The sequence below is a fragment of the Zingiber officinale genome, chromosome 10A (assembly GCF_018446385.1).
Source record: "Zingiber officinale cultivar Zhangliang chromosome 10A, Zo_v1.1, whole genome shotgun sequence".
NCBI lineage: Eukaryota > Viridiplantae > Streptophyta > Magnoliopsida > Zingiberales > Zingiberaceae > Zingiber > Zingiber officinale.
Genome location: NC_056004.1, coordinates 48470703 through 48542791, shown reverse-complemented (window position 1 = coordinate 48542791; position 72089 = coordinate 48470703). Strand labels below are relative to the sequence as shown.

Genomic DNA, 72089 nt, shown 5'->3' with positions numbered 1-72089 from the left:
CGTGCTGCGCTATACTCGGTGAAATTCCGGGCCACTCATGCGTCGACCAGATGAAGACATCATGGTTTCTCTGGAGGCATTGGATCACTTCCTCCTTCTAGCTCGCCTCCAGATCGGACGCAATAAATGTCGTGGCCTCCGATCGGGTCGGGTGAATCTGCACTTCTTCTTTTTCTTCATAAATCAAAGAGGGTGGCTTTTCAGTGATAGTGTTCACCTCTATCCGGGGTGTTTTCCGAGCGGCATTGGCTTCTGCCCGGACCATCTCGACGTAGCATCGCCGAGCTGCTAGTTGATCTCCTCATACTTCTCCCACTTTGTCCTCGACGGGGAACTTGATCTTCTGGTGGAAAGTGGAGACGGCCGCTCGGAATTCACTGAGAGCTGGTCGCCCCAATATGACGTTGTATGCCGACAGAGAGTCCACCGCCACGAAGTTTGCTGTCCGCGTTCTCCTGAGTGCACTACAAAAAAAAACCTTTAGAAGCAGTTTTAAGACACCTATAGCAGCAGTTTTCAACCGCTGCTAAATCTATTGCACCGGTTCAAAATCGGTGCAGATGTTGGCGAGGCTAAAGCCAACAAATGCGGTAAAGCTGACCGGTGGTTCATGACTAAGAGCCGATTCTGATGGATACCTATAGAAGCGATTAATGACCGATCCTGATGTATACCTATAGAAGCGGTTAATGACCGATCCTGATGGATACCTATAGAAGCGGTTAATGACCGATCCTGATGTATACCTATAGAAGCGGTTAATGACCGATCCTGATGGATACCTATAGAAGCGGGTAACGACCGATCCTGATGGATACCTATAGAAGTGGTTAATGACCGTCTCTATAGAATTTTCCATTCTAGAAAACTACTCTTTCGAATTGGTTATAACCGGTTCTAAAGGTGTAGTTATAGGAACGGTTAAAACCGCTACTATTATTGAATTAACAATTTTACAAAAAAAAAATCCTATTTTCTATTGTACCTTTAAAATTCCAAATCAAATGCTTAAATTTAAATCAATTGACAATATTCATATTTCATTTCACAAACCTAATTTATTTCTATAACACATAAATATAACTTTGATTACCAAATCAACACATAGAATTTGTATTTCATTTCAAAATATTCATAACATTTAACTCCACACTATAACACAAACATAATATTTTCTTCAATCTCCAAAATATATACAACTTTCAATAACAAGTTTTCTCTACTAAAAAAAACATCAAAAGGCATGTGCTCCAAACAACAAAAGGCATGCGCTCCAAACGATAAAAGACATGTGCTTCAAGCGACAAAAGACATTTGCTCCAACCTTCAATAGCAACCTTCAATAGAACCACCAAATTATATTCTATCAACATATTTGAATATATAATAAAAAAAATGTTTAACAAAAGCTTATACCAAACAAGAAGACAAGTAAATATTTAACAAGATGGCAGTTTTGTTGTAGACTTTTCTTTAGTCCGTATGTTCAATCATCACCAATCAATAACCCAACTAAATTAGTTTAAAAACTAATAAAGTTTAACCAAACATAAAACCTATACTAGGTCACCAAACCTCATGCCACAGTAGAGAGCTAAATTCAATAAGTTTAACTGGGACATTGTGAATAAGCTTGCTGATTAAGAAAAATTCAAATTTGCAATTGTAACATGGAGACAAAAAACTAATGATGAATTAGGAGGGAATAAACAATTGCCTAGATTTGTTATCAAATTCTAACTTTGGATGAAATTGATGTTTACTGAAACTTAGGGTAAAAATCTAAACTAAATTAAGCAATTCACCCTTGTTAGATTATCATGCCAATATATATGCCAAAAGATATATATTAGTAATAGAAGACAAGTTTTGTTGTCCTCTGCGAGTGGGGTCTTGGCACACTTGGAAGTATGAACTGTGCACGCACTAGTAGGGTTGATACAACAGCTTCTTGTGCCCTGATATTGGCAACATTAATTGGGAGCTGGGAGGAAGCTAAGAGGTTGATTAATTAATGATTCCATCCATCCATCCATCCATAAATACTCTACCCTATGAAAAAAATATTTAACCAAAAGCTTGTACCAAATTAAAACATCAAAAGCTATGAAACTGTCAACTAGACAAGAAATGCTGAAGAAAACATCTAGATATCTATTTATTTTGTCAGCTATCTTCATGGCATCAATATAAAATCTTTTCAACAATGTGTGGCTTGTCTTTATTGTTCCCACTATAATGCAGGAAGGAACATTCAGTAGACCTAGAAGAACGAGTTCTTTGAGCTCTATGTTTATAGGTTTTGGGCCAGGTATCACAATAACTTTCACTGAGAGCTTAAGCTCTAATTAACACAGTTTTATATACTCCTATAGGAAGAATTGTCTACAAAGTAAAAGCTTGGCAACAGTACAGTATATACTATATAGCATGTACAAAGTAAAAGCTTGTGTAATTAAAAAACTAACCTCTCTAGTTATTATCTGATTCTGGTGATGAGGAGGGTCTACACCTATCTTCTTCCGCAGGTGATGGAACTTGTTGTTGCATAATATTTGCAAACATAGCTGCCATCTACAAAAATAAATAAATTTTCTATTAATGTACTTAACAATACAAATAATTTTAAACAATTATTTTTTAGTGAGAAATGTTATTACTTGTGCCGGTAATAATTCAGGTCCACGAGAGCCCCCAACACTTCCCGACATCATACTTAACATTACTCATGCAAAATTTTGGAACTGATCATTATCTTGCATTTGTTTTTTCATCAGCTCTATTTCTGTTTGTCGTTGTGCTTCTCGCAACTCCATATCTTTAATTTTCTCTCTCATTTCGTTAAATTTGTCCGTCAAATCTGAATTTGAGTGATAATCTTGCCTATACATTGAGCTACATTTACATTGCTCTGGGAAAACTTGGCTAGGTAGCGCACCAACTCTTAAACATCGTACTCGACCAGAATGCTAGGGTCCAAAAACCTCACTATATAAAGAATATAATTAAAGTCGAATCATATGTAACAACTTTTACAAAAATAAAATGAAATTATAAGTAAATTGTTACCGAAATGCCTCCTCATGGACTTCCAATGGTTGTGTTCCTTCAGGTTTATCTTGGAGGAGACGATCTACAGCCTCTTTAAGTAAATTCTAACAAGAAAATAATTTGTTACTATAAATAAAAAATATATAAAAGTTAACTTAAAAAGTAAAATTTTATTACCTCAATTCGTATTGCCTCATCGTCAATAGCGCCACCTCCTTTCTTTCTACTTCTCCGACTCAATTGTTGTATTTCAATACGACTTGGTTTTCTACCATTCTCTTGAGACTAACAAGATAAGAAATCCACATTTAACACAAAATATTAATAGAATAAATTATTCTATATGCGCAACAACTTATATTACTAATTTACACATTTCGTCAAAAGCTAACTAATACAAATTACATTGCTTGTAATCAATGTTTAGAATCTCATAAAACCTTGAAACTTCAACGATAAGAGCATTAAAGTGTAAAACAATAAATGAACATTGAGAAACTAATTATAAAGAAGAAAAGAAAAAATTTGATTCTTACAAATTTATATTCCAATGACGGAATATTAGTGCGTCCCTGTGCATGAGTCCCTTTCTTTTTGTTTGCATTTTCTCTATTGATTTTTGAAGTTTTCTGGCACAAAAATTTATAATGAAATTATAACATTTATAAACTTATGTCAAAAATAATTCATACTAGTAGTACCTCAGTAGACTTCCTATAGTTACATAAAACTTCCCAAGTTTGAGGTGTCAATCCATGAGGAATGGGTTGTATTGCAACAAGCTCTTCTAGTGAAGTATTTGAATCATAAGATGTAGCTTTCACTTCAGTCCTCCACCGTCTCCATGCGGCCCCCATCATTTGCATTATAACTCTTCTATGGTGATTGGGAATATAGAAACGTGCCTATAAACATAAAATGAAATATGTTCATGCTTTAAATTTAAAATTGAAGCTAAACTCTTGTAAACTTACGGTAACAAGTTTCCATGCATCATTCAGACGATTTGCCGGCATTTTTCTCCAATCTAAAAAATGTAGGGGCAACACAAGTCCATTCCGTGCAATAGTCCCAATAAAATTTGCAAGCGTCGGTTGTAAATCACCGTAAGGTTGTCCCCTTTCATTGAATTCAACAACGAGCACATGATCAGGATGTAATGCATGAATATCTCTCATGATAGTCTTGCCACTCTTTCTTTGCTGACTTTGGGATGAAGACATGACCTCATTTTCAACTGAAAAAAGTAATTTGCACTTAGTGTTGCAAAAATAATTTACTGTTCATATCCAAAAATATTTTTCACCTTGTTCATTAACCTCCTCATTTTGTATCTCCAATGGTGAATGGGATGTTGTATATTGTGATTCATTTTCATCATCAACTCCTCTGTTACTTGATTCTTCTCTCCTAGATCGTCTTTGGCTATTTTGGATTAGCTTTCACATTCTTTTGTTTGCCATTTTCGAAAGTTACCTACATAACACAATATAGAAATATAAGTTAACATCCATCATCAATATAGTCAAATAGATTACAAATGGATCAATAGGGAGGTATAATGCATGGTTGGTGGACAATAAGATTGACTATATAGAGCCTTTCATTGAATTACAAAAGAATAATGTTAGCATTCTTCTCAATCGACCTTATTATTTCTGATGTTCTCAAAAAAAAATTTCTGATTGTCTCTTGCAGGTGCTGGAAGGCCTCCTGCAGGTGCTCAAAAGAAGAAGCATACAAAATTGATAATTGGAATTGTAATAGGCAAGTAAAAAAGTTGGCTCAAAATTAGTGTCTTGCAGATGCCACCAAAACCAGAATTCTCTTGAATCTTCATTTAAAAGTTATGAATGTTATTAGAACACAATGTTTAGCTGCCAAGTTTCTATGTAAGTTGTGGTCAAAACATTTTCTTTGCACTTTGTATACCAGAGTAAACATTTGTCTTGCACTTGCTAACTGATCATTAGTAATCCTAACTTGTGTAGTGAGATTATAATAAAATCTTAAAATGAATGGCAATATATAACTAACCCACGATTGGAAATTGATAACTGCAGGTTTGGTTAAATATCATCATAGAATTCTTGAAGTTCAAGTGGGATGAGCCAATAAGACTTTGTTATTATAATAAACTTGTAATTAACATAACTCACAATCTAGTATAACATGATTGAAATTAATACATCAAAATTGACAAACTCTTTATCAAGAAAAAAATTAGAGAGAAAGGACACAACAGCGGACACAGCAACAGCGATGAACACAGGACACAGCAGATAGGAATCAGGAAGACACAAGTAACAATAGGTTTACTTATATGCATCAGGAAATCACAAGCTCTTGTAAGACACATTAAGCAAGACCTAAAAGCCCTAATAGCATATAGGAATCAGAAATAGGTCGGCGACGATAGCTAGGTCAAATAGCAGATAGGAATCAGAAATAGGTCGGCGAGGAGGTTATGCTAGCTACGTACCTGGGAGGAGACGGAGGTTCCCCTTGCTGTGTAATTGGAAGGAGGAGGCGGAGGTCGGAGGCTCGTCTTCAGTGATGGGATGAATCCGATCGACGAAACAGAACACAGCAGCGGGCACAGCAGCGACGATGAACACTTTGGCAGAATCGCGCGGTAGGAAATAGCGGGAGTAAGAAGAGGGGAGGGAGATACACAGCAGCGAGCGTGAGAAGAGGGAGGGAGATACACGGACACTGGCAGAATCGAGCTGTAGGAATTTAGGAAATAGCGGGAGTGAGAAGAGGGAGGGAGATATAGCGGGAACGTGAAATTTTGGATAATTTTGGGTGGTATTTGAGTGAGGGAAATTAATATAAAGTTTTATTTTTATTTTATTAAAATTAATATTTTATTTAATTAATATTTTAAATGAAATCAAATAAAAATAATGACAATTTAAATGATTAATCTATTTTAGGTTAAAATTTTATGTGATACGGTAACACAATCTCCTTGACACTATTTTTTTATTTTTAAATAAAAATGTAATAATAACACTAATAATGTCTAATAACAAATAAATTGATAAAAATATGAATTATCATGAAAAATAAAAAATTGTAATTATCAATTTTGGGTATTGTTTGAGTGAGGGAAATTAGTATAAAGTCTTATTTTTATTATATTAAAATTAATATTTTATTTAATTAATATTTTAAATAAAATTTAAAAAAATAATAACAATTAAAATGGTTAATCAATTTTAGGTTAAAATTTGATGCGGTACGGCAACACAATCTTCTTGACACTATTTTTTTTCTTTTTAAATAAAAATGTAATAATAACACTAATAATGTGTAATAACAAATAAATTGATAAAAATATGAATTATCATGAAAAATAAAAATTATATTTATCATTTTTAATAAAATTAAACAAAAAGAATAATAATAACAATAAAAAAAAATAGGAAATGTAAATAATTAAGGACACTATCGCATGTAACTAACAAAATAATCTAAACTTGTTTCCTATGATTTTAATATGAATTGTAACTAGGTTAGATTTGATACAATGCAATACATTTTCAATAACTAATTACAATCCAAATTAAGAAGACATGTAAGATTTAACCTTATTCCCTGCTTATATTGTAAAAAAAAAATTTAATGTAAACTAAGCGATATTTTATAAGAGAACCAAAATTAATTAAAGTAATCAGTAATTCCCAAGTAATGATTCATGTCTGACACATCAATGAAAGGGACATGCAACTCGGATTTGGAAAACCTCGAAAAAAGTAATATTTTCCTTGATTCCGGAGTTAATCAATTTTTTTTTTACCAAAATACCCCTAAATGAGTAGTTGCTCTGATGATCACTAGATATAGGGATGACAACGCACAGTGTAGTCTGGGTGAGATACCTATGCCATCCTACAGCTAAGTCAAGGGTAATTTCATGCATAAAAAGCCAGATAAGTATATTTTGTTCGAGTTGAATGGTTTCTACATTGATCCTCTATCAAACTTGTAATTGGCACAGATCAAGTAATATCTGTTGAAATGCATAATGCAACACACACTCAGTGCTTCATCCATCCACATTGTCACGTGACTACATACTCTACCTTTAATATTATATTTTCACCACTTAGGTTTCTTTGGTCAATGATATAGTAATTCAAGAAATAGTATCTAAAAATCAGACATGAGGATCCTAAGTAGGCATACACCCATGATAATGATGTTTTCTAAGCTCCAAGATTTCAGATTTTGCAACCTCTGACTCCCAGATTTTTCTTTTAGCAAAAACATCTTCAACAGCTTCAACATTTGCGTTTTAATGAAGATCGACAATGAAAAAGTGTTCATTGCAGAAAATTAATGATTATGCCACGATGCAGCATGGCAGAAAATGCTCATTGCAGCATCTTCAAGTGCTGATTTGTGGATCTCATCATGGCAGAAAATTAATGATTATGCCACGATGCATTAGCAGGATTAGCAGGATTATGTAGTTTCAGTGGGATTAGCAGAAAATTAAGGTTGCTTATTTGTGCCAAATGTAGTTTCAGTGGGATGCATTAGCAGGATTATGTGCCAATCTGCTTACTATTAGGTTTAGTTTGCTCTTGATTTTAGAAATCAGATTAAAACTATCTGATCTTAACAGTATCAAAATGCTGTAAACTAATTGGTGTTGAGTAGAGATGTTGAGATTTTCATGGTTTAAAGCATGCAATTTCAGTGGATGTAATTTCTGCATTTTTCTGTTGCTGAAGCTACTTATTCCAGGAGACGGTGTGAAAGAAATCAGAATTTAGAATTGAGCTTCATATAATGTTTGGAATTCATTAATTGCATAGTTTAGTTCTTACACACATTCCTCCAAATTGGCAGAAAGGTAACTCAACAGCAGCAACATTTTGTAAACATGCTTCTCAATTCTTGAATTGCAATTTCTGATCATTGAAGAACTAAGTGAAGCTCTTGGTCACTAATTGGCAAAGGAAGGAAGGATCATTGCAGAATAAGCTACCAAGCAATTGCATCTACCAATCACTACAACAGCAAAATGCTAAACAAACTGTAACTTTAATAGCTGATGATGAAGAGAAGCACTACAACAGCAAGATCTCATGGCAATTGCATCTACCAAGCAAGCTAGGCAAGCATAAGCAACTGTTAAACAAACTGCAAGTGAGCCAACTGCACAGATTATAGTTCAGTCCAAAATCTGTAACTTTAATAGCTGGATTTTACAGAGTTCTGAATTTTTCAAAAAGGAAAAGAAATCTGAAACTGTCTGATCTTAACAGTACCAAAATGTTGTTAACTAATTGGTGTTGTATAGAGATGTTGAGATTTTCATGGTTTAAAGCATGAAATTTCAGTGGATGTAATTTCTGAAACCTGTGGCAGCTTAACTTAGCAAGTTAGATGCAGAAATTTACTTGCCAAGAACAGAATTAAATTTCTGACGTCAAAAGTTGATAAGCCTAAGAATCAGTAAGCTGATATGCCTAAGGAACAGGAGCATGAAACAGATTGGATTACAGAAGATTATCTTCATTAAAGGGCAAAAGTATGGAGCTAGAATCTGGCATCCAGAAATTAGAACCGAAACTAAATTTCTCAAACTGTTTTACTGGATTTTGTTGCTGAATTTGTTTCTTAAGTTTAGATATGCAGGAATTTTTCAGGCTTGAGTCTGAATCTGAATTTTGAACTGGATTCTCAAATCTGGAAATTCTGAATGGGGTCTTGAATTATGAATTTGTGAGATTTTGTTGGAACAAGTGTTGTTGATTCATATGGTGCCAGATTGGGAAAAAGAATCATAGAATCTGTTGCTGAATTATGTTATCAAGGATGCTGTTGAAATAAACTGAGATCATAAATTGAGATTTCCTTGAATTATCAATTTTGACTTAAACTGAAATTTCCTTGAATTATCAATTTTGAAACTGAAGATCATAAATCAAGCTTGAGTTTCAGAAATAAAACTGTACTCTGAATCCTACATTCTGATTTTTGATCTTAAACTGAAGTTCTCTCTTAAACTTGACACTACATGATCCAAACTTAAATTCCTTCAAGTGTCATTTTTTGAAACTCAAATCTGATTCTGCAATGAAATGGAGGAAGAGAATATTTCTGATTGAGAAAAATCTAAGTAGTAGTCAAATCCTCATTGTCATTTTCTGATACTGTAAAAGCTGAACTAAGGAATTCAAATTCTGCATTTTTCTGTTGCTGAAGCTACTGTTTCCAGGAGACGGTGTGAAAGAAATCTGAATTCAGAATTTAGAATTGAGCTTCATATAATGTTTGGAATTCATTAATTGCATAGTTTAGTTCTTGCACACATTCCTCCAAATTGGCACAAAGGTAACTCAACAGCAGCAACATTTTGTAAACATGCTTCTCAATTCCTGAATTGCAATTGCTCAAAAACCACATTCAGAAATTAGAATTCAGGTTCCAATTCCTGCATTCATCTTCCTAAAATGTCACTATTGAAATAAAACCCAGCAAAATACCTTCACTTCAGTTTTAAAATTTTGATTTCCAGGTGATTATAGCTTAGTTCATGGAGAGTGGAGCTCAGCAAATAATCCCAGTTAGCACTGAAATAACAAGACATTGAATTCTAGTTGTTGCTGATCAAAAACACTTGGATTTTGTATCAAATAGTTTTTTTCTTTTCTAACACAGATTCAGAACTCTTTGACTGAATTCTAAGTTTACTGTTAGTTAATATATTTGTCAACTCTCTTAATTGATAGCACATGTATTTATTTAGATTTGTTTATGATCAATTACTTGTAACTAGCAAATGGCACACAACCTAAGAGAGCTAACACATGAAGTGAAGATTCTTGTTCTTTTTTTTAAGTAACAATTCTGTTGATAGAGCTTTAGAATTCTAAAGATAGTTTCAACATAATGAATGACAATACAAAAATCAACTAAAGCTTTCATCATCTGTTTCATTGTTCACAACTAGAACAACATCAACTATTGAGCCCTCTACATCAGTTCTAATTAATTCAACATCTACTCTATTTACATCACCCAATATCGATTCCATATTAGAAAAATTATTATGAATAAAATGCGTCATATCCATATCATCTTCATTGCCCATGTTGTATGTATCTCTTGGTGTGTGACGAATGGCACAGTACCAATCCTCCTCCTTTGGATCACGAACATAATAAACCATTTGAGCTTGCATAGCCAAAATAAAAGGTTCATGTTCCTCACGTTCTCCTGTATGTATCAAGCGTGAAAAATTTAGCATTGAAAATCTAAATGGATCAATTTTGAAACCTGTAGCAGTGTTAACCCAATCACATCGAAAAAGAACAATTCGTCCACGACCACCATAATCAAGTGAGATGATATCAGTTAGTCGACCATAATAGATTGACTCATGATCATCATTATCATGCATCGCCTGCACCATAACTCCGCTATTCTGCACCTTTTTATTTTGTTCAGATTCCACCGTGCGAAATGCAAACCCATTTATGTTGAACCCATGATAACTAAATGCTACTGGATTTGGACCACGCGAAAGCACCCTAAGATCTAAGTCATCGATTCTTTCATTTACTCGATCAACCTGTAAGGTACACATATAATTTTTACAGTAAAAAAAATTAGCAAGTCTATTTATTAAAAATTTATAATATAAAATAAATCACATATATTACTTACTCATCTTGCAAACCATTCTAGAAATTGCATTCTAACCATGTCATCCAACTGAGAATTACTTGGGCGTTGGTCATATCTATGTCTTCTCTTCAGTTCATTTTTTAATTCACTGTTCAATATCAACATTAATATATAATTAGAAAAAATAATTGATCATAAAACAATAAAACATTATGCAAAAAATTTAAAAAAATAGTAATACTTACTCACGATATGGTTGCAACACTGTACAATTAGAGAGAATATATCTATGAGCTTGACTTAGAGTTTTGTCATCCAAGGTAACTACTTGAAGCCCTTTTGTTGGTCGCCCTACATGTGGAAACATCGGTAGTGTGGGAAACTCATCATTTGGTGTCTCTTTATGTCGTGTTCCGAGATTGTTTAATGAGCTGTTACCATCTACATAACGAGAACAAAACACAACACATTCATCTGCTAAATATGCCTCTGCAATGTTGGCCTCTGGTCGTGCTTTATTTCTAACAAAATTTTTAAGTTTCCCTAGATATCTTTCTATTGGGTACATCCACCGATAATGTACAGGCCCAACAATTCTTGCTTCATACACTAAATGCACCACCAAATGAACCATTATTGTGAAAAAAGATGGTGGAAATATTCTCTCTAATTGACATAAAACCAAAATAACTCCTTCTTCAGCCTTCTGTAATTCTTCTTCTTGTAGCGTCTTTGCACACACTATTCTAAAATATTCACACAGAATAATAAGTGGAGCAGTTACCTTTTTTGACAACACACGACGAAGAGCAATTGGAAGGAATTGTTCCATCATAATATGACAATCATGGCTTTTCAAGCCCATAATCCTACAACGTCCAACATCCACACACTTTGAGATATCAGATGACATACCATCAGGAACACGAATATCTTTCAATACAGAACAAAATATTTTTTTTTCATCTTTAGACATAGAGTAACATGCAGGTGGCAAATACTCTCTACCATCTGATTGTGCCCGGGGCCATAATTGTTTCATAATACCCAAATTCTTTAAATCTCTACGTGCTGCATAATTATCTTTGCTCTTGTTGGAATCATCTAAAAGTGTTCCAACAATGTTGTTGCAAACATTTTTTTCAATATGCATAGGGTCCAAATTATGTCGAATCAAATTAAATTCCCAGTATGGAAGGCTAAAAAATATGCTTTGTTTTCTCCACATTTGTTCAATTGATCCTGTTTTTATTCTCACATTTGGTTTTGATGCATTACTCTTACCAAAAATCACATTCTTATTTAAGGTCATTCGTAGAACGTCAGATCCCGACAATGGCGCCAAATCCAACTCACGTTACTCTGGTTTGCCATAATTTGACATTGTTCGCAGTTCTGAATTTGGTGGTAGAAAACGACGATGCCCTCTGAATGATCACTTTTTGCCATGTTTTAGGTACACTGCATCTGTATTATCAGCACAAGTTGGACATGCATTCTTGGCATATGTATTCCATCTAGACAAACAACCTAAACCAGGAAAATCATTGACTGTCCAAAGTAATGCAGCCCGCAGTTGAAACATTTTTTGTCATAAGCATCAAATGTGGAAATCCCATTTTCCCATAAATCTTTCAATTCAGTCAATAAGGGGCGCAAATATATATCGATATCATTTCCAGGTGCTTTTGGACCTGGAAAAAGGGTGGATAAAATAATAGAATAAGGCTTCATGCATTCCCAAGGTGGCAAATTGTAAGGCATCAAGACAATAGGCCAAGTACTATGTGAAGTGCTTTGATTTTTAAATGGATTAAACCCATCAGCAGCGAGTCCCAATCGAACGTTTCTAGGATCAGATGCAAATTCATAATGATGATCATCAAATTCCTTCCATGCACGAGAATCAGCTGGATGCCATAGATTTCCATCCGAAACACGTTTTTTGAAATGCCACTGCATATTTTCAGACGTCTTGGATGACATGAATAACCGCTGCAATCTTGGTTTTAACGAAAAATACCAAAAGACTTTGGCTGGAATTTTAACCTCGAGACGTTTTTTCCACCTTTATATGATCTTCTTGATGATTTCTATAAATTTTTCCATCTTGAAAGGTTACACACTTTGCAAACCTGTTCATTCTCACTTTCCCCCAATAAATCATGCAATCATTTGGACAAGCGTGTATTTTTTCATAATGAAGTCCTAAACTAGAAATTAATTTCTTTGCTTCATAAAATGACTTAGGCACTTGAGCTTCAGAAGGAAGTACTTGACGAAGGAAGTCCAACAATGCTATAAATGACTTATCACTCCATTTTCCATTAACTTTCAATTGAAATAACTCAACAAGGAACGACAGTTTAGAAAACTCTGTGCACCCGGTATATAGCTGTTGTTTCCCTTCCTCTATTAGTTGATAGAAATCTTTCACATTAGAATTCATCGGTGTATGACTCGTTGATGCTCCAATGTAATTTTCATTACTTGTAGATCCTTCATGCATTCCAAATGCATCATGCAACATTTCTTGTATCATGGGTTCATGGCTAGTTACTTCAGAAACTTGTTGCACCGAATCGTGAAGTTCTTTGTTATCATGATCTTGTACAATTAGTTTTTCTCCATGAAAATTCCAGATGTGATAATCTTGTAAGATATCATTTATCATCAGATGTTCGTGTACTGTCTCACGATCATGACTCAATGAGTTTATGCATTTGCAACAAGGACATGGTCTCGTGACATTTGGAGCCGCATCACCAAATGCATAACGTAAAAAATATAGGATTCCCACCCGATACTCAAGACTGCCATGTGGCGCAGCCATCCATTGCTTCTGCATAATTTGATGTTGTTCAATAATTTATAAAAGTTAATACATTGAAGCAAGATTTATCAAAATTAAAGAAACTTCGTAGATAAAATTTCAAAGAACTCAATAAACATATATATAAATACAATTCCTAAATATAAAAATGAAGCTTAGCATCATAGACACGCTGTAAGCAAACTACAATAATAAAATTGAAAGATAATACGGATAACTTGCAGAAAAAGACAAATTAAATTAAGGGATTCATTGGAAAAAATTACAAATCTACCAGCCAACACAAATAAAAACATAATCGATTACAATTTTTATCACCATTAACATATATGAACATTGTCACCGTACGAAAACTAAACTAAGAAATTACCTCGAGAAACAAAAATCAAAGACGATTTATGATGTTGATGTCGAAGGATGATGCTAGGGTGCAATTAATCTGATGTGTCGCTAGAATAGAGAGGATCGTTGGAACATAGATGGTCGATAGGAAAGAGAAGGTCGCTGGAACAAAGAGGGTCGTCGAAATAGAAAGGTTTGCTGGAATTGTGAAAATAATATGAGATGCGAGCATGTTTTTTTATTAATCTCGTAGGGACCCTTTAGAAGCGGTCATAAGTAACCTTTAGAAGCGGTTTCGAACTGCTCCTAAAAGAAACTTATAGGAACGGTTCTAATAACCGATTCTATATGTATCAAATAGCAACGGTTTATCAACCTCTTCAAAAAAACTCAACTGAAGCGGTTTTAAGAGCGGTTAAACTTGACCGATTCTATTGGGTCTGCTTTTACAAGCGCTTTATCAACCGCTGCTAATATTGCGGTCCTAATGTCCAATTTTTTTGTAGTGGTGGCTCCTCTCCCAGCGAGATAGCCAGTCGGATTTGTCCGACCGGCTGAACTTCGTTGCCCGTAAACCCGTAGAGGGGGGTCGTCATGGGCAGCAGCTCGGCCCGATTAATTTGTAGTTGGTCGAAGGCCTTTTTGAATATGATATTGACCGAGCTTCCTGTGTCAATAAAAACGTGGTGAATAGTGTAGTTGGCTATTACCGCTTTGATGAGGAGAGCATCATCATGCGGCACTTCGACTCCCTCCAAGTCCTTGGGCCCGAAGCTGATTTCAGGTCCGCTCGCCCGTTCCTGGCTACAGCCGACCGTATGAATCTGGAGCTATCTTACGCTTGCTTTCCTTGCTCGGTTGGAATCGCCTCCAGTCGGCCCGCCCGCTATAATGTTGATTTCGCCTCGGGAAGTGTTATTTCTATTTTCTTCTTCCCGAGCGGACGGTCGGGGCCGCTCCCTGGACATCCGAAGATTCTCACGCTTGGGAGTATGATGCTGCTCAGAAGTCTGTCTTTGTCGGCGGTCGGGTAAAGTCCGGTCGACTTCATGAGTTCTCTGTCGCCTATCGGATGATGGCGACCGGCGACCGCCACTCCGGGGAACGGGATGAGCGATCAAGGGAAGACTCCGACAATCTCTTGTGTTGTGCATGTCCGTCCGGTGGAATGAGCAAAACATCGGGGTCCACACCCTTTTCTTCAGTCTGGGCCATTCTGCAGCTACCTCTTGTACATGGGACCTAGCATGGGAGGAGCGGATTACTTCGGCCCTCGGTCCTCTGGGTGGCTGATGAGCAGCGTGCGGCTTCCGCTCGGCAGGAGGAGCCCTCTCGGTTGGAGTTTCCTTTTTTCGGGCCGCTTGGGCTTCCTCCACGTTGATGTATTCGTTGGCTCGGTGTAGCATGTGGTCGTAGTCTCGGGGCGGCTTCTGAATGAGTGATCGGAAGAAATCCCCATCCACAAGGCCTTGTGTGAAGGCATTCATCATGGTCTCCGAGGTGGCCGTAGGAATATCCATGGCCACCCTGTTGAACCGCTGGATATAAGCTCGGAGCGATTCTCTGGGCTCTTGCTTAATGGTGAATAAACTCACACTAGTCTTCTGGTAGCGTCGATTGCTTGCAAAATGGTGGAGGAAGGTCGTTCGGAAGTCTTTGAAACTTGTGATGGATCCGTCCGGAAGCCTCCGAAACCACCGTTGAGCCGATCCCGAGAGGGTGGTAAGAAAAACTCGACACTTCACTCCATCTGTGTATTGATGCAGGGTAGCCGTGTTATCGAATTTACCCAAATGGTCGTCCGGGTCAGTGGTTCCATTGTATTCACCGATCACCGGGGGCACATAGTGCTTCGGCAGAGGGTCCCGCAAGATGGCCTCCGAAAACTGACGGTTGATCCGCTCGGGAGAAGCGTCCGCTCGGGGGGCTTTGCCTTTTCTACTGTCTCATCTCGATACTTCATCTGAAGAAGATCCTCGATCACGGTTAACTGCTGCGGCTTCTGGAGGTGTGCAGAATAGAGCCCGGTCGAATGGAACCGTGGCCGGTGGTGCTTCCGCTCGGCCACCTGATGCTGATGTTGCTTGCTGCTCAATCCGCTCGGCTTGCGACTTTTGTCTTTGTTCCACAAGCTTAGCGGATCTGCTCTCGATCAAAGCGTCGAGCTCCTCTGTGGAGAGCATCACCGAGTGCGGTCGTCCAGCCTCGTCCATTGCTTCTGATCGGATGCAGGAGCGTTCCCACAGACGGCGCCAAATTGATCTTGTCCGAAAGCTGAATCAACGGACGCTGGGCACGTGGCGCTCTCCGGTTGCTGACGTAGATCTTCGGCCACTTGAGTAAACTTCCGGCGAACCTGCAAAAAAAGTTGGCCCGGGAAAGGGTTCCCGGCGGCGACCCTCCGACGCTCAAGTCAGAAAGATGAACAGTAAGAAAGTGGCTCCAGGGATCCTTGATTGCATACCTCCGGTGAAGTCTAATGGCCTTTATATAGAGCCACGGGAACTTGGTGCACACAAACCAAGATGTACACGTGTCCTACACCATACCGCAGCATGGGATTGTCAAAAAAGCATGTCTGCCACCATACTGCTACAGTCTGAGCGTCTCCTTGATGGGACAGCAGAACCTTTTGTCGTACGATACTGAGTGTGGTCCGATTTTCAAACATGCCGGTTGTCAGCAACAGGGGTTACTGAGATGACGTACCCGCTGTCCCATACTTTTTGACTTCCTCTTCCCGGATCGGCCATCAAGCCGCTCGGCCAGAATATTCGCCTTTGGTCCGGCGTAGGTGGTTGTCGGTCCGGGAAGGTTCAGAGTCGTCGCCTGCTCGGCTCTCATAGCCCGACGTCCTGGCCGAGCGGACAACCGCTCGGCCTTCACTCCTGATTTGCAACGCGACCGAGCGGACAAATTGATCCGATCGGCCATATGATCTTTTTCCCTTGGAAATTTGAGCTCACGGCCAGATGGTTGTTCTCTCGGGTGAAAATCATTGCCTAGTGATCGGCCTGTCCCGCCCGCTCGTCGAACCCATGGGGTTGACCCCCCTTTGACTGTTGACCTCCACGCGTCGTTGACTTTTCCCTCATGAAGGTCCCCCGGCCTTACCACCTGATCAATCTATTTGAAAACCAAATACACAGAGGCAAACCCTAGCTCTGATACCAATTGTTGGTTAGTCCTAGGAAGACCGTACCGGTTCCACTGTACAAAAATTTTGAACAAGGTCTGAGCTTTTTCTAGCTACCATGTGTTCTTTTAAATTAAACTTGTATTGCCTGTGGAACTTAACACGTTTGATACAAAGTTTAACTTATATGTTCCTTTAGGTTTAGATTTGGATCTCCTGCGGAACTTAACACGTTTGATCCAAATCCACCCATGTTATTAATTTCATTAAATATTAATTTTCAAAATTGGGTTCCAGGACTGCAAGGCGAGGCACATGGCCTTCTTGGATATGGGAGCAACCACCACCGCCTAGACAAAGCCTTTTAAGGAAAGCTAATATTTAATTTCCTTAAATAACTCTAGGTTAACCAAAAGGAACAATCGAAGCACAAGTTCGAAAAAGAAAAACAAAAGAACACGATTCGAAACATAAATTCAAAAATCTAGAATCTAATGCCTCTTGTGTTTGGAATTCATACAAAAGAAATACAATTAGTATGATACGGAAATTAATTACTAATTATACCTTCCTTTGTAAACTTTAATGACCTCTTGATCTTCTACCGTATTCCTATTCTAACCTCGGACGTTGTGTGGGCAACGATCTTCCGAGATGAGAACCACCATGTACCTTCTTCTTCCTTCTAGGTTTCGGCCACCATAAGCTCCTCCAAATATGAAGAGGTTCGGCCACCACCAAGCTCCAAGGGATGCTAGAAATATCACCTCCTTTTCTCTTCTTCTTCTCCAAGCAAGATCCGGCCACCACAAGGACTCCAAGGAAGAGATGAGGTTCGGCCAAAAGATGGAGAAGAGAGAAAGAGGAGGGGCCAGCCACACCAAGGAAGAAAAGAGAGGAAGAAAAATAGAATAGAGGTTGTTATCTTGAAGGCTCCTCTACCTCCTCTTTTATAATCCTTGGTCTTGGCAAATAAGGAAATTTTAATAAAAACTTCCTTAATTCTTTTGTCATAAAAAGGAAAATATATTTAATTAAAAATAATTTTATTTTCATTATTTTAATGGCCAGCCACATTAAAATCTTCAAGCAAATAAAAATTTTAAACACAAATTAAAACTTCCTTATTTGCTTCCAGAAATTTATAAAAAAAATTTCCAATAATTTTGTCCCTTCATGGTGGGTTATAAAAAGGAATTTTATAAATTAAAATCTCTCTTTAAACTTGTGGATGATTTATAAACAAGGAAAATTTAAAATCTTCCTTTTAAAAATATATCTCCACGACAAGAAAGATTTTAATTAAAACTTATTCTCCTCTTAATTCCATGTTGACACATCAGCAAACTTCTCATGTTGATTTAAATTTGCAAACAAAACCAAGCAAAAACGTGAACAGAACTTTATCACGTTTGTTGACTTAATTGCCAAGCAAAACCGTGAACAAAGCTTTCTCACGTTTTAAGCAACTCATGTTGACTTAATTGCCAAGCATAAAACGTGAATTGCTTCTCATGTTGATAAGCAACACCAACATAAGTTGATGTTCTGTTCACGTTGATTTCAACAATGTGAAGCTTACTTAGATAGCAACATCAACTACATGAATTAGAAGATGGGCTTAGATGGATATAAGACTTTATATAGAGGTTACGATAGGGACCGAGAGGAGAAATTGATTTTGGTCTCCCGATAAAATTAAGCATCCCGTGTTCGTCCCGAACACACAACTTAATTTTATCAATAATAATTCATTCCACTAAAGAACTATTATTGAACTACCGCACCAATCCCAAATTACATTTTTGGGCTCCTTCTTATTATGAGTGTGTTAGTCTCCTTGTGTTTAAGATGTCGAATCTCCACTAATTAAGTGAGTTACTGACAACTCATTTAATTAATATCTTAGTCCAAGAGTAGTACCACTCAACATTATCATCATGTCGGACTAAGTCCACCTGCAGGGTTTAACATGACAATCCTTATGAGATCCTCTTGGGAACATTATTAACCTAGATCACTAGGACACAGTTTTCTTCTATAATCAACAACACACACTATAAGTGATATCATTTCCCAACTTATCAGGTTTATTGATTTATCGAACTAAATCTCACCCATTGATAAATTAAAGAAATAAATATCAAATATATGTGCTTGTTATTATATTAGGATTAAGAGCACACACTTCCATAATAACTGAGGTCTTTGTTCCTTTATAAAGTCAGTATAAAAGAAACGACCCCTAAATGGTCCTGCTCAATACACTCTAAGTGTACTAGTGTAATTATATAGTTAAGATAAACTAATACCTAATTACACTACGATCTTCCAATGGTTTGATCCTTTCCATCTTGGTCATAAGCTACTGTTTTTAATTTATAAAGAACCGATAACACAATCTTCTATGTGTGACACCACACACTATGTTATCTACAATATAAATTAATTGAACATATACATTTGGTATATATAAATGTAGACACTTGACCAATGTGATTCTTATAAATGTTTATACAAAAGCTAGACTTTTAGTATACACTCCAACAGACATGGCATTGGATAAGGATTGGATGATTAACTTGAAAAAGGATGAGAGTTGACCGACTGATGTGGTAGAAGGGCTGGTCAAGAATAAGAACCGAGTTAACAACATGGTGGAAGACTCTCGTCGATGAGATGATGAGGTGAAATGGGAGTGGCCCATGATGGATCAGTAGAGCAATCCTAGGGATTGATTGACCAAAAAATTAGATTTGGATCCAGTTTCTACGATGATTAATACACAGATCAAGTGAATCAGTAGGCTAATCAAGTGATATCTATGCACCTTTAAGCTGTACACAGTTTAGAGTGTTGGGGGAGTGGTTGCCACGAATAGAGCGTTGCATTCTTTCGTCAATGCTATGATCTCGAACTCTCCTTTCTTTCATCTATTGGACATGAAGTCCTTCAAAATTTGGAAAACTTAGCCATTTGTTGAAGCGTGTCAATCAGAGGGACTTCAATTCAAATCTCTTTGACCTTTTTAAAAAATCTACTAAATTCTTCATCCTTCTTGGTCATATCTAGTCTTTGTGGAAAAGAAATTGTTTGACTTTGTTGGGGAAGTGGAAGAGTCCCTTCAACCTTCTTGGTATTCTCCTCATCTCTTAGATCTGAACTGAGTTAGTTGTGGGAGGAGAGGGCTCTTCTTGAATGTCAATCCCTTTTGAAGCAGTCACTCGGGAATCTCCCAAGGTCCGTCCACTTCAGAGTTCCATTCTATTGTAATGCTCCACTAGATTTACATCAGGTTTGCCTGGGAATGCTCCTGGTGTTCTTGAAAAAGATGAAGCTATCTCGGTAATCTGGCTATCTTGCATCATTTGGTGCTTTTCAATGTTATCCATTCTTTGCGTAAGTCACTTGATTTCATTCTTCATTTCTTTTTGTTCAGCAAGAACTTCCTCAAGCAACTTTTTTATCCTGAATAGTTGATTGTCTTGTGGTGGTCATTATTGATAGATTTGTTGTCTCTATTGGCAACCTGGTCTTGCCCCCGTGGATGGTCCTTGATCTTGATTGTTTTGATAAAAAAATTTAGATGATTCTTCCACCCAAGGTTGTATGTGTTAGAATACAAATTGTTTTATCTCTGATTATAACTCACTATTGAGTCACACTGCTCAAGTTGATCAATTTGTGTAGAGATGGCTCCCAAAGGGTAATTATCTTGAGCATGATCCGTACTTTCACATGTTTCACATACACATACAATTACGTTGACCATATTAGTTCCCATGTTCTCAAGCTTTTTAGTCAGAGCATCCAATTTTATTGACAGTAAAGTGATTGCATCCACATCAAACTTTCCTAATGCTTTAATTGGGTTTTTAGTGAAAGAGTCTCTACATCTTTTGGATGCCCACTGATGATGGTTTTGAACTACACTTTCTATGATGTCTTTGGCTTCATCTAAGCTTTTATTCATCAATGCCCCTCCAGCTGTAGAATCCAATGACATTTTTGTGTGATAGTTGATGTCGTTATAAAAAGTGTGTAGAACTAGCCATTTCTCAAGCCCATTATGTGGGCATTGCCTGAGCATGTTTTTGAATCTATCTTATTCTTCAAATAATGATTCTGAATTTGATTGTCTGAAGCTTGCTATCAAATTCCTCATATAGGCAATTTTGCTTGGAGGATAGAATCTGTCAAGAAATTATTGCTCGCATTACTCCCAAGATGTGGTGCTATTAGTTAGCAAGGAGTTTAGCCACTGCTTGGCTCTATCTCTTAGGGAAAATCCAAACAATAATAATCTCACTTCTTCTGCTAGAACTCCATTCATCTACATTGTCCTACAAATTTCATAAAAAACTTCCAAGTGTTGGTTCGGATCTTCATGTGGTCCACCTCCGAATTGATTTTGTTGAATCATTGTGATTATTGTAGGCTTAATCTCACAATTATTGGTTTCAATTGGTGGTATGTTGATGCTAGACCGAAGCCCACATGTATATGGCACTACAAGAAATTTTAGATTTAACCACACCTAATATACAACAGTTTTTCGAGAAATTGTTGTCTTTTTGCCATTTAACAACGGTTTTATTGAAAACCGTTGTTGTTCACCATAATTTTTTTTAAATGACAACGGTTTTTAAAAAACTGTTGTCTAATGTATGTCAAAGACAATGATTTTTAAAAAACTGTTGTCTAATGTATGTCAAAGACAACGGTTTTAAAAAACTGTTGTCTTTTAGCGTTGCTTACATGATAATATACAACAGTTTTATTAAACTGTTATCTATTGAATGTTGTTGAATCCCAAAAAAATAATAGTTTTTTTTAACTTCACGAAAAAAAACTCACGAACAAAGAGTTTTTTTGTTCGCGTGAGGCTAGGTCACCACTGCCGATTCCCCTTTCCCCTCCTTCCCAACCCGACGCTGATCCTCGCCGCCTATCGACGCCGCAATACTTCTTCTCCCCGCATTCATACATAACCACCAGCCAAGAGTTACTCAACGTCGGCTGAAGCCTCATTGAGTCGTGCCTTGCTCCGATCAACGCCATAGCTGCCGTTGCCGAGCCCTAACTCTTCCCCGATGCCGAAGCCACAAGGAAATCGATCGCGCTAGCACCAAGCGTCCACCGCCGGCTAAGGCTCTTCTCCACTGATCACTGGAGTCCATCCGGAGATTTCTCTTCTCCTAGAGTCGCCGACCCTGCATTGGTGGATCTCCGGTTAAGAGGGGTTTGAACCCTAGATCTAACCTCCTGTGGCGCCTCTCTACACATCGCAGCTTCGACGATCGAACCAGGTTTGCTCTAACCGATCTTTACTCTAGTGTTGGCATTGCCCTATTCCTCTGTCCCAGCTCACCGCCACAATAACCTCCCGAGCCCTTGATAATTAGCATTTTGATACATTATTTCTACCCTTAATTTTCATGTTTTAATCCTTTCATATGATTAATTGTTGATTTTTATCATGTTTATTAAGTTGGATTTATATTATGAGTTTTGTTATAATTCTTCCTATTTTTATGAATTTCTACTTATAATTGTGCACTTTTATTTTCTAGGGATTGAGCTCAAGTTGATCCAAATTGAACCTAAAGACTTGAGTCAATGAGAAGTTCAATCTGAAGAAATTTGAGTCATTGGATCAAATCTAAAGCAAATTAAATGAAAGATTCAGATCTGATTAATTCTAACCGTTCATCAAGATCTGGTTGATTTTGGCCAATCTGTGTAGATCTGGCGTGATCTGAGCCGCTCATCTTGATCTAGCCATTCGGACCATTCAATGGGTTTCAGTTGATCTCGACCGTTCACTCAAATTTGATCTCAGCCACTCCTTCGGATCTAGGTTGATCAGGACCGTCGGATCGCATTTGGGGGAATAAATCCACAAAGCAAGCATTTCTGATTAGGGCATCGCATCTTCTCCCGTTCGGCTCCTTCTCACGCGACTATCGTTTCTTCTCCTTCACCGACGGCCGGCGGCCACCTCCACTCAACCACCGCTACCGACCGGACACCATCTCCTTCCTTCTTCTATTCACACCGCAGCCAAGGAATTTTGCCTCTACCGCTCAGTCTTCTCTCTATTCGCAACGTCCTCTGTGTTCGCGTCATTTCTTCCTCGCGCGGGCTAGGGTTCGTGACAGATTCAACAGGCGACTTCATTCCTCCGAGTTCTGAGTTCGAGCAGCAACATCTTCTCCAGATTTGGTCAGCACAGCAGACTTCAATTCCAGCACTACTTCCTTCATCCGGACCAGATTTGGCCAGTCACAACTCCACCTTTTCTTCCACAGCAGTCTTCAAGTTCGATCAGTAATTCTTCAACAGATCTAGACAGCTTTTGTTTGTTGCAGTTTCTTCACTTGATTCGAATTGATAGTGATGTTTCTTTTAGTTGATTGTTTGATGCTTGTATTGAGTTGTTCTCCCTTGTTTTAGATTTGTACGTACTCATGTCATTTCGATTTATGCTCATAAGGTGTTCGATAAAATGTTTCTTCCAACAGTAGGTTTAAATTCGTGCACTTTATTTCACTTAATGTTTGCTTGTCTTATCTTTTGCAATTGCTATAAGTTTTGTTCTTCATTTGAATGCAATTAGGCTAGGGTAGATTAGCTTTCTTTAATGCTCTAAGTTACATTCCATGCTTAGTTTCATTACATGCTTACTTTATGTTGTCTTTAATTTCCTTGCAATCATAGTTTAAGTTAGACTAGGTTTTCTTATTTCCATCGTCTTTCATTTACTACGTAGGTTCATTTAATACTTTTCTCTTTCATTCCTTAGTTTAGTTCCGTTAATGGTCCTTTGCTTCTGACTGATTAATATCTTTCTAGTTCCTTTGCTTTTTGAATTTTGGTGTATATACAAGATCCAATGATTTTAAATCACATTTTTAGATTTGACTTAATGTGTAGTGTCCATCTCTATTCAGTCCCTTTGTAGATCAAGAATGTCATGCTATAGAATGTACCTCTTTTTTATTGGAGAAGATGATTCTGTTTCCATTTTGATATCAAGTTCATAAGCAAGGTGTTGCTCTTGGAAGATCTGTTGACTTGATAAAGTTTGATGGTTATGACCAATTGATCGAGGAGTTAGATCAGCTATTTGAATTCAAAGGAGAATTGATGGCTCCAAATAAAAATTGGATGATTGTATTTACTGATAATGAGGATGATATGATGCTTGTTGGAGATGACCCTTGGCAGTAAGCATGCTTCTACATTCCTAATGTTCTTCTCTTATGTATATATATCTTCCATTTTCTATGTATAAAGTGGATATGTTGACAACTGGTGTTGTATAATTTTCTACAGGGAATTTTGTGCTATGGTCCGTCAGATTTTTATATACCCAAAAGAGGAGGTCCAGAAGATGGATTCAAGTACCTTGAACCCAAAAAATGAAGATTGTCCTGATATGAAAGAGAATGTCAAGGAAACAAAAGGAAGTCAATCTGTATCATCATCTAATTCAAAAAACTCATAGGCTTATGTAAGTAGGAATCTCTTTTTGTTTAATATAAATTATCGTGATAATCATTTTATCCCATCATTTCCCAGGTTATTGAGATGTTTTATTTGAAAACTATGATAGGTTAGGTCCTTCTCCATTAATTCGACATTTGAAAGATAACTCCAACAGTTAATCCCCGAGTACTTCATACTCATATTACAGCTAGTCAAGTATTTATATATGCAACATGTTATCTGTCAACGAAAATTAAACTGCATCCTTTGCAAGAAAGACTAACAACTAGAAAAATAGTTCAATATCGCTACTAGTATTTCATGTTTGGAAATTGATTTAAGCGAGAAGTTTGCAGGCTGACAACATCTTTGCCATGTGCAATTCAATCTTTGTAGGATCTTGAAGCACAAACAAAGTGATTGTTTGTGCTTTATCTAAGTGATTGTTTGAACAGTTTTATAGCATGCATCTTGACAATTAATATAATTTTGAAGATTACTATCAAGGAAGAATGTTCAAAGGAAAGTAAAGGCTAAGTAGAAGATCATATAATTAACTACAGGGTAGGTTTCCGTAAGAATTCAACTTTTTCTTGATCTATTCTTATGTAGTCCATGGTACACATTAAAGATTTCACTGTAGCTTATTTTCAGTATTCTAACATGTAAATTAATACACTTCTGTGGATCCTCCAAACAATCTAAGTTGTGATGGATTGATATCCCTTTATGTTCCAAACCTTTGTTTTTTTTTTTTGAGCTTGTAATTTTCATTGCAAACAATCCATATGGTGTATGAATTACATTCAGTCCAATATAAACTTAGCACTTTCGCTTCAGAGGCAATTTATGGGTTTTATTCTACAATCATGTTTACTAATTGATCAGATTGATTAAGAAGGGTGTTGGAGTAGCTTGGTAAATTTGTTTTGCTAGGTTATGATAAATTAGCATTCAGCAGAAAATTTTATAACTTCCACAACAGAAAATTTCATGTTATTTGCCTACTACCAATGCAGTTTAACTGATTTATAGCATAAATTATAGAAAATTGGTAAACTGGCTGGACCTGCACTTTAAGGAAGACAAGGTACTTATAATGTCATAAATTATAGATTCTGCTTTCTTAAATTCATGCGTATTAATATTGTACACTGCTTCTTACATTCTTCCTAAACTTAGTTTCTACATTCTAGTATCATTTGTAGTCTTGCCAAGTAAACCTTATATGAAGACCATAATATTGAAGTTGGCATAAATATGTTTGGAAAAGAGTAGTAGAATTTGGCCTTGAGCAAACATATAATAAATGGAATGATACTGCATTCTAATTCTGTTATATCTTGCAAATTTAAGTGTGTCGCCCTCCACCTGTAGGCTTTTACATACTTGCTCTTTCTTGTTTGCATTGTTCATCTCGCCAATAGTTCTCTTAGAACATCAAGAACTATTTGGCTTTTTGATTTGCAGCTTAAGCCAAATCTTGGCCAAGAGAAAGATCCGATGGCAGGAATTATGGATTTGATGAAGGTGATCTATCTATCCTCTATGCTTCTCTATTGCCCTCTGAGTTGTTGTATTCAAACTCGGATAGTGATTTTAATATATTTTCAGAACATGTATGAAGAAGGCGATGATGAGATGAAGCGGACGATTGCCAAAGCCTGGTCTGATGCAAGATCTGGAAAAACGGCTGATCCACTAAAAAATTACCCATGAAAATAGGAGCACGAGGATGGTTTTATCTTTAACCATTCCAGCACATCTTTGTTTATTCAGCTGACAACATGAACTTTGACTGTTGAACTCGTTTTAGCTTTTTCATTATGCTATAAATCGTTTATTTGTTGAACTCTCATTATAACTTCCACAACAGAAAATTTTATGTTATTTGCCTACTACCAATGCAGTTTAACTGATTTTACATTGACTGAACAAGGTTGATTTTATTTAGGTATCAAACTCTCCCATTTGTTTTAGATATTACATGTCTTGTTTGTTAATTTCTCCAAACCATTATTTCTCAATTTGTTAACAAGGAAACTCATGTTAGCATAGTCATGATCAGAGCCTAATTATAGTTTACAATTATCTGAGTGTTATTGATTAACTGTTCTGTCCTTTTATTGATTAAGTGTTCTGTCCTTTCTTCTGGTTCTTTTTTTTTTAAATTTGTGCACTCATTTAGATGGTTTATTATTCTTGTTGTGATGAATTCAGGTCTAGTGAAAATACTGAAGAAGTATGACAAGAGAACAGGAGCACTTATCAGGCAGCCCTTCATCGAAAAGGTGCTGCAGCAGCCATTCTTTACAACTGATCTCCTATACAAACTCGTGAAGGAGTGTGGCTATGCTCGACCACCTCTTCCCCAGCAACAGCCTATCAATTTCAGCAGAATGCGACGGACAAAATGGAGTGCCAAAGCCGGCACAATCAGGTGGGAGGGTTCCGGAGTTGGAGGAGATTAAATATATGCAGAGCTTATACATGAAGAGCACCGTAGCAGCGCTGCGGTCCTTGAAACAGATTAGGAGCAAAAGTTCAACAGTCAAAACAGATTAGAAAATCTCGTGTTATATTGTTCTACCTTTGTTTTAATAGTGTTATCATTTTGTTGGTTGCTTATGAAATTTTATTGGTTGCTTATGAAATTTCTTCAGAATGTTATAGATATTATTTTTGAATGTTAGAAAATTGTATATTAAATTTTATTTTGAAATTTAGTATTTTGAATGATTTATAATATTGGAAAATTGTGTATTAATTTTTTTTTTTATCTAAAAAAGACAACGGTTTTTCACCGTTGTCGTAGATAGTTTAAAACTGTTGTTGAAGACCCTGTTATTAAAGGTAGACGCTCAAAGACAACGGTGAAAAACTGTTGTCTTTGAAGGAAAAGACAACGATTTTTCACCGTTGTAAAACTGTTGTCTTTGTCTTCAAAGACAACGGTTAAAAACTGTTGTCTTTGGGCACCCCTTTTAACAACACGACCTTTAACAACAGTCCGAAAGGGGCTACGATAACGGTGAAAAACCGTTGTTGTAAGGCTTTTTTTCTTGTAGTGTGGTGCTGCGTAATCCTTTAAATGTTTGTTTGTCATTTCTGAAAATTCTTCTTCTTCTTCATGTCTTTATAGGTTTCTTCTTCATTAGTACGTTCTATTAATTTTGGGATCAAGAGGTAATAGATCTCCTACAATGTTAGACTTGCGCATGCAAGAACAAGAATACAAAAATTCCAAATGTAAACTTCCAAGTGCAGAGGGAGAAAACAGATTTTTTTTAAAAAAAGTATTTTTAGAATCAAAATGCTGAAATCTAAAGTGCAGAATTTAAATTGCAAAAAGAAAATTGCTGGAAAAGAAGTAATAATTGCAAGATGAAATTGTAAAAATAGAATCACAGAAAATATTTACAAGATAAGAGAAAGAAAAACAAGTTTACGCTAACTCGAATAATTATCAAATAATATTATAAGCACAGTCCCCGACAACGGTGCCAAAAACTTGTTACGTTCCCACATGTACACGGATATATCGTCAGTAATACAAAATATATTGAACCCATAGGGACTGGTTATAATCACTAGCGATTTCTCGCGTAGAATTATTAAACAATTGGCTAAGACAAGTTACGTGCTAGGTAAAAGAAACAAAGTTTAGAACAAGAAAGAGAAAGAGGAACTTAGTTTTGGGGGGCGTTCTAGGAGTTCAGTTTTATTGTGATGTTTATCAATGTAAGACAGTTCACCAATTCACTATCTTTAATTCACATGCATTTGTAGGAAGCTGTCAGTTCTCCCTTACAGAGGACAACTAGCAGGGTATTTAGATCATTATCTCTAGCAATTAAATAGGAATGATTTCTATGAAATCCATTAACAGATTACCTCTATCACTAGAGCCCCTCAGTTATACATTACAAGAACACACGTGCTACTCAATAAACATAGAGATGAGGATGATAATTGCATACAACTGCCCACTTCCATGTATGGACTTGCTTCTCCTTTTAAGGTGATACCCTAGACATCGGTTAATGGGTTACCTCTATCACTAGGGCCCCTCGGTCATACAATCTAGGGTATCCCTCTATAGGAACTACAAATTTGCACAAATATTCAATCAAACATGGGAATTAAGCCCAAACACATGCATTCACATAAGATCAAATATATACAATGTCACGCCCCGGGGGAGTCCCTGTCCGAAGAAATTTTGGCAGCATCTCCCCTGTACAGCTGACAATCTGAACCATTTCTACAGGCATAATATACCTCAGCCACAAGTGGCTGGAATATACACACAACCACGCAGTTTATATGCAGCATACTCGGCTGATACAATAAAAACACAACCACACAGTTATATTTAAAACTAACAGGCCACTCGGCTGTACCAGAACCAAACACAGTGGAAATACAATGGATAACACATACAAACTAAAAACAAAGACTGCTAGCTGGCTAGGCTTACACCACATAACAGAACAACACTCCAGAAACAAAATTGGAGCACAAAGCTAAATACACTGATACATAAAACAAATAAAACATAAATGGAAACGGTAAGTCTTCTGATGTGACGTGGGAACCGACAGGCAGGATACTCCAAGCGACTCCATAAACAACCTGGTACCTGAAAAAGATAGTATCCACGGGAGTGAGTTCAACAACTCAGCGGATACCTAGTTGACATGTGTAGTAAACTATAACAAATAGTAATAGCTATGGAGTACAGTCTCCTGGACAAAAGCTGGAAATGCACAATAGAAAAGGCTGAAGAGAACTGTACTCACCAGGGCCTCCTATCAGAATAGTCAGGTCGTCAGACCGAGAGTATCATAAATCCTGTATGCATGTCAAACATATGCATCCATCCAAATGCAGCATATAAATGCAACAAACACAATCAGTAAATGCATAAATGCATATGATGCCAATGGCATGGTCACCCCTGACGCCAGTCAGCCATCTCACACACGATGGTGAGACCGAGTGGGTAGGGGTGTGACAACCGTGCACTCTACCGTCACTGCTCCTGATGAGTGACCGAGTGGACGGGATGCTGTCGAAGTACACCTATCCTCCTATCCCAAATCATAAGTGGGGGAGCACAATGCTCTCATCTCCTGGTACACGATGACGGGGAGGAATCTCTGCCAGCTACCACGCTGCGTCGTACTACCCATGAGAGGACCAACGGGGCCTAACAAAGTCCAACCATCTGTCAGCTACCATGCTGCTACACTAAACCAGCGGAGCCTAACAGAGCAGAACTGTCTGCCGGCTACCACGCTGAGTCACCGGACCAGCGGAACCTAACAGCAGAACTGCCACACATCTGCCTGATATACCACTAACCAATGAGTGGTGGTGTGTGAAGATCTATGTAACTGGCAATGTGCTCAACAATAATGGAGTCGACTATCGCACAGCATGCAATCATGCAAGATGGTGCATGTCACTAAGCATGGAAATATCCTGAACCTATCCATAGATATAAAATGTGTACCCTATCATCAATGGATTAATATGAAGATCTAAGGTACATAGGTCAGATAAGGTATCAAAAACCTAGATCCTGAACATAATAAACACATGGTTGTGTCACTACTCCTCTAAGCATGTATAATCAGGTAGGTACTAACATGAAGTACATAATAGGTAAACAAAACAAGCATGTAACAGGTATCAGGTAGTGACCAACCGAAGCAAAGACAAACATAATCATTACTAAAGGTTATAACCTACTAAACATATCGACACGACATTATCAAAGATAAGTCAAGGTACCCGCCTCAAATAGCAGGTCCAATCCAGTCAAATCCAACATCGAGATGCTCGTCTCGAATCAGAGTCCTGTAATACATGGTATTCAGATTTAGCTAATTATATATAAATAAATTAGGTAAATTAAATCCTCGAGAAGCTAACATAAATCCAGATCCAATTATAAACCCTAATTGAATCATTTAACTCCTCAATCGATTCTAACTAATCCATTCGAACTATGACTTGCAATAAGCATAATCAATCATAGCATCTTACCCGATTTAGCCCTAATTCAACACATATATCAAATCCCTACCCTTACCTCAAGTTCCACAGTCGTTCACAGCCATTAATTACTGCTGGCGAAGGGTCATTTGCTGTTGGAATCTACTTCTCTGCCCTAATCAAAACTGCTGTCCACCAAATCAAATATCCCTCAATTAGCAACAATCCTAGATCAATCACAACAATCAAATTTAGTTAGGGTTTACCCTAATCAACCACCTCTTCTCTGGTGTAAATCTCACTGCGGACGGCGGTGCTCGGTTGGAGACGACAACAACCCCAAATCAAAGAGGACTCTGGCAGATCAGATGACAATCGGACGAACCTGAGTGGCGCTGATCAAAAAAGGGCAAGTGATGTTCTGATCAAATCAGGGAAGAAGAATTGGACACTCAACGGCAAGGTCAAGTCCAGGCCAGATCCGCGACTGGGGAGGGGAAAGAAGGCCACGCAATGCCAGCAGAAGGGCTCGCGGCTGCTAGGATGACGGCGGTGGTGGCATCAGCGACAGGTGACAGGCTGCGATGACCGACATAGAGGAGTAGATGATCGACGGTGATGAATCAAGAGGCGACAAAGGGCTACGACAACAGATCAGGGAGAAGAGGAGCGTTGGCGTTGAAGAAGAGTGAGGGGGAAGGAGATTTGCCCAATTTCTTCCTTTGCCGAGGCTTTGTTTGCGTGGGAGAGGAAGCGCGAAGTGGAGCCAGTTGGGGGAGATGATCGGGTGCGGCCGGAAGAAGAAGGGGATCGGCGCCGAAAGGGAATAGGCACGGGAAAGGGCTAGGGCACGGGCACGCGAAGGAAAAAGAAAATAAAGAAAAAGAAAAACAAATGAAAAATCAAACTTTTCCTCGCTTAAATGGGGTAGCCTAAATAGGCTTTCCCGAGCCCCGTTTTTATCCCCGTAACCTGAGGCATACGAGCTCCGAAAAATTCAAGAAAAATTTCTATAAATTTCGAAAAATTCCCTTATCACTATTTGCTATTTTTTCGATAATTTACATTCTCCCCCACTAATAAAAATTTGATCCTCAAATTTCGTTATCTACCATAAGCAAGTAATAGCAAAAGCTAACACAGTATAAATGTTGAATGGAACTATAACTTACATACCTCTAGTGAAAAGGTGGGGGTATCGCTATCGAGCTCGGATCGTATCCTCGAGCTCCCAGGTTGCCTCCTCATCGGAATGATGATGCTATCCAACTTTAACCAGTCGGATTGTCTTGTTTCATAACTGACACTCTTTCCAGTCCAGAATCCATACCGGAACCTCCTCATAAGTGACGTCAGGCTGAACGGGAACTGAGATATCTGTCAGCACATGTGTCGGGTCGGGTACGTATCTCCTCAACATAGATACGTGGAATATGTCGTGGACGCCTGCCAGGGACGGTGGTAGTTCCAGTCGATAAGCTACTGCTCCAATCCTCTCCAGGATCTGGAAAGGGCCAATGTACCGCGGAGCTAGCTTACCTATGAGGACAAATCTCTTCACCCCTTTCGTGGGTGAAACTCGCAGAAATACATGGTCGCCAGTAGAGAACTCCAGGGGTCTGCGTCTCCGATCAGCATAACTCTTCTGGCGGTCCTGCACCTCTGACATCCTCCGTCTGACAGTACGGACCAACTCTGCCTCATGCTGAGCTCTATGAGATCCCAACAACTGGGCCTCCCCAACCTCATCCCAGAGGGTGGGTGTCCGACAAGGCCTACCATACAACGCCTCAACCGGTACCATCTGGATAGCCGAATGAAAGCTGTTGTTGTAGGCGAACTTCACCAATGGCAAGTGGTCCTCCCAACTGCCTCAAAAATCCAATACACATGACCTCAGCAGGTCCTCTAGAGTCTGAATGGTCCACTCTGACTGTCCATCTGTTTGCGGATGGAAAGCTGTACTGAATTGGAGTTGAGTGCCCAAGGCCTGCTGCAAATTTTGTCAGAATCGAGACGTGAACCGAGGGTCTCTATCCGAAATAATTGTCAAAAGGGACACCATGTAATCTGATGATCTCCCGGCAATACAGATCTGCCAATCGATCCAGGGAATCAGTCTTCTGGATCGCTAAGAAGTGTGCAGATTTGGTTAATCGATCAACGATTATCCAAATTGCATCATGGCCTCATCGTGTCATCGACAAACCCACCACAAAGTCCATGGTGATATGTTCCCATTTCCACTCAGGAATAGGAATCCGCTGAAGTAATCCGACAGGTCTCTGATACTCAGCATTCACCTGCTGACAGACAAAACATCTAGCTATGAATTCTGTGATATCTTTCTTCATGTCGTTCTACCAATAAGAATGTCTCAAATCTCGGTACATACGGGTACCGTTGGGGTGGATAGCAAATCTCGAGCGATGAGCCTCCTAAAGTAGCTCCTGTAAGATCGGGTGAGACTGAGGAACGCATATTCTGTCTCGAAAATATATAATAACCTCCTCATCTCGTGTAAACTCGATCTGCTGCTTGAAAGCTATCTGGCTGCCAATAAACTTCAAATGCTGATCACCGGCCTGGGCCTCTCGGATCCTCGTCCTGATCGACGACTGAGCAACTATGGTAACCAGAATACCCTACTCTGTCTGTCCCTGCTCCTGAAGGCCCAACTCGGAGAAACCCTGAACCAAGTATGTGACTGAAACTCGGTGGCAAGCCAAAGTCCCTCTGGACTTCCTGCTGTGTGCATCGGCAAACACATTAGCTTTCCCCCGAGTGGTAACTAATGGTACAATCGTAATCCTTCAGGAACTCCATCCATCTCCTCTGTCGGAGATTGAGTTCCTTCTAAGTGAACAGATATTTGAGACTCTTATGGTCCGTAAGAATCTCAAAGGTAATATCGTACAGATGATGCCGCCAAATCTTCAAAGAAAAAATGATGGCGGCTAGCTCCAATCATGTACTAGGTAGTTCTTCTCATACTCCTTCAACTGCCGAGAAGCATAGGAGACTACCTGGCCGTGCTGCATCAAAACAGCGCCCAAACCCTGTAGAGAAGCATCGGTGTAGAGTACGAATCCGTTCTCTCCAGAAGGTAAAACCAAAACTAGAGCCGACACTAATCTCCGCTTCAGCTTCTGAAAGCTGGTCTCACAAGCTTCTGACCAAGTGAACTTCATGCCTTTTCTGGTCGGCGTGTCAGTGGCATAGCTAGACGGAAGAAACTCTCGATGAAAGGTCTGTAATATCCTGCCAGTCCCAAGAACTGCGGATCTCCTGCACTGATTTCGGCTGTTCCCAACTGGTGACAGCCTCGATCTTCTGTGGGTCTATTGAAATACCTCAGCTAGAGACCTCATGACCTAGAAAACCGACTAAAGATAGCCAGAAGGCACACTGGTTGAACTTCGCGTATAGCTGATGTCGTCGAAGAGTCTCCTAGGCTATGTGAAGATGTTGTGCATGTTCCTCCTCGGAACGCAAATAGATTAATATTTCGTCGATGAAAATGACAACGAACTGATCTAGATACTCTATAAAAATGCGGTTCATCGAATCCATAAATATCGTTGGAGAATCGGTAAGCCCAAATGGCATTACCAAAAACTCATAATGTCTGTACAACAAACATTCTCAACCAGAGGTCCCCGATAACAAGTCCGAAATCTGATCACTAACTACAAATCACTAAAGAATAGATCATCTAATGTGAGAGCTACGCTCCATCACAAGAAATACTACATATGTGGGAGTAACGCTCTACCACCAACAATCCATAATATGTGGGAGTAGCGCTCCACCATAAACAACCCATAATATGTGGGAGCAACGCTCCACCACAAACAACCCATAATATGTGGGAGCAACGCTCCACCACAAACAATCCATAACATTTGACCTCTCATCTTAGTATCCAACTAGTAACTGCACAAATCACTCTACCACATATCACTGTGAGCAACCAAGGGTATCACAATCCAGTAAGCAAATTGAATCCATCGTCAACTCTATCAACATCGTAGTGGGTCACCCACTAATAGGAGAATTAGTTGACAGGGTAATACTGTAACGCCCGCCCTTTAGGTATGACGAGGTTACGGGAACATACATGCATATTAATCTATTTCTAAAGCAGCGGAAGTATTTATTTATATATTCTTTTATATTTTTAATTTACTTTTCTTTTAAACACCAATAACTAATTATCTAAACATTTATAATCATATGAGCATGTTAAGCATAATTTTAAATTTAAAAAGTCATGATATCAATTTCCAACATAAGCATGAATAAGTATTAAGAAATCATGCAAAACATTAACATAAGGTAGGCATAGTTCATATCAAGCATAAATTAACATAAGCAGGTCTTTTTCCTTAGCCGAGCCACCACCACACACATCTCTTGCCCCTCCTGCTGCTCCCTTAGTTTATCCATCCTTTACCTTTATCTGCGGTACAAGGAAAGTAAGCTATAAGCACACAGGCTTAGTAAGATCCTTTCCTACTCACAAAAACCATGTATCATAGCATAATCACATAAGCATATAGCATGGAGACATAATCATCTAAAACATCATATCATGTAAAAGTGCATCATAATATATCATATCATATCATTCTATATAAAAGCATCATGTCATATCATATCATATCATAACCTATCATATCATAAAAGTAAATGCAAGATATCTTTCGAAAACATGCGTCATGTCATATGCAAGATGTCTTTTTGAAAAATAATATCATATAATACTTAAATATAATCTCAACATGAGGGCCCGGCTATGTACTACATAATATAAATGCGCGCAATCCCTAGGACGGGGTAGCTAGTCCCGAACCTACTAGGGAACTAGGTCCGTACTACGTCCGTCGACCTAGGGGCGAACTAAGGAGCCCATCCCTTGGACACTAAGGTCCGATATAAGCCACATAAAAAGTAAAGTAGCATGTTATATTTACTTATCATATCATGAAGAGTGCTCTTAGTCCCAACTAATAGGGAAGCAACTCTTAGGCCTTTACTTGTCATATCATAAAGAGTGCTCTTAGTCCCAACTAATAGGGAAGCATCTCTTAGGCCTTTATTTGTCATATCATAAAACATGCATACTTGAGCATATAGCCCATCATAAGAGTCATTATCATACATGATTCATAAGCATACATAAATGAGCATATGACATATCATAGGGAAACATAATCATGCATGGAAAACATTAACTAGCATCTGCTAATTCATATCATAGCATGTGAGACACATAGTAAATCATAATTGGGTCTCTAACCCTAATTCCATGGAGTGGCCGAAACATGCAAGGTATTGTCCTAGGTTACAAGTAACATAAAAGCATTTGAACCCTAAACCAACTTCATAACACTTATCATAAGGAACATCATGAGCATGTTTAGTTTAGGTTCTAAGCTTCCTAGGTCTTTAAATCTTGTTATGGCCGAAACTTGCCAAGCATGAATCTAGGTTACAAGTAACATGAAAGCATATGAACCATAAACCAACTTCATAACACTTATCATAAAGAACATCATGAGCATTTTTAGTTTAGGTTCTAAGCTTCCTAGGTCTTTTAATCTTGTTATGGCCGAAACTTGCCAAGCATGAATCTAGGTTACAAACAACATAAAAACATGTGAACCCTAAACCAATTTCATAACACTTATCATAAAGAACATCATGAGCATGTTTAGTTTAGGTTCTAAGCTTCCTAGGTCTTTTAATCTTGTTATGGCCGAAACTTGCCAAGCATGAATCTAGGTTACAAACAACATAAAAACATGTGAACCCTAAACCAATTTCATATCATATATCATAAGGAACATTATGAGCATATTTATTTTAGGTTCTAAACTTCCTAGGTATTTTAATCTTGTTATGGCCGAATGTTTAAGGAGCATGCAACTAAGTTTAAGCAACATACAAGCATAAGAATATCAAGCTAACTTCATATCATATCATAAGGAAAACCATGAGCATGTTAGATTTGATTTTTAAGCTTTCTTAGACCCTTAATCTTATCATGGCCGAAACCCTAAAGTGGGATGCATCTAGGTTCCAAGCAACATGCAAGCATGAAAACACTAAGAAATCTTCATACCATATCATAAGGAAAGTCATGAGCATGATAGATTAAATTTTTACACTCTCCTAGGCCTTCATTTCTATCATGGCCGAAACCCTAAAACCCTAAAGTGGCATGGATTTAGGTTCCAAGCAACATACAAGCATAAAAACACTAAGAAATCTTCATACCATATCATAAAGAAAGTCAAGAGCATGATAGATTAAATTTTAAACTCTCCTAGGCCTTCATTTCTATCATGGTCGAAACCTACTAGGCATAGATCTAGGTTACAAGCAACATAAAGAAAAAATAAAACATTAGAATTCTAAACAAAACTCATATCCTAAGTTACATATCATAAGGGACATCGTGAGCATGTTTAGTTAGGTCTTAAGTTTTCCTAGGTCTTCTTTTCATGCCTTGGCCGAAAGTTTAAAAACATGAATCTAAGTTCTAAGCAACGTACAAGCATAAGAACACTAAACTAATCTCCTATCATAGGGTACATATCATAAGAAATATAGTGAGCATGTTTAGTTTAGGTCTTAAGCTTCCTTAAGTTTTTTTTTTATATACTTTGGTGGCCGAAAGCTTCAAGAAGCAACCCTAGATTTTTAAGCAATCTAAACTCATGGAAAAACACATGAACTACTTGTACCACAGGTGAGGGGATACTTACTTCCTCTTGCTTGGTTTTTTCTTAAAAGAAGGTACCCTTGTGAAGAGGAAGAAGGAAGCTTCTCCTTCTAGTTTTCCCTTTTGCTTCTCTTGCTTGTAAGGAGTAGATCTTGAGGACTCCTTCTTGTGAATTAGTTTTCTTAGGGAGAAAACCTTCGCTTGGATTCGGAAATGGGAGAGGGGAGAGTTTTAGGTCTCGGTGGAGGAGGGAAAAGGAGAAAGAAGGAGGAGGAAGAAGAAGGAGGAAGAAGTAGCCAACCTTTCTTTCCCTTCTCTTCTCTCATTCCTATTTATTCTCAATGAGGAGAAAAGGAAAAATGTCCCAATTCATCCCCTTGATTCCTCTGTTCCCTCACCCTCATTCATTCTCATGAAAATAGAAAGAAGAAGAAGAAAAAAAAACAACTTGTCTTTGTCTTTTGCTTGCTTCTTCTCTTAACCAAGAGAAAGAGGAGGAATGCTACTTGACATTTTCTTACTTCCTTACTTAATCATATTCTTACTTTTAACTACAATTTCCATTCTTTGCTAATCATATATCATTCATGACTCTATTGGTTATCATACACCAATTTAGCTTTATCTATTGTGAGGGGTTCAAGGTTCAAGCCTTAACTTCTCTCTCTTTTTATTTCTTTTTGGTTCTATTTCCCTTTTCCTTTTATTCTAAAAGAGAATACCCATATGTATAGCTAAAAATTTCGCGGGTGTTACAAATACAACAAATGACATAATGTAAACACTCAACATAGGTAGAATCATCATGATGCTACCAACTATACACCTAGCACATGTGCGCACACAACATAGGTATGTTCGACATAATCCTCCAATTAGTACACACCACACATACTCATAACACAGGTATAAATCAGCGTGATACCTCCAAAAATACATTCTGAACCCTTGTGCATATATCAACGTAAGCATAATCGACAATACACCTCAAACAATACTCACCTAACATATATACACACCTATGTCAAGAGTATAATCAACGTAATACTTCCAACCAATCATAATAGACACGAGTGTACTTACAGAACAAATATAATCAACAAGATACCTCCCATAATATACCAAACACATGTACACATACCATAACACAGATTTAATCGACATGTTACTTTCAATAATACAATCTGACATGTACACCTAACTATATAGCTATAATTCACAAGGAACCTACAATCACCATATCGGAACATGTATACAAATACTACTTGCAAATGGACAATCTACCACAGGACTCCTACAACACATAACAATCATATGTACACACAACATAGATATGAATAATCAGCATATATAACAAAATCAACCTGACATTCCCTATGTTACCTTCTATGTTATACAACTAGGTACATACAGTCTAAAATTAAAGTCCACATGGAATAGGATACATCGATCCTCTATAGGCTGACCAAACCGACAATGGTATACGGCTAATTAAGTCTTTTCCACGTCAATACAACCCATGTACTCAAATGTGCTCTAGATACCTAACTAAGCACAAATAACCCAAAGATTCTAACCTCTAAAAATAGAGTATGATGGTCTCCTACTGATCGGTCCAACAAAAACTAAATCAGTCATCTACTAATTAATCATGAATACATTAATCCTCCACAAGCAACTAAGGTAAATCAATCCACAATTACCCAAATCAACAAGTGTAAATCAGACTTCTACTGACCGATCCAACAAAAGTAAATCAATTATCTACTGATGAAATTAACTAAGATAAAATGGTATTCTACTGGCTAAGTCAACATGAATATGTAAATACTATCCACTACCTAGCTAATAATAGCAGAGGTTAGTATGTGCCTCCATCTCCTAACCAACTAGTAGTAACAAAAGCTAAAACTACTGGTGGTATGATATGAAAAATCATCAGAGACTATAATCCTTGATCTCTATTAGGGTCGATCATCATCAGTGGCTAACCCATCACATGTAATATGTGCTACAACAGCCAGACAGGTACTAAATACAAAGTGCTAATACATGTCACAACTATCATAGTCAACAATGCATACACTAACAGAAGTATATGATAACAATATACCAGCATACATCCTATAGCTTGGAGACGTCCTGTTGCTGCCAGGTCCCAAAACCCGAAAAATCACATCGAGCAGACTAAATCATGTAATCTGAAACACATGAAATAAGACTCGTAAATCGTACTTTGATACCAAATAAATTGGTATCAGATAAATCTCGAAAATCCAGAACACATAGCAAGTATTGTATACCTGCTCTGATACCAAATAAATTGTCACACCCCGGGGGAGTCCCTGTCCGAAGAAATTTTGGCAGCATCTCCCCTATACGGCTGACAATCTGAACCATTTCTACAGACATAATATACCTTAGCCACAGGCAGCTGGAATATACACACAACCACACAGTTTATATGAAGCCTACACGGCTGATACAATAAAAACACAACCACGCAGTTATATGTAAAACTAACAGCCCACTCGGTTGTACCAGTACCAAACACAGTGGAAATACAATGGACAACACAAACAAACTAAAAATGAAGACTGCTAGCCGGCTAGGCTTACACCATATAACAAAATAGCACTCCAGAAACAAAATCGGAGCACAAAGCTAAATACACTGATACATAAAACAAATAAAACATAAATGGAAATGATAAGTCTTCTGATGTGACGTGGGAACCGGTAGGCAGGATACTCCAAGCGACTCAATAAACAACCTGGTACCGAAAAAAGATAGTGTCCACGGGGGTGAGTTCAACAACTCAGCGGATACCTAGTTGACATGTATAGTAAACTATAACAAATAGTAATAACTATAGAGTACAGTCTCCTGGACAAAAGCTGGAAATGCACAATAGAAAATGCTGAAGAGAACTCTACTCACCAAGGCCTCCTATCAGAATAGTCAGGTCGTCAGACCGAGAGTATCATAAATCCTGTATATATGTCAAACATATGCATCCATCCAAATGCAGCATATAAATTCAACAAACATAATCAGTAAATGCATAAATGCATATGATGCCAATGACATGGTCACCCCTGACGCCAGACAGCCATCTCACACACGATGGTGAGACCGAGTGGGTAGGGCTGTGACAACCGTGCACTCCGCCGTCACTGATCTTGATGAGTGACCGAGTGGACAGGATGCTGTCGGAGTACACCTATCCTCCTACCCCAAATCATAAGTGGGGGAGCACAATGCTCTCATCTCCCGGTATACGATGATGGGGAGGAATCTCTGCCGGCTACCACGCTGCGTCGCATTACCCATGAGCGGACCAACGGAGCCTAACAAAGTCCAACCGTCTACCGGCTACCACGCTGCTACACTAAACCAGCGGAGCCTAACAGTGCAGAACTGTCTACCGGCTACCACGTTGAGTCACCGGACCAACGGAGCCTAACAGCAGAATTGCCACACACTTGCCTGATATACAACTAACCCATGAGTAGTGGTGTGTGAAGATCTATGTAACTGGCAATGTGCTCAACAATAATGGAGTCGACTATCGCACAACATGCAATCATGCAAGATGGTGCATGTCACTAAGCATGAAAATATCATGAACCTATCCATAGATATAAAATGTGTACCCTAGCATCAATGGATCAATCTGAAGATCTAAGGTACATAGGTCAGATAAGGTATTAAAAATCTAAATCCTGAACATAATAAACACATGGTCGTGTCACTACCCCTCTAAGCATGTATAATCAGGTAGGTACTAACATAAAATGCATAATAGGTAAACAAAACAAGCATGTAACAGGTATCGGGTAGTGACCAACCGAAGCAAAGACAAACATAATCATTACTAAAGGTTATAACCTACTAAACATATCGACACAACATTATCAAAGATAAGTCAAGGTACCCGCCTCAAATAGCAGGTCAAATCCAGTCAAATCCAACGTCGAGATGCTCGTCTCGAATCAGAGTCATGTAATACATGGTATTCAGATTTAGCTAATTACAAATAAATAAATTAGCTAAATCAAATCCTCGAGAAGCTAACATAAATACAGATCCAATTATAAACCCTAATTGGATCATTTAACTCCTCAATCGATTCTAATCCATTCGAACTAGGACTTGCAATAAGCATAATCAATCATAGCATCTTACCCGATTTAGCCCTAATTCAACACATATATCAAATCCCTACCCTTACCTCAAGTTCCACAGTCGTTCACAGCCGTTAATTGCTGCTGGCGAAGGGTCGTTTGCTGCTGTAATTTACTTCTCTGCCCTAATCAAAGCTGCTGTCCACCAAATCAAATATCCCTCAATTAGCAACAATCCTAGATCAATCACAACAATCAAATTTAGTTAGGGTTTACCCTAATCAACCACCTCTTCTCTGGTGGAAATCTCACTGCGGACGGCGGTGCTCGGCTGGAGACGACAACAACCCCAAATCAGAGAGGACTCTGGCAGATCAGATGACAATCGGACGAACCTGAGTGGCGCTGATCAGAAAAGGGCAAGCGATGTGCTGATCAATTCGGGGAAGAAGAATTGGACACTCAATGGCATGGTCAAGTCCGGGTCGGATTTATGGCTGGGGAGGGGAAAGAAGGCCACGCGATGCCGGCAGAAGGGCTTGCGGCTACTAGGATGACGGCGGTGGTGGCATCAGCAACAGGCGACAGGCGGTGATGACCGACATAGAGGAGTAGATGATCGACGGTAATGAATCAGGAGGCAACAAAGGGCGACGACAACAGATCTGGGAGAAGAGGAGCGTCGGCGTTGAAGAAGAGTGAGGGGGAAGGAGATCTGCCCAATTTCTTCCTTTGCCGAGGCTTTGTTTGCGTGGGAGAGGAAGCGCGAAGCGGAGCCCATTGGGGGAGATGATCGGGTGCAACCGGAAGAAGAAGGGGATCGACGCTGAAAGGGAATAGGCACGGGTAAGGGCTAGGGCACGGGCATGCGAAGGAAAATGAAAATAAAGAAAAAGAAAAACAAATGAAAAATCAAACTTTTCCTCGCTTAAATGGGGTAGCCTAAACATACTTTCCCAGGCCTCGTTTTTATCCCCGTAACCTGAGGCATACGAGCTCCGAAAATTTTTTAAAAATTTCTAAAAATTCCCTTATCACTATTCGCCATCTTTTTCGGTATTTTACATACAAAGTATGCTAACGCCATTTAGATAGGAAATTGTTATATCCATGAGTTCTACATCAATTCACACAACAACTACTCCCTTAATCCTAGAACAAGAGATCTACTCCATAGCAAGAAGAAAGAAATCCAAAGACATGAGAATTACAATCACTCAAACCCCAAACAAGAGAGAAATAGGGAATAAATGCTTATCCAATAATGTCGAGTGATCTTCGAATCCAATCCCACACTTCCGGAGTCGATATGATGATGGAAATGGCTTTGGATCATCAAACGGAGGTCAGAGAGGTCGTGGATTGGCACCAAGTTGGATCTCCCAAAGAGAGAACCTTCCTCCCCTCAAAAAGGGGAAGAAAACCTCATATATAGTGCAGGGCCTGGGCCTCGCACGACCCATGCCACAACAGTGTGGCATCCACACGGCTGGAGCCTTCTTGGTCTCGGCCTGGGTGATAGGCCATGTGATTTTACACGGTCATGTCATGTTTCTCTCTAGCAGAGTTACACGACCGTGTGGGATCACATGGTCGTGCTCTGCCTGCTTCCTCGATGGGTGACATAGCAGTGTGGAGTCACACAGTCATGCCTTGATTCTTCTCTAGTGAAGCCATATGGTCGTGGCCAGCCTTCTCATTGCTCCTTTGACATAACCATGTGGGATTACACGACCAGTGTTGTTTTCTTTCATTTACTCTCTAGATTGACTGTGAGAGTCATTTTCACTCCAAAAGTGGTTCTTGCCAACATAAAACACACAAAGAGTAGATCTTCTACAAAAAAAGAGTAATTATGCTGACAATAAGACAAGAGGTGTAAAAATATGCAGATCAAGCATGAGTAAATTATGTGAATGTACGTCAATAGAGTGTATATAATTTACGCACATCAAGAGCTAATTATAAGTTCATTGACTTAGGACATATTATATCATATTTATAATAGGAAATGCTTTGTTTTGTATATTTACTTCATGTTTATGATAGCTAAATAAATATAATACCCTAGACTAGTAGGATATTGGTTAAATTGATTGTGGCATGTATATATATTGAAAGAGAGAGAGAACAGTAGTTGTAATTATTCCTAGTCAAGTATTAATATACAAGAGCAATATTAATACATTGAGACTAACATATAGATCAACTGATGACTTATTCTCACAAGTCATGGAGATAAGATATATAATTGACATATAGGTATATATTAGATAATTTGTATTGAATTGATCCCTTATGAGAATTTTCATGGATCATTATATGAGTGTCATAAATATCCTCATAGTGACTATTCATATAAATAGTCCTTAGTACTAAAGATACTATCACTACAAGAAAAACCCTCATAATAGACATCGGTGGAACAACAACGGTTTTAAGTAAAAACTGATGTCTTTAAGTATTTTATACTAGTTTTTCTAAAAACCGATGTCTATAAGCGCATATTTTCGCTCATAGACATCGGTTTTTAAGCCGATGTCTATGAGCGCATTTTTTGTTTGTTAATAGACACCGATTTTAACCGCGGTTTTTAAAACCCGGTGTCTATGTTAAATAAAATAATTTAATTTTCCCACTAATACTTAGCCAAAATTTGTAACACTTCATTCTTCCCTCCAAATCTAAATTTATATCACGTCGTCCACCGTATACCATCGCAACGCCACGACCACTTTCCTCCTCGCCGCTAGCCTTCCTACCATCTCTTAGCCTCATCTCCCTCTTCCCTTCCTAGATCGACGCCTCTTCCCCTCTCGATCAGGACAACCACACCAAATGAAGATGACTCTAGTTTCATCCAGGATCAATGGAATCTGATTGAAGAGCGGAATCGAGAAATCGAGCGAGAGTCTTCGTTTCCTGTGGTCGGCGTTGGATTCGAGACAGCATGTTCGGTACTCTCCTCTCTCAGTTTTCTTGCGTTTTCTCCACCTCTTTTGTCCCAGTTTTGCTGCGTGGAGAGGGTGGAGAGACTGAATCTTGACTAATGAGTCTCGGTAGGCGTGTTCGAGGTTTTCTTATTCTTTCTAATATCCATCTGTCTTCTTTTTTATTGTTTCTTTCTTCGGTGGTGGAGTTGATTTTGGTTTGAGCAATCTTGAGGGGAACTTGGTTAGGAGCTCTGCGAATGATCTCTTCATTTTTTTTCCTGACCCAAACGTACGGCTACGGGGACAATGATCGAGGTTTAGGTCTGAGTTCGGTGGTTTTTTGGTTTGTTTTGTGTTCATCTTCCTGCTTCGTATTTTTTTTGAATGATCCCATAAATGGTGGATCCAAAATTTCTTCCTTTCCTCTTCTTTTTCGGTGCTTTATCTGAGAACCCGATTCCTTTGGGCTCCCAAGATGAAGCTCTCTTTCCCCCCTTTTTCCCTTCTTGTTTTTAATATCCCCAACTCTCTTGTTGCTTATCTTTGCTTCTTTTTCTTCACCTCCGTTCTCCCTTTCCCTTCCTTCTTGGTCTTATTTCCTAATTTTAGATTTCTCAAATATTACATGTTTTACGTTTTAGTTTGCTCACTTAATGCGAACTCTGCGAATAATAATCTCAGATAAAAACATTTTCCCTTGGCGCAAAATTAGGAAAAAAAAAGTAGCATGAGGTACCAGACGAACTCCGGCGAAAAGCTCTGGGATGCCAAGCATGAGGTATCGTTGCTAAATTAAAAATGCTCTTTTCTCTCTCTCTCTCTCTCTTCCTTTGTTTTAGATGACTCTAGTTTCGTCGCTGAATCTAAATGGTGAATAAGAAAATTTCTGATATCTTGTGCAAAATCATGGAGATTCTATTTTTTTTATTCCATTCATCTCATTTTTAAATCAATTTTTCTCTCTACACCAAATGAATCATTTTCAATTTTACGTGAAGGAAATTGCTGTCTTTTGCAGAGTCTAAGCGTTGAAATTGAGCGAGTTAAGAAAGAAAACGACAACATGCATATTGAACTAAGGTTTGGTGTGCTAATATATTGTTTGATTCATATGGTTCATATGTATCACTCATCTGGTTAAGTTTGTGCTCTCTTATGATGGCTTTGTTCTGTGAGAATTAGGCATCTTAAGGGTGAGGATCTCAACTCCCTTTACCCAAAGGAATTGATTCCTATTGAGGAGGCACTCCAAATTGGGCTCACCAGCGTAAGGGAAAAGCAAGTGAGAAATTTGTTTAATGGTATTTGCTTGTCATTTCAATTGAGATTACCTTTGTGCTGTTGAATTGATTCTCATTTCTTGCCAATTCTAGATGGAAATCTGGAAGATGCACAAGAAGAATGTTGGCATACATATTCCCTCGAGTTTTAATTTATTGAATGTTTTTTCTCTCTTAATTTTGTTTCTGCTCTTAATGGTTTTCATCTCTCGAATAGGAAAATTTTCTAGAGGAGGAGAACAAACAACTGACTTATATGCTGGCAATCTTCTTGTTAGTTGATGTTTCATAGCATACAGATGTTTATACCTGTTTCATTATTCACAATTTTATTACTGATGGGTAACATTTTATCCAAGTCCAAATGTAACTTGGCAAAGTTATAATGTCTTGGCTTCTAAATGTAACTCTTGCTTTTCTTATTTTCAGTTTATTAATTGCATTTTCTAGTCTCATTCGCATGACATAGGACTGTATAACCTGTATGCTCAATGTTCAGGTTTTTCTAATTCTCTCCTTTCCATATATTTTCTATGGAAAATTTGTGAGACAAAATCATAGTTTTCCTTTTAGACCAATCAATTTTATGAGATAACTGCTGATATTTTCAAGTTGATGAAATACTACTTGATATATTTTTTTTAATTGCATCTCATTTACAGTTGACATGTAATACTCTTGTTAACAAAACTGGATCTTGTGCCTACGAACTGAGTAGTGCCCCCGAGAATTTTGATTGTATAATTTAACAACTATAGTTTTTATTGTTAAATATAGTTGTGGTTGACAACATTGATCAGTAGAAAATACACTTAGTTGCAAAAGGCTTCATCTAGACATTTTGTGAGGATTATTTGGGATATTTTCTCTCGTTGATGGAATTAATTTATTTTACTTAAAACTATTTTTCATGATCACTGGATTCTCCTTGGTATTATTCATGATTACCAGATAGATTTCATAAACATCGTACTAGGGTGTATACAGAGAAATCACTAGGGTATATTCCTATTTAAGAAAGTTATCTATGCTGTCAAACAAATTTTTAGAGCATGGTTTAAGAAATCACAAGGTTACTAAATTGATAATCAAATCTTTATTGAGTACAAATTGACAAACTAAGCACCATCAATGTCTATGCTCCATTATGTTCTAGCTTGATGGAGAGAAGTAGAATAAATAGTTATAGACTTCAATATTCATCCCAAATTGCCTATCTGTTATTTTATGTATGGGATCTGTATCTGATGTAATTTTACTCTTGGTATTAATAATATAATCCCTTATTCTTAGCTGAGTTTCAATTGTTAGAGATGAGTAGCTTTTGTTGTTTGGTGTAGATGTTCAATACAGTTTATGTAAATACTAACTTGACGCGGTTGTTTCTTTCTTGTTGGTTAGCATACCAAGTTTGTTAGCACCTAGCCCATGCCCTGTGCTTTTACTAGTCTTGCTTTTGCTGATCAAATTACTAGGTCTCTTGGTACAGTCAACTCTTAATGGTTCAACATCTAATCTTGCAGACTCCTCAGGCCGACCCTATACCACATTGTTTTCTGGCCAGTCTGCGGCAGTGCCTAGGTTCCATCCTTCTGGTTAGACATTCCTACATAAACTTTATTAACATATTCATGTGAAATTTTGCTTGTATGTGGAATTTTGATTACGGTTTGTAAAAAAATAGGTGGTCTTCAAGGATTGCATAATATTCATGGAAGCTTCAACCTGCCAAATGTGCCTGGTTCGCTTGCATCGAGAGAGGCCGCAATGGGTGTTGTATCATCAGGTGGTGTTCAGCAACCAGGAGGAAGCATTCCTAGTGGACGGTTCTCATCAAACAATCTTTTGGTTGCATTATCTCAGGTCTGGCATGACTTTATTTCCACATTACTTCACTGCATCATATGGTCCTTTGAATGTGTTTTATAGTATTGATTCTAGATTTTTTTTTCATGCAGATGCCTCATGGCTCTGGTGTCACAAATAGAAGGGGGGATTAATGTTGTTGGAAATCATGCTTTTAGTAGTAGTAACATTAACGGAGTCACTAGGTCAATAACTGGTATTTCCTCAAGTTCAGCTTCTGGGAATCGTAGTTCTGTTCCTGGTTTGGGAGTTTCTCCAGTATTGGGTAATGTAGGGCCAAGACTTACAAGCTCTGTAGGCAACATTGTTGGCAGTGGTAACATGGGAAGAAGCATTAGTTCTGGAGGATTATCTGTGCCCGGTTAGCTTCACGGGTAAACTTAGCTACTATGCACAGAGCAAGAAGGATAACGTTGGCACCAGTAAGAAGCATATTTGTGTACTATCTATTACCTTTTGATATTGTAAGAAGAATAGTTATGTGTAATTTGTGGATACCGACTTGATGTGCACAATATCTATTATCTTTTTATATTGTAAGAAGAATATTTATGTGTTGGTTATATGGATATTGACTTAGTGTGTTTAGATACATCGGTGCATTTTTATTTTTGATTTTGTTAGTGAATTAATAATATTAACTTAATTTTATGATTTGCTTGGTGATAACATTGGTTTTTCACTATTTCGGAAATTAGATTTGTGTCGTTAAACAATATTGATATTACATCGATTTTCCACCGTTGCAAAACCGGTGTCATTAACTAATATTACATCGGTCGTATACCGCTGCCAAAATTGGTGTTATTAACATATAATATTACATCGATTTTACACCTGATGTCGTTAAGTGATACTACATCGGTTTTAACCCGATGTTTAAAATGGCAGACCTTTTACATCACCTTCATAGACATCGGTTGAAAATGTAATAGACAGTGGTGGAAAACCGATGTCTATGAGGGTTTTTGTTGTAGTGTATGGTTCTCTACATAAGGAATTGTCTACTTTGATATTGACAAATGTCACATGTATCAAGGTGTAGTATAAAGTCGTTCACTAGGTATGAAATGAACTATGCTAAGAGATATGAGTGATGTAGATGTGATTTGTCACTTCCATGTAATAGAAGAGATATCTATGGGCCCCTTGATTTAGTAAGGCTACTGAAATATATGGTCATACTCAAATAAGTCAAAATAAGATATTATACTTATTTAGTTGAGTCTACTTAGAGATTAAGAAACACATAGATTGATGAGAGGATGACATGGTCTATATATCATGAATCAATCTAGATATCAAAGATAAAAAAACTAAACTATACAAGATAATGGTCATAGACAGGTTAGGTTAGATCTCTACATTCTCATGACTTTGGCAGCAATGATGCTTTGCTAGATACCACTCATTGCTTGTATATCTAAAAATAGTTTCAGAAATATGCAATGTTATGAGTTTTAGGACCCTTTGGTGGCCGGCTAGAGGGGGGTGAATAGCCCCTGCATAAAAATAATCAAAATACTTTTCTTGAACTTATAACTTAATTACAAGAACACTTGCATAAGACTAATAAAGAAACAAAAAGGAAAGAGGCACCGAGAATTTACTTAGTTATAACTGTGGAGGTTGTTAATCCAAGGCAATGAAAAAGTGCACTAATTTCTCCTTAAGGTAGAGAAGCCTCTTTACAACAATGAAAGCTCAAAATGACAAAGCTAAATAGAAAAGAAAGTGTGTACAAGTGTTGCTTAGATCTTTCTTGTTGTTGTTATCTTCTAGGACCAGGGCTACTTCTATAGCCTTATTCGGGGCACCTAGAAGGGTTCCAGGTGCATGGAATGGAATAATATTTTATCCCCGACGCAACGGTACACGCCATGTCGAATTTAGCTAAGTTTTGGGTTCCTTGAGCCCCGAAGGCGAAAGTCAACCTTTTGTTGACTTTCTCTCCGGGCCTCTAGCTTTAGCTCCGCTTGCTTTGGTCCGGGTCTTCCGCTCCAGCTCCACTCGCTTGGGTAATTTCGGCCATCCAGAATAGGGTTCACCCGAACCCAACTTACAGCCTTCTCGAGCAATCTTCTGCTCTGGCTTCTCGTCCCTCATAATCATCGTGTGCTTCCTTTTCGTCCGCCAGTGTACTCTTCCACAACTTTTTGCCCCTCGGACGCACTGAGCCTGTCGGCTCTCTCCCATGCTAACGTTCTCGCTAGCTGCGTCTTTTGCTCCTCAAGCAATCTTCCGCTCCTGGCTTCTCATCCCTCAGAAACACCGCACACTCTCTTCTCGTCCGTCGGTGTACTCTTCCGCAGCACCTCGTCCCTTAGACGCACTGAGCCCGTCGGCTCTCTCTCGTGTCATCCTTCTCGCTAGCTGCATCTTTGCTCGACATCCTATGCTCTTAAGTTCCTGCACACTTAGACACAGGGCTAAAAATAACAGGATTTAACCTAACTTGTTTGATCACATCAAAACTACCTCAAGGTACCAACAATCTCCCCTTTTTTGATGTGAGCAACCCAAATTAAGTTAGGGTATACCAATCATAAAGTAAAGATAATAATTTGCATCTAAATGCAAAAATTTAAAATGGGGTACCAAGAAAGTTAAACTACCTCCCCCTAGACTTAATCTTCCCTTCTACCCCTTTGATCACATAAAAAATGGGGTACCAAAAATATTTAAGGATAATTTTTCAAAAATAAGAAAGTTTTTAGTTTTCTAAACAAAACTTTGAATTTATCAGGTTAAAATGACTTGGGGAAAAAATTGTGAATCTTAAACATAAGTCTAAGAGAATACTAAAAAAAAAAACAAAAGTGAAAGCCTTAAGATAATTTTGGAAATCTTGAAATATTTTCTGAAAAATAGAGCATGCATTTTGACAGAAGAAAATACATTTTCAAGATTTCAAAAATTCTATTTTAAAAAATGTAAAAAAATTCAGAAAATTTTTCTTAGTTGGCAGGGATAACTCTTGTGAAATAAAAAATTATAAAAAATTCAAATGTTAAAAATGAGATTTTTCTATAGATGAAAATTGAGCTCCTCTTTCTAAAAAAAAATTAGCATCAAATTAATTTCAAACAATAATTAAACTCAGAAGGAATTTAGTAATTAAAAAAATTCAATTGGAAAAAAAATTAATACAAGTCTGATTTTAGAATCCAAAATAGATTTGTTCCTACTAGATTAACAAGAAATTTTTTAGGTACATGCTTTCTTGACAAATATTCGAATCTGTCCATTGTGATATTTAAATTTCCAATTTAGTTTACTATAATTTCTAAAATTCGAAGCAGAGAATTTTGAACATGCAGAAATTTTTAAAGTTTGTATTTGTTCCTTTAACATTTCATTTTCTACTTTTAGTTTATCGATATCCTCTAATCGACAAGCTGTTTCTAGAGCTCCTTTTAACTCATTATTCTCTATTAATAATTTTTTATTTTCAATTTCTAATTTGCAAGTATCTTTCGACAATATTTTTATAAGTTTAAACATTTGGTCAAGAGGTAGAGACCGTACCTGACTTACCTTGTTGACGTTTGATGCTCCCCCTGCAGAGCTACTTTCCTCTGAACACTCTCTCCCTTCATCGATACTCATCTGGGATGAGCTTTCTATGTCTTCAGGAAGGAATTCAGCTATAAGGGTTGTCCTGGCAATTTCTTCGATCTCGGATTCTTCTGACAACGACTCGGTGTCCATCGCAGAATTGGATTTGATTTCAATTGGTTCTTCGTAGAGCTTCAAGAACTTTTCCCAAAGTTCTTTTACACTTTGGTAGTTGCCGATTCTGTCAAGATCCTCCACTGGTAGTACGCTTATTCGATGATATTCAGCCTTACCATTTTACATAAAGTCGTCGCGCTCCTTTTTGGTCTAGTGGTGTTTTTCAATTTCATATCTATTTGTGTTTTTTGGTGCTTCATAACTATATTTTATTATAAATAAAATATTAAAATCTATTTTAAGAAATACTTCCATATGTCGCTTCTAAAACGCGAACTTTCACTTGAACATTGGTGGTTATATGCTCAGTTTGGCCATCGATCCGGTGCTTTGATTAGGGGTTAGTCATCCTGAAGCATCCTTGATCTGATACAACTTGTTAGGACCCTTTGGCGGCATGTTAGAGAGGGATAAATAGCCCCTACACAAAAACAAACAAAATACCTTTCTCGAACTTATAACTTAATTAAAAGAACACTTGCATAAGACTAATAAAGAAACTAAAAGGAAAGAGGCACCGAGAATTTACTTGGTTATAATCGGAAAGGTTGTTAATCCAAGGCAATGAAAAAACACACTAATTTCTCCTTTAGGCGGGCAAGCCGCTTTACAGCAATGAAACCTCAAAATGACAAAGTTAAACAGAAAAGAAAGTGTGTACAAGTGTTGCTTAGATCTTTCTTGTTGTTGTTAGATTTTGGGAACAGGGTTCCTTATATAACCCTGCTCGGGGCACCTAGAAGAGTTCTAGGCGCCCAGAATGGGATAATATTTTATCTCCGATGCAACAGTACACACCACATCGAATTTGGCTAAGTTTTGGGTTCCGAGCGCCCCGAACTGCTCTGGGTGCTCGGAATGGTTCGGCGCCCCGGACTGCTCTGGGCGCTCGGAATGGTTTCGGGCGCCCCAAAGGCGAAAGCCAACCTTTTGTTGACTTTCTCTCTGGGCCTCCAACTTCAGCTCCGCTTGCTTTGGTCTGAGTCTTCCATTCTAGCTTCGCTCGCTTGGGTGTTTTCTGCCATCTGGAATAGGGCTCACCTGAACCCAACTTCCAGCCTTCTCGAGCAAGCTTCCACTCCGGCTTCTCGTCCCTCGGAATTTCCATATGCTTCCTTCTCATCTGCCAGCGTACTCTTCCACAGCTTTTCATAGCTCGGATGCACCAAGCCCGTCGGCTCTCATCCAAGATGACATTCTCGCTAGCTGCGTCTTTTGCTACTCAATCAATCTATCGCTCCTGGCTTCTCATCCCTCAGAAACACCGCACGCTTTCTTCTCGTCTGCTGATGTACTCTTCAGTAGCACCTCATCCCTCAGATGCACTGAGCCTGTCGATTCTCTCTCATGCCGTCCTTCATGCTCGCTGTGCCTTTTGCTCGACATCTTGTGCTCCTAAGTTCCTACAAACTTAGACACAGGGTTAAACACAACAAGACCTAACTTAACTTGTTTAATCACATCAAAACTATCTTGGGGTACCAAAAATGAGAACCTATTGGATCACACAAAAAATATATTGATTTGGAGATTGCTTTATTTTAGTTTGACTAACATAGTATGGGTCTGAGCCTTTTGTCCAAAATTGATTTCAGACCTTAAGCTTTTTGATTTAATGAGTTAATTCAATATGCTTTCTTTTCTTTCAAGGCCCAACCCAACTATAGAGCTCCCTAAAAGAAACACTAATAGCCATCTTAAATAGCTATCCCATTAATTAATGGAATTCAATTTGAAATTATTAATTATTTTTTGAAGTCATTATCTTTCTTCTTTACCCATAAATCATGATTATATACTATTGGCAAATGATACTGTTGTTGGATCATAGAGTTTGCTAGAGGGGCTGAATAGCGATCGTTAAAAAAATTCATTATTAAATCGAGTACACAGTGGAAAAATAAAAGGCACAATGCTAACACAAACCAATTTTACTTGGTTCGGAGCCTTCGTCGACTCCTACTCCAAGACCCGCACTCGTCGAGTGCTTTCGTTAGGCAATCAGTAATAACTCTTAAGATATTACAAACTTAAGTTCAATAATAATTAAAACAATACCGATAATACAGAAAAAGAAGTTGAATCGCGGGTTGTCGGAGGAGCCTCGTAGCGTCACAGGAGCAGAGCGCAAGAGAGCAGTCGTAGAAGAAGTTGTTGTCCATAGCTCTGGAGGAAGACTCCTTTTATAGGAGTGCTCCGGGCGCCCGGATCCCTTCCGGGCGCCTAGACAGTGACATTGGCCTAGCCAATCAGCGTGCTCCACATTTGCGACGAGATAAGCTTTTGCACTCTTGGCGCCCGAATCCCTTCCGAGCGCAAGGACCACTATTTTCCAACACATCAATTTCCTGCAAGAAAATGTTAGTCCAAGGCAAATACAAATTATACTACCCTGCAAAATAAAGTGTTAGGATAATTATAGTAAAAATGGTAGAAATTAGATTTTGTCTCCCCGAGACCAGAATCTAGTCACGATCTAAACTTATATTACCGAAATAGATCTAAGTTGGATCGATGCATACTGTTCCCTCGAACAGTGTTAACATAATTCAAGTATAACCTAGGGTTATCTCACCCTAGGGTTGCCTAGCTTCACTCACTAGGACTTCCATTGCCTGGCTTCACTCACCAGGACTTCCTCCTCCTAGTTTCACTCACTATGACTCGACTTCACTCACCAGGACTTCCGCCACCTAGCTTCACTCACTAAGGCCTGACTTCACTCATTAGGACTACCATCACCTAGCTTCACTTACTAGGACCCGACTTCACTCACCAAGACTTTCACTACCTAGCTTCACTCACTAAGGCTTGGCTTCACACACCAGGACTTCCACCACTTAGCTTCACTCACTAGGGCCTAGCTTCACTCACAAGGACTTCCATCCACTACCTAGCTCCACTCACTAGGGTCTGGCTTCACTCACCAGGACTTCCACTTGTTAGTTATCTAGTCTTGACTAAACTATTCTTTTCTAAATATCAAGTCCTGTTTGGATTAATCCTTGGTCAAACTGACCAGACTTAAGTATATTGTCAAACATCAAAACTCTAGAGGTTGATTACACCAACAATCTCTCCCTTTTTGATGTTTGACAATTTTCTTAAGTTAGGCTTGGGTCTTTAAGGGTTAATTCTTAAAGTTTGAGAGTTTCGAAAAGTTTGGGAGATTAGAAATGTTTTAACTTTTCTAACTTAGAATAACTCTCTTCCGTTAACTTTTCTAATAACTCTCTTCCTTTAACTTAAGATCACTCTCCCCCTTTGGCACACATCAAAAGGGTATAAACTTAAGGTTACTCTCGAATATATTTTTGCACCAACAATGATATTTGAAAGACATAATTAAGTGTTTCAAAAAGTGTAATTTTCAAAGAGGTGGTGCAGACAGATTTTTCGAAATTGGTTGTCAGGGTAACTTTTGAAAGTTTAAACAACTTTTGATAGTTATTTTTCAAAATATTTTGTAAAACATATTTTCAAAGTAGTTTTCAAAATTAATAACTTTTCAAAAATTATTTCCAAAGATTTAAATTTTTTTAAAAAAAAAACTTTTTTGAAAAGAACTTGTATAGAAAAGTAAAAAAAAAAATTAAGAAGAAGAAAATTTTCAAAGAAAAACATTTTCCATGAAAGTTTTGAAGCAAGCCGAACTTTTAAGTAATTTATTATTAAGAGGATGTCTTAAAGTAAAGATTTGTAGAATTTTTTTAAAAAGTATTTTCAAAGTGACTTTACCAAAATAATTTTGATAGAGTCGTCTAAGTTACAAAAATGATTTAAAACACTTTTCTAAGGGATATAAAAACTTTCTGTAAATACCAAAAACAAACTATCAGGATTTTTCAAAAGAAAATTTAAGAGCATATTTAAAATAAGGCTTTTGAGAAGTAAAATTTTCAAGAAAGAAGAAAATTTCTAAATAAATGGTTAACGACTTTAATAAGTTTTTTGAAAAAATAAGATCTTCCCCCTGAAATCAACACTCTCCCTGAAGTCAAACACTCCCCCTTAAATTAACACTGGGGTTTAAATTTCAAAACCTTAGCACATTTTTCGACCTAAATGTTATAGGGGATTTAGTGTTAGTAACACTTATATTCAATATATTATTTTCATAAGTATTTCTACATACTTATTATAATTTTTCATTTAAGTTTCAAGTTATATGCAATGATTTGTTACTAACTCAATTTAATACTGATTAAAACAACTTAAATTTTGTATTAATTAATTGAGTTAATAGTTAAATTTTGATTAATTTAATCTTAATTTGAGTTGACCAATAAGTTGCAATTATTTTCAGATTAATAAGAAATATTTATTAAAAGTATTCAAATTTAGTTAATAATTAGTATTAGATTGATTAATTGACCATAATGATTAAATTCATATTTATCAAATGAATTATTAAATTAGGATTAAACAATTAAGGTTTGAGTTAATTTTAATTGATTTTTTAAAAAAATGATTCATAAAAGAATTTTATTTAATGATTTTTGAAATATTTTTATATACTTCAAATATTTTGAATTATATTTTGATCCCGTCTAAGCAAGCTTGAATAAGACAAAGAAAAAGATTTAATAATAAGGTTAAGAAATAAGCGCAGATCGAAAAAATATAAATAAAATGCCCTCCTTGCGTGAAGATCTGATGACGAGAGAGAAATCTGGCTGAAGATAACCTAGATTCGGAGTTTCCAAGACTTCCTGCGCACAAGAGACCAGTCAACACTATCGTCAGTGACCTAAGACCGGGGTCGGAATCCCTGGCTAGGCCTTCCGACGCTCAAGTTAGTGATCTCTATTGGTGTGGAAGAAGGAAGAAGAAGAAGGAGATGAATAGTAGTTAAAAATTAGAGTTATGAATGTGCGCAATGATGTGAACTTACCTAGCCAACGGAGAGGATTCCTCTTTTTATACCACTTCATATAACCTCCGTAGTCATGAAGTGGACCTCGATTTGCTAGAGTTTGTTATGAGATGACGTAAGCGGCGTACTTGTGGTAAATGACTTTTAAGGAATCTTTTTTGTACCCCAGATGTACCTTCTTTGTCGTCTAGTACCTGCAAAATAATTTAAAAACACATTTCCCGCCAAAATATATAACATCTGTTATACAAACATATACTACAAATATAATCATTAACTATTTAAAATATTTACTTTTATCCTGTTTCACAGGTCCTTTAAAGTGTTTCTATCGTTCCTACTTGGCCCTCTTATTTTTTTCTATATCATAGATAGCTTAAAGTACCAATGTTCCTTGTACCAGTCGGAGCTGGGCTTAACTAGGTTTGATCAATTATTATTACCTCTCATGAGGCTCCTGGGGCAGTGCCCGTCCGGGCTCCTTTATATTTATTATTCTGGCCAGCACTGGGCTATATTTTATCAAGTATCTTTTCAAGGTATTAGTCAACCCGGCCGATATTGGCCTTCCTTCCTGAAGATATGTCTCGGTCGATATTGGTCTACCTCCTTTGAGGTATATGCTGATCGATGTGGGTCTGCCTCCTTGGAGGCATATCCCGGCCGATATTGGCCTTCCTTCCTGAAGGTATGTCTCGCTCGATATTGGCCTACCTCCTTTGAGGTATATGCTGATCGATATGGGTCTGCCTCCTTGGAGGCATATTTCGGCCAATATTGGCCTTCCTTCCTAAAGGTATGTAACGCCCGCCCTCCCTGCTGTCAACAAGGGACGGGGCTACGATACTCTACGTACGTATTACAGCGGAAGACTTAAAATTATTTTTCTTAACTTAATTAAAACCGAACTATACTAACATGGTTTCATAATATGATAACAAAATAAATAAAAACTCAACATCAAGTCACTCATATTGTATTACATTTCACAAAACCAAAGCATAGTTCTTAAAGTTTTTAAAGCAGGTTCTTAATTAGTTGCCTAGCCACCGCCACACACATCTTCGTTGCCCCTCCAGCTACTCCTTTAACTCATCCAACTTTTTCCTTTATCTGTGGCACAAGGAAAGTAAGCTATGAGCACTCATGGCTCAGTAAGTTCCTTTCCTACTCACTAAAACTAACAATCAACACATAATCAAATAATGTCTCAACTTAACATGATCTCAACTAGTCATGGCATAACATATCATACTCTTTAAGCTTATCATGCAACATAACTAACATTGTAACTAGTCATGGCATATCATCTCTTAAAGCATAGCATGAAACAGAACATAATCATATCATGGCATATTATCTCTTAAAACATAGCATGAAACATAACATAATCATATCATGGCATATCATCTCTTAAAACATAGCATGAAACATAACATAATTATATCATGGCATATCATCTCTTAAAACATAGCATGAAACATAACATAATCATATCATGGCATATCTTAAATCATAGCCTCAACACAACATAATCATAGATCATATGCAACATGATTTTAAAAACATGTATCCGAAAAACATGTGTATGTCTCATGATCTTTTAAAACCATTTTCTTCTTACATATATATACTTGAACATAATATCAACATAATTAGGGCCCCGGCTTGTACCATACATACATAACATAGATGCGCGCGTCCTAAGTATATCCAAGGTAGCAAGTCTTGAATCATACTAGGAACTAGGTCAAGATCACAAAGCATGGCCTAGAGGCGTACTTGAAGAGTCCATCCCTTATTAGCCTAGATCACAAAGCAAGGCTTAGCCCAGATCACAAAGCAAGGTTTAGGGGTGTACTAAGGAGCCCATCCCTTATTAGCCTAGATCACAAAGCAAGGCTTAGCCTAGATCACAAAGCAAGACCTATAAACTGATTAGGAGTCCACCCTTGGTACAAGCCTTACAAAGTAAAGTAGCATGTATAAAAATGCATCATTTAGTCACATAGCATAGCATAAAAGTATGCATCACTTAGGCATACATTATGTCATAAAAGTATGCATCACTTAGGCATACATCATATCATAAAAAGTATGCATCACTTAGGCATACATCATGTCTTAAGAAAGTATGCATCACTTAGGCATACATCATATCATAAAAAGTATGCATCACTTAGGCATACATCATATCATAAAAAGTATGCATCACTTAGGCATACATCATGTCTTAAGAAAGTATGCATCACTTAGGCATACATCATATCATAGAAAGTATGCATCACTTAAACATGTAGTATATCATTAAAGCATGCATATTTCTATCCACATAGCATATCATAAAAACATTCATATTCTAAGCACATAGCATATCATTAAAGCATGCATATTTCTAAGCACATAACATATCATTAAAACATGCATATTTCTAAGCACATAACATATCATTAAAATATGCATATCTCTATCCACATATCATATCATAAAAAGGTATAAATCACAAGCATACATGGTTAAGCATAAGGGTGTATCATGTGATTATACTATCATAAGAAACATGGTAACATAGTTAACTTGGGTTCTAAGCTTCCTAAACCCTTGGGTTCCTATCATGGCCGAACCCCCTTAGGTCTCAATTTAGGTAAAAACAACCTCCAAGCATGTGAAACCTAAATCATCATCACATAAATTTCATAGGAAGCATTATAAGCATGATTAACTTGGTTTCTAAGTTCTCCAAGTCCTTAAACTCATGTGGTCGAACCCTATCAGTATATAAACAAGGTCCCAAATGTCATGAAAGCATGGAAACCTTAAACCATATTTATAGCATTTTTTTCAAATAGCATAGTAAGCATATTGAGCTAGTTCTTAAGTCCTTCAAGCCCTTAACGTATATCTTGGTCAAACTTTTAACAAGTGTTCATTAGGGCTAAAAACAAACATACAAGCATGTGAACTTGAACTAACATCATGTATAAATTCAAAACAAGACATCATACAATAGGTATGGCCGAAACTTACCCTAGCCTCATTTAGGTCACTAAACAACATATAGTATGAGAACTTTGGTTTTCTACTTATCATATTTCATGTAGAGTGACATAAGCATATTTAATTCTTGTTCTAGGGTTTCTAGGGCATCTATTCCTTCATGTCCGAAACACACAATGATCCATTTAGGTCATAGAAAAATTATACAAATATGTGACACAATCAACACCTTATCATATTTTCATAAGAAGCACTTTTAACACATTTGGTTTCATTTCTAAGGCCTCTAGGTCTTTTAAACCCTACTTGGCCGAAACTCACAGAATATAAACTTATTTCAAATAGCCTAAAAGCATGAGAAATTATGCAAGTTTCATAGCATGTGTAAGGACAAGCATAATAAACATACATGTGAATTGTGTTTTAGGCTTCCTAGGTTTCTTTCCCTTTTTCTTTTATTTCTCCTTATGGCCGAAACCTACCAATCTCTAAACTAAGTTTTAAGTGGCCTAAATCATAGAAAAACCTAAGTAAGTTTCATGGCAAAAATTACTAAGAACATCATATAAAAAGTTGGTTCATAAACAAGCTAGGACCCTTGTGATCTTACATGTCATATATCATGTAACTAATTTTCTATACTCAATTTAAACATAAGAGCATTAAACAACTTTCATATCATAATATCACAGAGGTCTTGAGCATATTATAATTTTGTTTAAGCTTTTCTAAACTATCCATCTTATCATGGCCGAAAATCTAAAATAAGAGTTCATGAATTTCTAGCAATGTACAACATGCAATTCTTTTAGAGAACTCTATATTCTATCATACAAACATGGTTATTTAAATTAAAAGGTCTTCCTAACCTTAAGATATTTTCTTGGTCGAAACATATAAATGGATTTCTTGGGTTTCAAGTAACTTTCAAGCAAGAAAACCAATAAAAACCCTTAGTAGTTCATGGGAGAAATTTTGTACTAGTTTAGTTAAACAATATTTTTCCCTAACCTCCTTAACATATTTTTGGCCGAAATTCTAGAGTTAGGTACTCCTCTAATCAAGCATCATTTAAGTATAAAAACATGAAGAAAATCCTTCCTACATAGCATAGAATGAATATCATGAAATAAGGACTTGTTTAAATCATCCTAGATTTGAAAACCCTTTCTTTAGCCGAATTTTCTTAAATTCTTTCCTAGGTTTTCTAATCCTTATAGAATCCAAAAATCACATAAAAGCCTTGTACCACAGGTGAGGGGAAGCTTACATCCTTTTTGCTTGTGGATCTAAGATATGGTGATGAAAGAAATAGCCTCTTCTTCTAGTTCTTTTCCCTTGATTCCCTTGCTTAGTCCTCCTTGTATCTTAGGCTTTCTAGGAGAAAACCTTGGCTTTGGGGCTGAAGGTGGAGGAGAGGGGACTGAGGTTTCGGTGAGGGAGAGGAGAGAATGAGAAAAATGAGAGAAAATAGAATTTTCCTTTCACATATTCTCTTTTATGTTAAGGGGAAAGAGGTAGCAAACTTGGTTTTTGCTTTCCTTCTCCCTTAGCCTTTTTTTCTATTTTCTTAAATTTATTTTATTTTCTATTTATTCTCACCATTCATGATAAAATAAGGGGGAATGAATCCCCTTAATTTCTCTTTAAGTTTTCAGCAAAAAAAAATCAAAGAGAAAGAGGGAGAGAAAGGGAGGAAGGCAAGTTGTCTTTCTCTTGCTCTTTTCTTGTTTTCTTTTGGCTAGATTTTACTCTTACCTTTATCATGAGTTTCCCTCCTTTGCTATCAACATCTTCTCTCTATCCCAATTGGTTTCTACTAATTAATTCTATGAAATATAATATAAAAGGTTCATGGTTCAATCCTTGACCTCCTCTTCTTTTTATTTCATTTTATTTCTTTTTGCTTCAACTCACTTCCTATTATTTTTCTAAGGAAAAATCCCACATTCATATATTTATCTTACAAGCTTAGTGGGTATTACCCTCATTTTCATCCTCGAACTTTAAAATAGTTGCATCAGGTGGCACTGAACTTTCGGCTGAGTGCATCGGCCACTTTGTTCGCCTTTCCTGGGTGATAAAGAATCTCGCAGTCGTAATCTTTAACTAGCTCAAGCCATCGACATTGCCTCATATTCAGATCTTTTTGCGTGAAGAAATATTTCAGACTCTGATGGTCGGTATAAATCTTACACTGAGCTCCATATAAATAATGTCTCCATATTTTGAGAGCGAAGACCACGGCTGCTAGTTCTAAGTCGTGAATGGGATAATTCTTCTCATGTTCTTTAAGTTGTCTAGAAGCGTAGGCAATGACTTTGCCATCCTGCATGAGTACAGCTCCAAGTCCTGTGATGGAGGCATCGCTGTACATATCGAAACTTCTGTTGGTTTCCGGAAGAGTAAGAATCGGAGCACTGGTCAGTCTCCTTTTTAATTCCGCGAAACTCTTCTCGCAAGCTTCTGTCCATTCATACTTTGTATTTTTCTTGGTGAGGGCTGTCATAGGGGCTGCGATTTTGGAGAAATTCTCTACGAATTTCCTGTAATAACCTGCTAGTCCGAGAAAACTCCTGACTTCGCTGGCATTCCTTGGTCGGTTCCAGTTATTTACAGCTTCGATTTTACTTGGATCCACCATAACTCCATCTTTGGAAATGACATGACCTAGAAATATTACCCGGTCAAGCCAAAACTCGCATTTGGAGAATTTTGCATATAGTTGTTTCTCTTGAAGGATCTGTAGTACAGTATTCAGGTGTTCAGCATGTTCTTCTGGGGTTCTTGAGTAGATAAGTATATCATCAATGAAGATGATTACAAATTTATCAAGATATGCCGTAAATACTCGATTCATCAAGTCCATAAATACTGCAGGAGCGTTGGTTACTCCGAAAGGCATAACCATGAACTCATAGTGTCCATATCGGGTTCGAAATGCTGTTTTTGGTATATCATCTGGTTTCACCTTCACTTGATGATAACCGGATCGTAGATCTATCTTTGAGAAAACAGTCGCACCCTTCAGTTGATCGAACAGGTCATCGATCAGTGGGAGTGGGTACCGGTTCTTGATCGTCACATTATTCCGCGCTCGGTAGTTTATACACATACGCATAGACTCATCCTTCTTCTTTACGAATAGCACTGGAGTTCCCCATGGAGAGTGACTAGGACGAATAAGTCCCTTGTCGAGTAATTCAGATAACTGTTCCTGAAGCTCCTTTAATTCAGCCGGAGTCATACGATAAGGTGCTTTCGAGATCGGCTGAGTACCAAGAATCAATTCGATTCCGAATTCTATCTCCCTGTCAGGGGCCAACCCTGGTAGTTCATCAGGAAATACTTTTGGGTAGTTGCATACTACTCTGACGTCTTCCAACTTCGGGTCTTTGACTTGATTGGTATCAACCACGTGCGCTAGAAACCCCATACATCCTTTATCCAACATCCTTTGTGCTTTAATAGATGACAATAACTTCTCCGTTCCTTTTGATTCCCCGTAAAATTCAAACTCTGGTTCATTTTCGGGTCGGAAAATCACTTTTCTTTTGCGGCACTCGATTGAAGCGCTGTACTTGCTAAGGAAATCCATGCCCAAAATTATGTCATAATCCTGCATATCAAGTACTATCAGATTGCAGTAGAGTTCTCTGTTTGCGATCCGAATGAGTACTGCTTGCAGCATATGGTCCGATGGCATAATCTCCCCGGATGGTAAGGTTGTTAAGAACGTGTCCTCTAGAGTTCGGAGTGGTATATCTAGCTTCTTCATAAAAGGTGTTGAGACGAACGAGTGTGTTGCCCCGGTATCAAATAATACTACAACGTACTGATTGTAAATAAGTAGCTGACCTGTGACAACAGTAGAGGCGTTCGCCACGTCTTCCTGGGTAAGTGAGTAGATTCTGGCATTGGTCATAGTGTTTGTTGGTCACTCGCATATGGAAGAATTCTTCTAAGAACTCTGTCTCAAAATCTGTCCACTGCATTTGGTTTATTTGTCTTTTCGCCTTTACTCTGTCCCACCACATCCGGGCATCTCCGGTAAGACATAACGACGCGCATTTGACCTTCTCGTGTTTAGGCCAATCCAATAATTCCATTATATTCTCCACGGTTTTGAGCCAGGCTTGCGCATCCCATGGTTCACAGTTTCCCAAGAATGCTTCCGGCTTAAGCCTTTGCCACTGAATCAAATAGGCCTCTTGTCGGACCATCGGAGTAGGGGCTGCCGGGGGCACTTAACTGGGTTGCCTTGCTGACCCATCAAGGTAGTGATTAGCTGCTGTTGCTCTGCGATATGATGCTGGAGGTCTGCGACTACCTGTGTCAGATCTAGTGGAGTCACTGTTCCTCCGGTTCGGGCATTGCGTGTCCTAACCATGTTTATCTAAATAAGGACAAACAGACTAGTGTAAGTGGTTATCGTTTTTTTTTTAGCCAATCTAACCTATTGTTTTGTTTCTATCTATTTGTTCTGGTATTATTCCTAACCTACCAATATGTAATCCTAATCTAATTTATAACTAAAAGTATAGAATAAAGCATCCAACATAAGCAAGTAAAACATGAAACTAAAGCATAAACAACATAAGGAAAAATAAGGAATATAATGACAAACAATATAACATAAGGAAATAAAGCATACGCAATATAGTAAAGAAAATGAAGCATAAGCAATATAACAAGAAAGAAAAAAATAAAGCATAAGTCATATAATCATGAAAATTAAGCATAAACATGTAACAAGAAAATTAAACATAAGCATATAACAAGTAAATTTAGCATAAACATTCTTACTTGGAGCGGCAGGTAGGAGGCTTGATGTGTGTGTAGTGAGCTGGCAATAAACTTTGGCTCTGATACCAACCTGTAACGCCCGCCCTCCCTGCTGTCAACAAGGGACGGGGCTACGATACTCTACGTACGTATTACAGCGGAAGACTTAAAATTATTTTTCTTAACTTAATTAAAACCGAACTACACTAACATGGTTTCATAATATGATAACAAAATAAATAAAAACTCAACATCAAGTCACCCATATTGTATTACATTTCACAAAACCAAAGCATAGTTCTTAAAGGTTTTAAAGCAGGTTCTTAATTAGTTGCCTAGCCACCGCCACACACATCTTCGTTGCCCCTCCTGCTGCTCCTTTAACTCATCCAACTTTTTCCTTTATCTGTGGCACAAGGAAAGTAAGCTATGAGTACTCATGGCTCAGTAAGTTCCTTTCCTACTTACTAAAACCAACAATCAACACATAATCAAATAATGTCTCAACTTAACATGATCTCAACTAGTCATGGCATAACATATCATACTCTTTAAGCTTATCATGCAACATAACTAACATTGTAACTAGTCATGGCATATCATCTCTTAAAGCATAGCATGAAACATAACATAATCATATCATGACATATTATCTCTTAAAACATAGCATGAAACATAACATAATCATATCATGGCATATCATCTCTTAAAACATAGCATGAAACATAACATAATTATATCATGGCATATCATCTCTTAAAACATAGCATAAAGCATAACATAATCATATCACGGCATATCATCTCTTAAAACATAGCATGAAACATAACATAATCATATCATGGCATATCTTAAATCATAGCCTCAACACAACATAATCATAGATCATATGCAACATGATTTTAAAAACATGTATCCGAAAAACATGTGTATGTCTCATGATCTTTTAAAACCATTTTCTTCTTACATATATATACTTGAACATAATATCAACATAATTAGGGCCCCGTCTTGTACCATACATACATAACATAGATGCGCGCGTCCTAAGTATATCCAAGGTAGCAAGTCTTGAATCATACTAGGAACTAGGTCAAGATCACAAAGCATGGCCTAGAGGCGTACTTGAAGAGTCCATCCCTTATTAGCCTAGATCACAAAGCAAGGCTTAGCCCAGATCACAAAGCAAGGCTTAGGGGTGTACTAAGGAGCCCATCCCTTATTATCCTAGATCACAAAGCAAGGCTTAGCCTAGATCACAAAGCAAGGCCTATAGACTGATTAGGAGTCCACCCTTGGTACAAGCCTTACAAAGTAAAGTAGCATGTATAAAAATGCATCATTTAGTCACATAGCATAGCATAAAAGTATGCATCACTTAGGCATACATCATATCATAAAAAGTATGCATCACTTAGGCATACATCATATCATAAAAAGTATGCATCACTTAGGCATACATCATGTCCTAAGAAAGTATGCATCACTTAGGCATACATCATATCATAGAAAGTATGCATCACTTAAACATGTAGTATATCATTAAAGCATGCATATTTCTATCCACATAGCATATCATAAAAACATTCATATTCTAAGCACATAGCATATCATTAAAGCATGCATATTTCTAAGCACATAACATATCATTAAAACATGCATATTTCTAAGCACATAACATATCATTAAAATATGCATATCTCTATCCACATATCATATCATAAAAAGGTATAAATCACAAGCATACATGGTTAAGCATAAGGGTGTATCATGTGATTATACTATCATAAGAAACATGGTAACATAGTTAACTTGGGTTCTAAGCTTCCTAAACCCTTGGGTTCCTATCATGGCCGAACCCCCTTAGGTCTCAATTTAGGTAAAACCAACCTCCAAGCATGTGAAACCTAAATCATCATCACATAAATTTCATAGGAAGCATTATAAGCATGATTAACTTGGTTTCTAAGTTCTCCAAGTCCTTAAACTCATGTGGCCGAACCTTATCAGTATAAAAACAAGGTCCCAAATGTCATGAAAGCATGGAAACCTTAAACCATATTTATAGCATTTTTTTCAAATAGCATAGTAAGCATATTGAGCTAGTTCTTAAGTCCTTCAAGCCCTTAACGTATATCTTGGTCAAACTTTTAACAAGTGTTCATTAGGGATAAAAACAAACATACAAGCATGTGAACTTGAACTAACATCATGTATAAATACATAACAAGACATCATACAATAGGTATGGCCGAAACTTACCCTAGCCTCATTTAGGTCACTAAACAACATATAGTATGAGAACTTTGGTTTTCTACTTATCATATTTCATGTAGAGTGACATAAGCATATTTAATTCTTGTTCTAGGGTTTCTAGGGCATCTATTCCTTCATGTCCGAAACACACAATGATCCATTTAGGTCATGGAAAAATTATACAAATATGTGACACAATCAACACCTTATCATATTTTCATAAGAAGCACTTTTAACACATTTGGTTTCATTTCTAAGGCCTCTAGGTCTTTTAAACCCTACTTGGCCGAAACTCACAGAATATAAACTTATTTCAAATAGCCTAAAAGCATGAGAAATTATGCAAGTTTCATAGCATGTGTAAGGACAAGCATAATAAACATACATGTGAATTGTGTTTTAGGCTTCCTAGGTTTCTTTCCCTTTTTCTTTTATTTCTCCTTATGGCCGAAACCTACCAATCTCTAAACTAAGTTTTAAGTGGACTAAAGCATAGAAAAACCTAAGTAAGTTTCATGGAAAAAATTACTAAGAACATCATATAAAAAGTTGGTTCATAAACAAGCTAGGACCCTTGTGATCTTACATGTCATATATCATGTAACTAATTTTCTATACTCAATTTAAACATAAAAGCATTAAACAACTTTCATATCATAATATCACAGAGGTCTTGAGCATATTATAATTTTGTTTAAGCTTTTCTAAACTATCCATCTTATCATGGCCGAAAATCTAAAATAAGAGTTCATGAATTTCTAGCAATGTACAACATGTAATTCTTTAAGAGAACTCTATATTCTATCATACAAACATGGTTATTTAAATTTAAAGGTCTTCCTAACCCTAAGCCCTTTTCTTGGCCGAAACATATAAATGGATTTCTTGGGTTTCAAGTAACTTTCAAGCAAGAAAACCAATAAAAACCCTTAGTAGTTCATGGGAGAAATTTTGTACTAGTTTAGTTAAACAATATTTTTCCCTAACCTCCTTAACATATTTTTGGCCGAAATTCTAGAGTTAGGTACTCCTCTGATCAAGCATCATTTAAGTATAAAAACATGAAGAAAATCCTTCCTACATAGCATAGAAAGAATATCATGAAATAAGGACTTGTTTAAATCATCCTAGATTTGAAAACCCTTTCTTTAGCCGAATTTTCTTAAATTCTTTCCTAGGTATTCTAATCCTTATAGAATCCAAAAATCACATAAAAGCCTTGTACCACAGGTGAGGGGAAGCTTACATCCTTTTCTCTTGTGGATCTAAGATATGGTGATGAAAGAAATAGCCTCTTCTTCTAGTTCTTTTCCCTTGATTCCCTTGCTTAGTCCTCCTTGTATCTTAGGCTTTCTAGGAGAAAACCTTGGCTTTGGGGCCGAAGGTGGAGGAGAGGGGACTGAGGTTTCGGTGAGGGAGAGGAGAGAATGAGAAAAATGAGAGAAAATAGAATTTTCCTTTCACATATTCTCTTTTATGTTAAGGGGAAAGAGGTAGCAAACTTGATTTTTGCTTTCCTTCTCCCTTAGCCTTTTTTTTGTATTTTCTTACATTTATTTTATTTTCTATTTATTCTCACCATTCATGATAAAATAAGGGGGAATGAATCCCCTTAATTCCTCTTTAAGTTTTCGGCAAAAAAAATCAAAGAGAAAGAGGGAGAGAAAGGGAGGAAGGCAAGTTGCCTTTCTCTTGCTCTTTTCTTATTTTCTTTTGGCTAGATTTTACTCTTACCTTTATCATGAGTTTCCCTCCTTTGCTATTAACATCTTCTCTCTATCCCAATTGGTTTCTACTAATTAATTCTATGAAATATAATATAAGAGGTTCATGGTTCAATCCTTGACCTCCTCTTCTTTTTATTTCATTTTATTTCTTTTTGCTTCAACTCACTTCCTATTATTTTTCTAAGGAAAAATCTCACATTCATATATTTATCTTACAAGCTTAGTGGGTATTACAATGTATGCCTCGGTCGATATTGGTCTATCTCCTTTGAGGTATATGCTGATCAATGTGGGTCTGCCTCCTTGGAGGCATATCCCGGCCGATATTGGCCTTCCTTCCTGAAGGTATGTCTCGCTCGATATTAGTCTACCTCCTTTGAGGTATATGCTTATCGATATGGGTCTGCCTCCTTGGAGGCATATCCCGACCGATATTGGCCCTCCTTCTTGAAGGTATGTCTCGCTCGATATTGGTCTACCTCCTTTGAGGTATATGCTTATCGATATGGGTCTGCCTCCTTGGAGGTATATCCCGACCGATATTGGCCTACCTTCTCCGTTTGGTTATCCCCTTTCCCTTCCTTATTGGGGATCCATGAAACCTAACCCATATCACTAGCCTTCCCTTCAAGCCTAGTCGAAGGAGGTGTAGATGACTGACTAGACACAAGTCTGTTTTTATTTTTTCCTACCCGTGACTTTGCCACAGGTATTGAAGTGACCTTACAGATTTTATGTACAGCTATCTTGTGAACCTGAGTACAGTGATCCCGTGAACCTTAGTACAGTGATTCCTTGGGTCCTTTGATCCTTTAAATAGGGTTATAACCCTCTCTTCGTTCATCATCCACCTCAGTTCTTTTCTTTTCTTACTGACTTTCCCCACTGAGAATATGGCCTGGGATCCCCCTCTTTGGGGGTGATTCTTGTTTGACAAGGCGAGATCTATGTGTGTGTTTATTCAAGCTTTTACTTCGGCTAACTCTAGGGTTTGAGAAACCTTCCCAAAAAATGACGTTTCTCGAGGTTTAGATTCTTCAACCGTAGGTGCAACTGCTCTGGAGACTCTCAACGAGCTTCAGAGGAATTCTTCTTACTCACGGAGGACCAACCAAATAGCCCAGGGATGTCGCTACAAACGCGTAGCCCATGTTGCCCTTGGGCTAGGATTGGTTGCTCTAGTTGCAGAACTCCGGGGCTCGAACAGGGGAGAGGCTCTTTCAGTCACCTTTGCACCATGGCCTGAATAGATCTATCACCTTCCCCTTGCCCTTGAGTCTTTCTACTTCATAGTTTCCTTCTTCCCGGGCAAAATATTGCCACTTCTGCCGTCCGGGCAAGCTTTCTTTGTACCAGGTAAAATATTTCCACTTCTGCTCCATGGTAAGTTTGACTCCAGTGGGACTGAAATTTTCTAAACATTCCGAGAGCTTATGTTTGTAACTTTTGTTATCTTTTTTAGGCTTAATGTTTTGAGGGGAAATGTAATGTTATGTATTTGATCAGATTCTAAATGTAAATTCAGACACTCTTTTATATTAAATTAGACAACTCTATTGAATCTTTCTAATTTGTAAGAACAGACGTGATACTGTGCTCAATATCCACCCGTATATCATAAGCATGGTTATTTCGACAAATATTCCCTTGTTGTATTACAGACAAGGTTGTTTCAGTCTATGTTGTACTTATATATTGCGACTAATTACTATACTAACTGATATTCTTTTGTGTATCATAAACAAAGTTACCTTGACTTATCTATCATAGTTGTGTCAGTCGATACAAATAAAATTATCTCGATCAATGGTGGTTTACATTTTGTAATGACATTAATTTAAAACATGTTATACGCCTAAATAGCTCTCCTTAATTTTTCTTGTCCTTAACCTGGATTTAGTCAAACTCAGTCCCTCTCCCTTTATTATGCCTAGTAAACTACGTCTTCTTTCAAAACTTTATGACTTGTGATTGGCTTTTCCCCTGGTAAGAGAATGTTGGAAGCGTATAACGAGGTGTTACCAACCCCGACATGATCCGATTTGTCACGTCCAGCATAAATGCCTCTTTATGATTATGTGACATATATTTTCTCTCTCTGCTACGTCATGTAAGCCTTTGTCCTTTTTTCTGTAATCCTAAACGTCTATTGAAATAAGAATGTTTTGATCTAACGACGGCTATGTGTTTTTCAAACCCTAAACCCCTTGTCTCCTTTCCAACTTTGTCCCTTCCTTTCTTGCCTTAACATTCTTTTCTTGCTGTAGTCTTTGATCACACCTCGTGCTCACCGTTTTCCGACGATCTCTTTTCTTGCTTCCAGTAAGTAACTTGTTGTTTTGCTAGCCTTTACTCTTGTCGATGGTTGAGGAAGCAATTGCTCCTTGGTATGTCCAAATGTTTTCTTCCTTTGATAAAAGTGCTAGGCTTACCATCCGCCGTCAATATGAAATCCCCAAGGAGTATAACATCTTAATCCCGAAACCAGATGATCATCCTCATCGTCCCCCTGCTAATTGCATGACTTTTTTCAAGGATCAGTTGATAGGAGGTTTAAGGTTTCTCATTCCTCCTTTCCTGATCGAAATAAGCCAGTATTTTGATATTCCTTTGCAGCAGTTTGCCCCTAATGTCTTTCGTTATCTATGTGGTACTTACATGTTGTTTCGTCTGCTAGATATCCCTCCTACTCCTCAAAATTTCTTCATATTTTCTTACCCCAAGTGTTCAGAACCTGGTGTTTTCTTGTTCCAGTCCCGGACTAAAATGGTTCTTTTTGAGGATATGCCCTTGTCTCTTAAAGCTTGGAAATCTCGTTTCTTCTTCATAAAGTTTCCAAGACCCATTCCTTGGTCTCATGCCTGGAAATCCTCCTTACCTCCCTTGCCCGATGTTAGGGAGTTTCATCTTCATCCTTCTTTTCCTATTTATTGTGAAAAGTTGTTAAATCGTCGACTTTCTATTCCCAAGTGACTGAGAGTCAATCTTCTATACTTGTTCGGCCTAAGCCCCGTCAAGCCTGATACACAAGGCTCTTTAGGTAAAACCCTGTTTCTTTCTCGTTGATTTTAACTAACTAAAACATTTTTCTTTTCTATGTAGTGGAAAACTTTTATTCCGCTTTGATCGATGAAGAACTACGTCTGGAGGAGGACGCAATTCGCGCCAAAGAAAAAGAGCTTCTTGCTGCTATCACTCCGCCGCCTCCAATCGAAGATCCGACTCTTTTAGCTGAGGTACCCAGCTCTCCAGCGGTTCTTGAGGCTCCCGAAGGTCTTCCTACAGAAATCCCTGTTGTTTCTTTACCCGCTGTTGCTTCACCAGTGGCTGTTGCTACCTCATCATCCGCCCCCCTTCCTATCATTGAACTCACGTCTCCTGGCAGCTCTGGTAAATCGATAGCTGAAGTTGCTACCGGCAAACACCCGGGGCGCAAACTTACTAGGGCTCCTCCGTCAAAAAGGAGGCTTATCCTTCCTGCTGACGAACTGGTTTCAGAAGGTTTTGTTCTTGCTGACCTTCCTTCTGATGAGCCTACGTTGGCTGAACTTTACCCTTCTCTCAGTTTTCCTGCCTTACCTTTTGCCAGTGCTTCTGGTGATGTTTCTTTCACCTTTCCATTGTCTATTCCAGCATCCGGATCTTTACCTTCCTCACCTTCTTCTTACCTAGTTTTTGCTCCTCCTTCTATTCCTACTTCCTCTTTCTCCGCGGGTTCTTCAGCCATTCCTGTCCTCCCCATATTGTTAGGAGGTTCTTTTGCTAATGCTTGGGAGAAAGTTCATCCTATTTTTGAAGAACTTACCACCTCCGAAACAATTGATCGCTTTTCCCATAGTGAGAATCAGGTATGTTTATTAACTTCTATTTATTATTCATCGGTGACTATGTCATAACCCTTTATTATATCTCTAGTGATGGATAGAAAATATGGGCTTGTCTCGGCTAATGCACAATTTACACAACGAGAACAAGAAGCTGAGATTCGAGAATGACAAGCTAAAACAACAAGTTATTGAGTTATCTTCTGCCACATTTTCCGCTGCCTCCAAGAAACAACTTGAAGTCCAAATTGAAAGTCTTCAGACACAGTTCAAATCAGCTACGGATCTTAACCAAGAATTAACTTCCAAGCTTGACAAATTAAAGGCTGATTATGAATCGGCATTGGATGAAAAACTTAAGGCCTTGCAGCTGAAGGATGATGAAATAACTTCTTTGAACACCTCCCTAAATTCAGCTAAAACTGAGGTCTCTATCAAAGAAAACGA

General features: G+C 37.7%; 1 protein-coding gene, 1 long non-coding RNA gene and 1 other non-coding gene across 9 annotated transcripts; 2 read left to right on the top strand and 1 right to left on the bottom strand.

Annotated features, from left to right (window-relative positions):
- Positions 1 to 25599: 25599 nt before the first annotated feature.
- Positions 25600 to 27073, top strand: LOC122028158. 3 transcript variants are annotated; one of them, XR_006124661.1, is made up of 4 exons: positions 25611 to 26033; positions 26118 to 26457; positions 26724 to 26794; positions 26902 to 27073. It is a non-coding gene; the product is annotated as an uncharacterized LOC122028158 (long non-coding RNA). The 3 variants fall into 3 exon arrangements; XR_006124662.1 differs by lacking the exon at positions 26902 to 27073 and having other exon boundaries at positions 25613 to 26033; positions 26724 to 26847; XR_006124663.1 differs by lacking the exons at positions 26724 to 26794; positions 26902 to 27073 and having other exon boundaries at positions 25600 to 26033; positions 26118 to 26220.
- A 16998-nt stretch (positions 27074 to 44071) lies between these two features.
- On the top strand, positions 44072 to 47949 carry LOC122028161 (probable NOT transcription complex subunit VIP2). 5 transcript variants are annotated; one of them, XM_042587188.1, is made up of 8 exons: positions 44072 to 44320; positions 45009 to 45074; positions 45315 to 45376; positions 45479 to 45578; positions 45670 to 45699; positions 47100 to 47171; positions 47261 to 47439; positions 47535 to 47949. In XM_042587188.1, exons 2-8 carry the CDS (start codon positions 45024 to 45026, stop codon positions 47806 to 47808), a joined length of 768 nt encoding a protein of 255 aa, XP_042443122.1. In that variant the 5' UTR covers positions 44072 to 44320; positions 45009 to 45023; the 3' UTR covers positions 47809 to 47949. The 5 variants fall into 5 exon arrangements, with proteins under 5 accessions (XP_042443122.1, XP_042443123.1, XP_042443126.1 ...); XM_042587189.1 differs by having other exon boundaries at positions 44978 to 45074; XM_042587191.1 differs by lacking the exon at positions 44072 to 44320 and adding an exon at positions 44327 to 44422 and having other exon boundaries at positions 44978 to 45074.
- Positions 47094 to 47171, bottom strand: LOC122028432. Its single transcript, XR_006124812.1, has one exon. It is a non-coding gene; the product is annotated as a small nucleolar RNA snoR35 (small nucleolar RNA).
- Positions 47950 to 72089: the final 24140 nt, after the last annotated feature.

Bases quoted from the DNA above. Each gene is read 5' to 3' on its own strand.
- LOC122028161 (XM_042587188.1), top strand. From the start codon at position 45,024: ATGAGGTACCAGACGAACTCCGGCGAAAAGCTCTGGGATGCCAAGCAT. The intron at 45,075-45,314 runs GTATCGTTGCTA...TGTCTTTTGCAG, and splicing joins TCTGGGATGCCAAGCATGAG to AGTCTAAGCGTTGAAATTGA. The intron at 45,700-47,099 runs GTTGGCATACAT...CTAATCTTGCAG, and splicing joins GGAAGATGCACAAGAAGAAT to ACTCCTCAGGCCGACCCTAT.